The sequence below is a fragment of the Phyllobates terribilis genome, unplaced genomic scaffold (genome assembly GCF_046119375.1).
Source record: "Phyllobates terribilis strain yellow unplaced genomic scaffold, ASM4611937v1 Scaffold_5__5_contigs__length_657084704, whole genome shotgun sequence".
NCBI classification, from domain to species: Eukaryota; Metazoa; Chordata; class Amphibia; order Anura; family Dendrobatidae; genus Phyllobates; species Phyllobates terribilis.
The window spans coordinates 163,308,247-163,380,335 of NW_027362765.1; the positions used below are offsets into that span (position 1 = coordinate 163,308,247).

Consider the following 72,089-nt stretch of genomic DNA (forward strand, 5'->3'; position numbering starts at 1 on the left):
TTAATCTACTTACCTTTCCGTTTGGTTTAGTATGTGACACACATAATACTGGAGATACACAGTCATTTATCTTAACAATGTTTTCTCCACAACTCAGCCTCTGGTCATAGGTTAGGGATGGGTTATGGTGAGAAAATCTGATGTAGCTTAGATACAGTTCCCCTCTCGTACAGTATAACCTCTAGTCAACCCAAGTTGTCTTTAGTGCCCATCCACCACAGGTTACATGATGTCTGGTAAATAGAAAGATGTCCTAATATATATGATCAGTGGCTGGCCACCCTAACTACCACTCAAGGATATAAGTCATAAGTTATTGTGTGTCCTTAGGTCAGGTCTTCTTATTCATGAAACCTTTTCAGGAACACCTCCATATTTAATTGCTACATATATGTTAATATGTACATAAATGTATTAATTATTATATATGTACAAAATGTATATATTTTTGACTTGTAAATATTTCCTAGCTATTTTTTACTGATCTTCTAGAATGAGTATTTATAAACATTTTTGATGTACCCACAAAGATGAACATCAGTTGAAACCAATGATTTCGACAGGACTGGTTGACCATTTAATGTGTATGGCAGTATGGCTTTCTTGCAAAAACAGCACTATATCTGTCCATCTGTTTCTTGTATTGCAGCTAGGCTCCATTGGAGCTAAATAGACTAAGATGCAATATTACATGCAATCTATGGATAGGTTTGGTGCTTTTTTAGAAGAAGGAACCTGCCATGTTTTTGTAACCATTGAAAATCCTTTTAAAATAAGGGGTCTGGTGTGATACCCTAATAAAGTTATAAAAGAGGGTACAAAACTTTTGTGTTCATATTGATAAAAATTGTTTTGTGTATAGCAACCTTATCCTGTTCATCTGCAAGCCTAGAAATATTCCTGGTCCCACCATGTTATCCAAACTGTTCTCAGCATATATGGAATTCCTACGGTTCTCAATTGATTTGATTATGCTTTAGAATTATTCTATTCTTCCTTGCATGCCTAATATAATAGAAACAAAACAAATAAAATGACTAGCCGAAATATACAAGCACCTGAAGAAGAATTTTTACGATGATTCTGTTCTAGACTGATAGACACACAGATAGAAGGTTAATGGTAAGTGACAGTACAAATGAATAATATTGGACTGGTTCTCGTTTGTTCAGTAATACTAAAGCTGGCCATACACATGCTATATCCTTTTTGGACAAAAAGCTTATGCTTTCATTAAAATTATATTCAAAGCAAAGCTTTTAAATATGTTATGCCTAGTGAAAGCCTAATTATACCACTGTCAATGGAGAGGTGGCTCAGGCAAGCAAGTATGACTCTCTACATTAATTTGTATAGGAGTTCTAAAACCAACCAAACGTGTATGCAGAACTCCCAAAGAAGTCAATGGAGAGAACCATGCATGTATGGCTACTTCTTCAATGGCAGCAGTCATGGCACCAGACGGGGTAAGGGTGCCCCCCATTTTTCAAGATAGGTGTCAGATCCAGTGTAGTTGGGGATTTATGAGCTGATATCTCCATTACCAATGGTGACTATGACATCTGGCATTGCTTAGTCCTTAATCTGTTATTGGGGCCTAAAGGTTTTTACTCCAATCCTCTAATATGGAAAACTGAAGAGATCAGCTAATATTGCACATGGGCATTCTGCAACACATTGTTAAAGGGGTTTTCTCATCTTATTAAATGGGTAACAGTCACCTTTGCTGTTTACCACTTATTTTTCTCAAGAATGGAGAGATTTTTAACTCTAGCTTACTGCTTATTGCCAAGGGCTCTGGTCATCTCTGCTGTATTTCAGAGGTGGCCAGTTTCCTAGGCAAGGAGTGTGCCCTTGCAAACTCTGTTATAGAGCTTGAAAGCGCATCTCTGAAGCTGGCTGGATTGCTGTATCCAGCTTGCTTCAGTGCCCCAGCGCATCTCAAAGCTGCCTGTGTCAGCAACACCAGAAAGTGCACAGTGTGGGCCAGCGGCTTAGCCACGCCATTGGCCTAAATTGTCAATCATCAGAAGTGCAAAAGCCGCTGCCAAGAAGGGGGTTAGGAGGCAGAGGAGTGTTGCTCTCTTGATGAAGAATAATGTGAAAACCCCTTTAAGTGCTCCTGTGCAATATCTAGGGCCTCTGTGATTTTTGCCTAAAATAAAATATGTATATGGCTACCTTTAGTAGGGTTTCCACCTTTCAACAATTTTAATGTTCTGAAATGTATCCTATGTCTTGTAATTGGTTAAAGTTGTTTTAAGGTGAACAGTTATAATGTATTGATTGCAAATGGTGAGTGAGAGGTAGGGAAGTGTACTGGTATGGAGGAATGTGTCATCTCATCATTGCCCAGGTGTCCCTTTAAATCTGGTGTCTCTTTAATAGTCATTGGACTATTCCCATGTAGTCATTTTGTAGGGCATGACACCAGGCTTACATAATATGCAGTATTCATATTATATTATTTTCTAGACCATTGAGAAACTGAGATAATCATGAATTTTTCAAGAGTGTTTCTTGAGATGTTTTTCTTCTAATATTCCTGTTTCTGTTCTGTATATTTCACTTGCATAATAAACCTTTAATTAATTCTTACATTGTTTACTGCCATTCATTTTCTAGTTTATTATCAGCCAATCATCGAATCTAATTGCCAATTAGATTTTTTATTTTTTTATGGACATATTATCAAACATTCACGGACAGACATTATTTTTATGGACACATTGGAAAACAATAATAAATCATTATGATTATAAGCGATACATATTAATAATAATTTTATTTATATAGCGCCAACTTATTCCGCAGCACTTTACAATTAGGCGGTGGCATGTACAGACAATAAAGACATCACTAAGTAACACATAGTTCAACAGTTACAGGAGGAATGAGGGTCCTGCTCGCAAGCTTACAATCTATAAGGAAATTGGGGGGACACAAAATGTAAAAAGTGCTTGTCATGTGTGGTCCAGCCATCATTATAATATATAGGGCATTTCAAATAAGCTGAATGGTCCGGTCATCAGCCAGAATCTGTCTAAGGGCAGTCACCAAGTGCTATTGGTGGCATGGAGGATGTGGAGACAGATAAATAGGAGGGTCCAGAGTCTGAGGAAAATTTAGAAAGCGGGAACAGGGAAGAGATAGATTAGTGAAGTGAGGTGATAGGTTGGTTTAAAGAGTTGTGTTTTTAAAGCACGCTTAGAAACATGGGAGCTAGATTTTAGCTGGATCGTCCAGAATAGTGCATTCCACAAAAATGGAACAGCACGAGAGAAGTCTTAGAACAGAGTTGAAAGGTTTGAATCATGGAGGATGTCAGTCTTAGGTCAGTTGCAGAACGGAGAGCATGGGTAGGGTGATGATCAGAGATGAGGGAGGAGATGTATGGTGGTACAGAACTGGGAAGGGCTTTGGGGGTGAGAAAAATAAGTTTATAATGTATTCTGTAGTGAATGGGTAACCAGTGCAATGACTGGCACAAGGTGGAGGCATCGTTGAAGCAGCTGGACAGAAATACAACCCTGGCTGCCGCATTCAGGATGGACTGAAGAGGAGAAAGGTTGGTTAGAAAGAGACCAATCAGTAGAGAGTTGCAGTAGTCTAGATGAGAATAAATAAGAGCGACAGTAAGAATTTTTGCAGTTTCAAAGATGAGAAAAGATTTGATTTTGCAGATGTTTTTAAGATGCAAGTATCATGAGCGAATGAGCAATACATCTCTACAGCCCACAATTCTGATATGAAGACATCAGCTGCATTCACTGTAAACTGTAAAATTATGATAATTGCAGTCAATATAATCTGTATAAGTTTTTTCATACTCAAAAAAAATCTCGGACACCTTAAATATTTTTACAGACAGGGCAATAAAGTGCCCTATTTTTACGGACTATCCTGTAATTTCTGGACAGTTGAAACCTTGATCCCATAACATATCATTTTCTCCCTTACTTTCGCCCTTTCTACATTGTGTGTTACTGTTAATTTATCACTTTATGTTTTTACTACTGAAGAACTTGTGATGGGCTTGTGCATATGTAGAATAGCCAACCTGAACAAGCAGAGCTGCAGTAAAACATGGAGGACGGGCATAACAGAAGCGTGAGCATGGTGTGAGAGACCTTCAAATTCCCTTAGAGAATGTAGAAAGAAATAGATGAAATTCATACTTTCCATTACTCATAGTGATAAGGGGACGGTTGCAAACAACTTTATTAAATAATGGAAAGCAACCGAACAAGGGGTCCGCGATGCAGCCTGGAGGACTGCGGCCGAACACCTTCCGGGTGAGAAGGTAAAACAACCAACTTAAATAACAATCCCTTCCGTGTTACTGCACACTGGAACGGGAATAGGGATTCGCACTATCTCCGTTAACTGCACGAGAGATGTGCGATAAATAATGTATCTGTAGCCCTGTTTACAGCACAGGGACTACACAGCAGGCGCTAGGATGCGTGTGTGATACACGCCGGCGTATACGTGCTCCCAGCCGGCGTGCTACCGGACTAAGAAGTATCTCTCCACGTGGCTTACAGGCGGTGCCGGGAATACGGCGTCTGCAGACTGCTCGGGCTGTATGGAGGCCCCTTTGTCGGAGCCAGACTGTCAGACGAAGCTACCTGCCTCCCTCCATCTAAGGCTGCCTATCCCCCGCTAAACCTGCCTGACAGAAGCTAAAGCACACGTGGAGCCCAAACGACCAAGCGTCCACACAACAACACCATCACAGCTCAATGATCAGAGAGCCCCGCAATGTTTGTGGGCGGGCTATTTTAAGATTAAGCCCTGCCCACCGTCGCACTATTGGTGACGTCACCCACGACCAATCAGGCGGTGCCAGGTCACCGGATCAGCTGACTCCCAAACCACCAATCACGGTCCGCCATGTCACGGGCATGCTCAGTGCAGTGAATCCTGGACTTAGGCTGTAGCAGCCCTGTTTCCCTCCGCAACCTACGCTTCATGTTGCTAGGAACAAAGACCCAAGAGACAACTTGTACATCTCGTGCACCAGCTAGGCAGGGGGACTGATGACGATGCTGAGCAGCATCAGCCCTGGCTGGACCAAATGGAGACCATAGAATCCACTGATGGTTCTGAACCCATTTCAAATCCAGCAAACACCCCACGCCTAACACATAGTTTGTTGGGTGGTTCTTTATATCTTTATGGCCTCATTTAAAATTCGCTTATGCATATGACTACTATATAGTAATCAATAAATGTGTTGTGTTGCTTATAAAACCCATTTTAAAATAACATTTTATGGCATTCGGACTTAATAGAAGTGGCATACCTCATTTTAAATACACCAATTGACTATATTAGAAACGGCTGCAAAGAGCATCTCTCTCTCTGGGGAACTCATCCCATTTCTGACTTTCATAGGCAGCCTATTCATTCTATCTGGCATTATGCAATGCTTCATTTATCCTGTGGGGATGCTGCATTAGAAATTAACACTTGCGACCAAGTTACCATCAGCTTTTAATGACCTTGTTTATTCCTGTTTCCATTTTCTTATCAAACACTCCTTAGACTTCCCTATTCTTCATTCACATACAAACCTATTTATATAGAGTATATCAAAAACATCTTCATCAGTTGTTTCATCTCATCATAATAGCAAGGTGAAGTGGGGAATAATGGAAGGATGGAAGAGCTGGGATAATATGGAGGCAAAAAAGTTAGAGAATGGACAATATGGTTGGATGGACTAATATAGGACGGACAATAGGAATGAATGGAAGATGAGTGGGTAAGGAAGACATGGGCACGATATTATGGGAACAAAGTGAGGCTTCTGGTTATTGACTTCCTTCTCCATAGTTTGCCCTTCTTTAATCATCTAGTCCTCTTTTCATTCCATATATTCACTCCTCTGGGCACCTATCAAATACTATGCCAGCTGTTGTTCTCCAATAACTGGATTGTCTCATACAAACATTAAACCCAGGTTAGATTTGATCTCAACCCACAGCTGTGCTGTATGACAGCAACCTAGGAGCATACACAACCAGAAGAGGCAAGAACAGTACATGGTCCCCTCTTTACGTCTGTGACAGAAGCTGCTTGTTGCTTTGGTGGTGAAAGTGGGCCCCCTCACTTCTTGGGCTTCCGTGCAGTTGCACAGGTTAAACCAATGAAATGTCCACCGCTTAAGTAACCATCAACAACACTGTTCTAGTTGTATATTAATATGAAACTCTAGGACCTCATAGGATGAAATATGACCAGAAACATTCACCATTATTACATATGCATGTCAAGCTCATACTTGCAGAAACGGTTTAAACAAGGACTTATGGATGACAAAGGAAGTCACCACTAGGCCAGTTGGGCAAACAGCTCTTCCTCTCCACTTTCCCATATACATATTTACTTGGCTCTACATGTGTTTTCAGAGGGGATAGGGGAATAAGCCATTGCCAAACTCGCAACTCATCTGCTGGCAGAACACAGTATTGGGCAATCTAACAGGTCGGTCCTTCTCCTGATATCTGCTCTCTAGGAGAATCAGGACACCACCATACACATTCGATAACTGATCATGCAATTCTTGGTGACCTAGGCTGTTTACCATTTTAAAATGTATACACTGCTGACAAATATTTTAAAGGGTTTTCTTGTATACTGTATGCATAAACTAATAAACTGAGCTATTACCCTCCCTGGCTCCAGCACTGCCTCTCTGGCGCTACTTCCGTCTTGGTTTAGAGGCTGCACCATGAACCCCAAAGACCACTGATGATGCCCTGTGGTATCTGAAACCAGGTATAAGATGCAGATTCTTCAAGTTGTCAGGTGGCATCTTCATAGATTGCACTTGTTTCTGAATCAGATTGAGATCTGGGAATTTGAAGGCCAAATCAACCTCATGAACCACGTTCCTCAAACCATTTCTAAACAATTTGGCTGCATTATTCTGCTAAAAGAAGCTACTGCTATTAGGTAATACCAATGCCATGAAGAGGTGTATTCAGATTATACAATGTTACCGAAGATGGTGTGTGTCAAAGTAACTTCCACAGAAATGCCATGTCCCAAGGTTCTCCAACATGACATTGCCCATGGCATCTGAGCACTGACTCCGTTAGTCTGCCTTATTCCCATAGTGCATGATGGTGCCATTTCTTACCCAGTTAAGCAATAATCCTCCACTCAGTTGTCCATCTGATGTAAAAGAAAATGTTATTCATCAGACCAGATAATCTTTTTCAATTGCTACATTGGGGGCACCACATCGCCATCTTTAACTAGGGTGCCAACCTCTGCTGAAAGGCAGGAGTCAGTGTATAGGCTCATGAACTATAGGGCTTGGATAGTCTGGTTGATTGTACCTAGTCCCTATTGTAGTGACTAGTGGAAGACTTATCTGCTGTGTGTGTTTTTTTTATATTTGCACTATATCACTTTATGCACTTTTTTCACTTTATTTTATCTAAGGACACTGAGAATTGTCTATTTACTGTATGAGGCTTTATCTGAGTTATCATGTTTAGGAGTAGAAGGGTGAGATTGGTATATAAAATGAGTTAGAGGTTGACCAAGTGGACATAGTCCTGAGTCCATATCCCACTATTCACCCATTACTGCAACCAAGTGACCCATCAGTGTCTTTCGTGTGCTCGGATATTCGTTATTTGTGTGTCATGTCCGTTTTTAACATGTCTAATAAAATGTTGTTTTTTTTGAGGTTACATGTTAGCTTATTTTTTTCCTCAAAATCATTCAAATTTATTATGTATTACTTTCAATTTCTACATTGCCCAGCTTTGATGCACACGTGCCCATTGTGGGAACTTTCATTTGTAGGTGCATTCAATAGCATGATGACTCCAGTTTCCACATATTCATAGGTTTATTTATTATTTATTTTACTGATTTATATAGCGCTATCATATTCCACAGTGCTGTTTGGGCTCACAATCTAAACTCCCTATCAGTATGTCTTTGGAGTCTGGGAGGCGCTTTGGAGGACCTGTAGGAAACCCACGCAAACACGGGGAGAACATACAAACTCTTTGCAGATGTTGTCTTTGGTGGGATTTGACTCCCAGGACCCCAGCGCTATAAGGATGGTATTGTAAAACACAGTTTCTTTTCTGCAGAAAAAAAATGCTGCAAAAGACACCACATATGAACATAGCCTTGCTGCTTTTATGTGGTCTTGGGCACCCATTCTACTGAGAACTTGTGTAGCTGCACAGGTAGCACATATACTATGGCCACCTATGGGTGTGGGCAGACATTGATGAATCTTTGGCATATCATGGCCCTGTTCCAACAGTTGATATAGCTGGCATGTCCTTTGTATTTCTAGTGATTCTTCAGACCCCACATGATTGAGCTCCTTTATCAATTTCCACCTTTGTGACTACTTTCGCTACACAATTTGACAATATGGTTTTACTCAGCTTCCATCAAAACTTTCCGATTTCCTTTGGTCCAGAAAATATATGTATTTCATATGTATTGCTGTTGGTAATAATGTTCATGCTTACAGTTTTATGGTCCTTTACTAAAGAATTATGCTAATAAAACAAATCTATAATATTCAGTTTTACAGAGTGCCACATTGGTAGGGTGTGGTGAATGGTTCTGTAAGATCTTTCTAATTGTGGAGTATAAAACCTAATAAATACAATCAGTCATTCAATTCTGCATTCCATTTTCTCAGACAGATTCCAAACAAGCTGACGAGGACGCTGATGCATATAAAAATGTATAAAGTGGCATATAATAGCCTAATTAGATTGACTTCTTACATAAAAGATCCAAAAGAAAATAGAGTAGCAAAGTTTACTTCACAAATTCACAAAAGTCTTCACTTTTTGGCTAGGATTCATCAATAAGCACTAGAACTCTAGCACTAAACTGTTGGAAATATTGCATTATTGCAACTAATAGTTGCACAAAAATTTTGCAACTTTTGCCAGCTCTGGCCTGATCAGCCAACTTTTTGAAAAATGGGTGGAGCTTATCGATGAAGGTGTCTTGGCCCAACACAGCCGACAAATGGAGTACATTGTTTGCACTGACTCTCGGCAGCTGAAAGATGCACCGAGTTGATTAAAAGGTGCATTCTTAATCAATTTGTTGCATCTTGCTTCAGCAAATTCTTCATTAAGACTTAAGACCCCTATACACATTAGATGAATATTGAGCAAACCCTCTGATATTGATGGGTTCAGCCAACAGTCTAACAGCCAACTGTCGATGTCGATTAGACATGTCGATAGGACATCGAACATCGGATTTAGGGCTGCTGATCGCTTTGATCGCCCAGAAATAAGTTGTCATCAGACATGTCTGGTAATGTCTTCCTCATAAAGACCGAAAGAGAGCTTGGCTGAACTAGCACTCCTTTAGACTGTTTACTTGTTACAATAAAACATGATCCACGATATATAGTGGCGTAATTAGAGTCCTATGGGCCCCGATGCAAGATTTGGACCTGAGCACCCCCTGCTTGTTGGTCAGATGTATGGGTCCTTGTAGCATTCTAAATCTTATAAGGACATACAGTGACATGTAAAAGTTTGGGCACCCCTGCTCAAAATTACTGTTATTGTGAACAGTTAAGCAAGTTGAAGATGAAATGATCTCTAAAAGGCCTACAGTTAAAGAATACACATTTCCTTTATATTGTAGGCAAAAATATATATATTGTCATTTTTTACATTTTATAAATTACAAAAAAGGAAAATGGGCAGATACAAAAGTTTGGGCACCCTTGGAATTTTTTGTGCTCAGATAACTTTGACCAAGGTTTCAGACCTTAATTAGCCTGCTAGGGTTATGACTTGTCCACTATCATCATTAGGAAAGGCCGGATGATGCAAATTTCCCAGCTTTATAAAAACCCTGCCTCCTCTAACCTTGTGCCAAAAAACAGCAGCCATGGGTTCTTATAAGCAGCTGCCTGGCACTCTGAAAATGAAAATGGTGGAGGCCCACAAAGCAGGAGAAGGCTATAAGAAGATAGCAATGCATTTTCAAGTTGCCCTTTCCTCAGTTTGAAATATAATTAAGAAATGGCAGTTAACAGGAACAGTGGGGGTCAAGATAAGGTCTGGATGACCTAGCAAAATTTCAGTGAGAGCTGCTCTTAGAATTGCAAGAGAGGCAAATCAGAACACCCGCTTGATTGCAAAAGACCTTCAAAAAGATTTAGCAGACTCTGGAGTTGTGGTACATTGTTCTACTGCTCAATGACACCTGCACAAATATGACCTTCATGGAAGAGTCATCAGAAGAAAACATCTCCTGCTTCCTCACCATAAAATTCAGAGTCAGAGGTATGCAAAAGAACATCTAAACAAGCCTGATGCATTGTGGATCGATGAGGTTAAAATACAACTCTTTGGTCACAATGATCAAAGGTATGTGTGGAGTAAAAAGGACACAGAATTTCAGGAAAAGAACATCTCGCCAACCATTAAGCATGGGAGTGGATCAATCATGCTTTGGGGTTGTGTTGCTCTGAGTGGTACAAGGTGGTAGTCATGGCGATGGGTTGCTGTTCTCCTCCCACACCCTGGCACCCCACAAATAAAAGATAAAGTCCTGTTCTTCATGTAGTTTGTGTAAAGGAGGTACCACTCACATTTTCTGTTGAGTGCCTCATCTGATCGTCAGTTCCTTTCTCAGAAGCAGTCACACAGTGAGGCTCAGACTCTTGATTAGTTTTTTAAAAAAAACATTTTACTTAAAACGTTCAGTTCAGTTTTGGTCACCGTTACAGTACAATGTGATACAGCAGTCACAGCTTACGCCACCTGCATTATCCCTCTCTTTTCTGGCCCTTCCTTTCTCAGGGATATTCCACCCTGCTCCGCAGCTTCCAAAAACACGGTCCGCTTCCTATCTGGGCATCCCCATCCGTTTTCCCTGCTTGGGACGAAAGTAAGGCTGGCTCCTCCATTCTACCCCATAGGCCTCGGATGTTTAGGGATGTTTCCCTGAAGATGGTCGCTCCCATTTCCATAATGCTGCTTATCTTTTTATTTTAATCTTTCTGCATCACTATTGACCTTCAGCCACATGGCCCTAAACTTATTCACTCTTCTCAATTGCCCATCCTGCACATACTTCAACATTCCTACCAACTCTCCATCTCTGACTGATTGACTCACTAATTGAAAAAAACGTTACTCTACTCTGGCCCAAACTCCTCCCACTTTCAACTGGACCAATCACTAACTCTCCTCCAGTCGCTAGGCAAACTTTCCCGCTACTACCCTACTGCAGTCACTAAACAGCCTATGTTCTAAACTATGCCTTAAATCTTGTAGACTAATAGGTTCATCACTGCCTATCAGCCCCAATATATCTAACTAAACCCTGAATTGTATCTTATGCTTTCCCTACACACTATATACAGACTCATATATTAATACAGTCACGAAAATACAAACACAGTTTAAAGAGGGAGAGGCATATGACCGTTCCTGTCACACCCTTGCATTGCAACCAATTGCACAAGGAACATTTCATGGGTAGAGGGAAGAATGGATTCAATGAAATTTCAACAAATTCTTGATGCAAACATAACAACATCTGTAAAAAATCTGAAGTTGAAAAGAAAATGGCTTCTACAAATAGATAATGAGCCTAAACACACGTAAAAATCCACAATAGACTACCTCAAAAGGCAGAAGCTGAAGGTTTTGCAATGACCTCACAGTCCCCTGATCTGAACATCATTAAAAATCTGTGCTAGACCTCAAATCTCACAGAACTGGAAGAATTTTCCAAGGAAGAATAGATGAAAATCCCTCAAACAAGAATTGAAAGACTCTTGTCTGGCTACAAAAAGCATTTTCAAGCTGTGATACTTTCAAAAGTGGATGCTACTAGTTACTTACACTGCTGGGTGCCCAAACTTTTGCATCTGCCCATTTTCTTATTTTGTAATTTTTAAAATATGAATATATATATATATATATATATATATATATTTAACTTTAAGTCTTTTAGAGATCATTTCATTTTCAACTTGCTTAACTGTGCACAATAACAGTAATTTTGACCACGTGTGCCAAAACTTTTACATGCCACTGTACGTGTTGCGCCCCCATTATGTACTAATGTTCCCCATATGTGTCCCATCCTGGTATATATGTTCTCCATACTGGGCCCATCCTCGTAAATATGTCCCCCATCCTGGGCCCATCCTGATAAATATGTCCCTCATCCTAATATATACAGTGGGTGCGGAAAGTATTCAGACCCCTTTACATTTTTCACTCTTTGTTTCATTGCAGCCATTTGATAAATTCTAAAAAGTTCATTTTTTTCTCATTAAAGTACACTCTGCACCCCATCTTGACTGAAATAAAAACAGAAATGTACACATTTTTGCAAATTTATTAAAAAATAAAAACTGAAATATCACATGGTCATAAGTATTCAGACCCTTTGCTCAGGCACTCATATTTAAGTCACATGCTGTCCATTTCCTTGTGATCCTTCTTGAGATGTTTCTACTCCTTCGTCGGAGTCCAGCTGTGTTTAATTAAACTGATAGGACTTGATTTGGAAAGGCACACACCTATCTATATAAGACCTCACAGTGCATGTCAGACCAAATGAGAATCATGAGCTCAAAGGAACTGCTCAAGGAGCTCAGAGACAGAATTGTGGCAAGGCATAGATCTGGCCAAGGTTACAAAAGAATTTCTGCAGTACTCAAGGTTTCTAAGAGCACAGTAGCCTCCATAATCCTTAAATGGAAGAAGTTTGGGACCACCAGAAGTCTTCCTAGACCTGGCCGTCCAGCCAAACTGAGCAATCATGGGAGAAGAGCCTTGGTGAGAGAGGTAAAGAAGAACCCCAAGATGACTGTGGCTGAGCTCCAGAGATGCAGTAGGGAGATGGGAAAAAGTTCCACAAAGTCAACTATCACTGCAGCCCTCCACCAGTCGGGCCTTTATGGCAGAGTGGCCCGACGGAAGCCTCTCCTCAGTACAAGACATATGAAAGCCCGCATAGAGTTTGCTCAGAAACACATGAAGGACTCCCAGAGAAATAAAATTCTCTGGTCTGATGAGACGAAGATAGAACTTTTTAGTGATAATTCTAAGCGGTATATGTGGAAAAAACCAGGCACTGCTCATCACCTGCCCAATACAATCCCAACAGTGAAACATGGTGGTGGCAGCATCTTGTTATGAGAGTGTTTTTCAGCTGCAGGGACAGGACGACTGGTTACAATTGAAGAAAACATGAATGCGGCCAGGTACAGAGATATCCTGGATGAAAACCTCTTCCAGAGTGCTCTGGACCTCAGACTTGGCCGAAGGTTCACCTTCCAACAAGACAATGACCCTAAGCACACAGCTAAAATAACAAAGGAGTGGCTTCAGAACAACTCTGTGACCATTCTTGACTGGCCCAGCCAGAGCCCTGACCTAAACCCAATTGAGCATCTCTGGAGAGACCTGAAAATGGCAGTCCACCAACGTTCACTATCCAACCTGACGGAACTGAAGAGGATCTGCAAGGAAGAATGGCAGAGGATCCCCAAATCCAGGTGTGAAAAACTTGTTGCACCATTCCCAAGACTCATGGCTGTCTACATTTCTGTTTTTTTTTCAGTCACTTTTTAGAATTTACCAAATGACTGCAATGAAACAAAGGGAGAAAAATGTAAAGGGGTCTGAATACTTTCCGTACCCACTGTATGTCCCCATCATTGGCCCATTCTGGTAAATATGTCCCCCATCCTTCCATATATGTTCCCCATCCTGGGTCCCATCCTGGTATATATGTCCCCCACACTAGTATACATGCCGCATCATCCTGTCCTGTAGCCCGCAGCTGACTTCAGTGTGCAAGCAACTGGCAGCGCTGACATCACTGCCATGCACTGCCAGTAACTTGCATGCCAATGGCAGCTGCCAGCCTCTAATTGATTGCTGCTTGTATTGCTGTGCAGATACCTGGCGGGTCACTGCACCATGATGCATTTCAGCTGGATGTGCATCCTTGGATGCACGTTCAGCTGAAAAATGCGCTGGTGTCGGCGGCCCCTTTACCGCACGGGCCCGGTCGCGGTTGCACCCTTTGCAAAACAATATGACATTTATTTCCACAGGTTGCACAGCACCGAAAACAAAACTATTAACACAAAATTCCTAGCCTTGTCCAGGTGCTAACTAAATAATAAAGACCCTGGCTACTCATACACAGCTGAGCTAGCCTCAGTTCAGTAAAATAAAATGGCTATTGTCCATAGCAACCACTGATACTTGCAGTTTTGTGCACGTGGACATGTGCAGACTCCTTTCAGAAGATTCTGGTTTGTCTCTGCCTGGCTCCAACACAACCCACTCTTCCCTCAGCTGACAGAGAGAGCAAGGTGAACACATGTCCTGATTCTTGGTCAAAGCTAACCAGGTGTATCTAATCAGTGCTAGGATTTAACCCTAGCTTTCCTACATACACTCCACAAAGCCTAGGGCTGGGCACTGTCTGCCAATTCACAGCGCCTACAGGGCTTTAAATTCACTTGAGCGGGAGGCTCATGCTTGATGATGCGAGTGTGACCTAGTACTTCCACAAACCTGTCCTTATTTTTGGGTACCCATTTCCAGCTGTGCTGTTTTTGGGAAGGTGCCAAATTTCCTGCTACTTTGTCACCTAAAAGCTGACTTCTGACTAGGCCCACAGGCAAGCGGTTTCTAACAGATCCCTATCCTTCCAGAGTTTTAAGTTTTAGTAAGTTGCCCTAATATATTGGGAAGGGCGTTCTTTTTCTTGATCAGTGTATTTTATAGTGGACCTCTTCCACCTTTTCCACCACCTCATAGGGTCCCTGCCATTTAGTAAGGCATTTGCCCAGGGCTGGCGTCAGAACCCGGCGTACCCGGGCAAGTGCCGGGTCCCTGGACCATCAGGGGGGCCCACTCGCCGTCGGGGCCTGGGTCGCTTCCCCGGCATCTGTGCAGGGCCACCGGTGCTGTCCGAGCCCTGCTCTGCTTCATGCAGCAGCAGTCAGTGTGTGGTTAGTGTGCTGCTGCTCCACCAATCAGGCCCAGTACTGTCACTTTCCAGACATGGCCACGCGCTGCACGGTTGTGTCTAGTAGTAATGACACGCAGGGGCGACACTGCGCCTTTAATTGTGCTTGTGTGTCGCCCCTGCCATGTGATTACTACCACACACAGCTGCACAGCGCAGAAGCAGCAGCACACTGACCGTACACTGACTGCTGCTGCATGAAACAAAGCAGGCCTTGGACAGCTCCGGCGGCCCTGCACAGATGCCGGGGGAAGCGGCCCGGGCCCCGATGGTGAGTGGGCCCCCTGCCCTGATGGTCCAGGACCATATGACACTCTGGAGGTCCTGCACTGCCAGAGGATTAAACAGCTGGACGTGACACAGGCCAAGGGGCAGGTGAGCGAGCTTCCTCAATTCCCGTATTAAAAATATTCCTAATGTGTGTGCGCATGTATGATGTGAATGTCTGTGTATGGCAGTGTGTGTGACAGTGTATATATACTGTATTTATGTCTGTTTTCTAAGTATTTTTAAGATTGTGTTCAAATATGTATGTATCTGTGCGTGTCTGCGTGTTGTATGTGTATATATCTGTGTACCATGTGCATGTGTGTGCATGTCTGCATACCGTGTGTGTGCGCATGTCTGCGTACCATGTGCGTGCGCATGTCTGAGTAACGTGTGCATGTCTGCTTACCGTGTGCGTGCGCATGTCCGCGTACCGTGTGCATGTCTGCCTATGTGAAGGATAAGGGGACAGCCTGGGCCCTGTGTTGTATATCTATATTTGTCTGCCGTATCTGTGCATCATGAATTGTGTTATGTGCTAAAGGGGCCCACTGAGACTCTTTCACCCCGGGCCCACGAAACACTGGAGCAGGCCTTGCACTTGCCCTCACTTTGGTCCCTCGACATAACAGATTATTATGCCTGGCCAATTGCGGAAAACGATTATTGGCTCCTGGGGAACACCATTTAACACACATACATTTTTCAGAATTCATTTAACCGTAAAGTACCTGAGCTGGTCAGTCCGAAAGTTGTCCTGGACTTTACCAGGTCAGGAATATTGGCTTCAGGGGGTGTTTCCTCATCCTCCTTTCTAGCCAGTAGAGTGAAATTAGATTCCCCGTTTACATCATGTAACCTTGTTACCATAGCTGACTCTATGCGACTGCAGACTGCTGAAAAGGGACAGAACATGGGTATGTGACGAGCCCAGGGGATGAGGGAAACGACTCGGCGCCCGGGCCTTGTTGTTGCCTGATCTTGGGGGATGTCGCGGTGGCCGGCTCCCGGGCCCGCACCCTGGGGTCACTCTTAAAAGAAGGAAAAGGGGGAAAGTCTATAGGGAAAGGGGAATGTTCATGACGCCACCTGTGGTGTCTGGTGTGGATCACCAGCGCTGCAACAGTCCTCTGAGGCCGGTGTTCAGGCAGCTTAGTTGGTGCTGCTCCCCACAGGTGGAGTGGGGCCTCAGGGCAGCGGAAGTGTAGGGATGCAGAGCAGAGCGTTGACGGGTGCAGAGCCGCGGAGGAAAGAACAGACAGAGGCAGTAGTTGAAGTCATCCAAGTCTTTACTCACGGTAGTGTTTTCTCAGCTCAGAGCTGCTCTCTGCTGTCACACGGCGAGCTGCGGCTGCCAGGGTGGGGTTCAGCACACTCCAGATAGTTCAGGAGCACTTGACAGGCCCCCCGCTCTAGTGTGTTCCTCTCCTGTTGAACTTCTCCCACCTTGTGTCCCCCACTGAGTCCCGTACGGGTACTGCAATGTCCCTTGTGGGTAACGTGTAGTTCCCGGACCGACTGGGTGCCCTTTTTGGTGACTTGTGGTGAGAACGTGGCGTAAGGCCGAGTCCCTCTGGATAAACTCAGATTAGGGTATACAGGTGGCGACTCCGCTCTGTCCGTATCCCCCTGGGATCCACATAAGCCTCCGGACTTTTCCGACAGAGACGTGAAGTGCAAAGTCAGATAATCGGGGACCAGTACCCCCTCTTGCGGCAGGGTCTCTCTGGCAGGGCCAGAATAAGGTATGCAGGTGGTGACTCCGCTCCGTCCGCACCCCATGAGATCCTTTCGCCTGTGGAGCCTATCTCCTCTGATCCCCTCCTGGGCCTTCTTGGTTGGACCCTGACCGGGGACAGAGCCGGTTATAACTCTGCCCCGACCCCCCGTCTCGAGGCCTGAGACCGGGAACCGTGGACCCCTCAGCCGGCTGCAGCTTTGTGCTGACTTGCCGTCCCAAAGACCCACGACCAAAGACCCTATCATTAAGATGGCCTCCAGTTATATAGAATTCTAATTAAGTGCTTAAGTAATTGCTTCCTCCACTCTCACTCACTACATGGTTCCCCTTAACTTTGGTTCCCCCCCAACTCCTCCATTCAGGCCCGGGGCAGCACTATGGTGCTTTAGGCCCCCTTCAGAACTGGAGTGGTGTATTGTTGAGTGTGTGGCTGGGGTCCTATGTAGTACTCCATCCTTACCTGGGAGAGGAGATACCACACCTCAGTCTGAGGTGCAGTACCCCTGTGGCGACTGAACCCTCAGGGGCGCCACATATGTGATTTGTATACTTATTAATGTGCCATATCATACGCTATGATGATTTAGCAGCCTATAGACACATGAAGTGGCTGTAGAATTTTGTCCCAAGCCTGGACAGCCCCTTTTATAACAGAGAACTGTTAAACACATTAATGCTGGAGAGTTGAGACCCATGTTAAAGGGGTTGTACAGCTCTGGAGGAATTTTTAGCTCTTCTGGTTCAAGCAGTTGTCACTTGACTACAAGTATGCAACTTGCATAGTTGCGGTCATATGCCAACTAGATTCTCATCCGCTTCTTTCATTTTTCTGCTCGAGCCTTTAAGCATAACCAAATCTCAATAGTGTGTACATTACAAACCAATAGAATTAGGCAACCTGTAGTACTTACTGAAAATTTTCCCTGGCTGAAAATCCCTTTGTCATGGCACTGTTGCAGAATATCCCGAGGCAAGGGGCTCCTTCCCTATCCGTTAAGTTAGGGGCACCCTAGTCTATCCATGCTCCCCGGATTACATCTGATGGTGATGACACTGGGGCAACATGCCTTGCTGAGCTCCTAAATCAGCCCTTATCTGTTCTTTCCCCCACCCAGGGAAGTGGGGAGTTGCAGTGTATAAGAATACACAAACCAGACTAATAAGGGAAGACGAACAGGGATAAATGAAAATACCAATCATACAAATATGCACACACAAACAAAAGAGTGGAACACAGGGAAATATAGGAAGGAAAAACCAAATAGGACAGGATGAGGATATGCACACAGACAAATCACCAAGCAACAGTCTTCTGAACAATACTCTAAACACTTCCTCAAGCAACCAACACCTCCAACTTCAGAACCAGGCAGTATGAACTAACACTGGAAATCTCTAAGTGCCAGAGGTGAGTATATATAGCAGAGGGGAGTGGTCAACACTGAACAGCTGAGACCAACTAAGCAGGAAAGCTTCAGGAGCTCCCAGCTGAAAAGATGAACCCTTGCACTGCTAGCAGAAACCTGCACTGTTTAATATGATGGTGAAGTTCTTCTAACCAGTGCAGGAGTATGTGAAACCAGCCACTGCGGTCTTCTGGCCCCTCTTTGTCGCGGTATACCTGTGACACCCCTTAAGGTTTTTACCAAGTGGTACTTGACCCCTGATATTGTGCAAGTTAGTTCCTAGGTCCTATTTTATTTTCCTTTGAGGGTGCACAGTGCCAGGTTACAGTAGGGAAAAAAAGTATTTAGTCAGCCAATAATTGTGCAAGTTCTCCCACTTAAAAAGATGAGAGAGGCCTGTAATTGACATCATAGGTAGACCTCAACTATGAGAGACAAAATGAGAAAACAAATCCTGAAAATTACATTGTCTGATTTGGAAAGAATTTTTTTTTCAAATTTTGATGGAAAATAAGTATTTGGTCAATTACAAAAGTTCATCTCAATACTTTGTTATATCCTTTGTTGGCAATGACAGAGGTCAAACATTTTCTGTAAGTCTTCACAAGGTTGGCACACACTGTTGCTGGTATGTTGGCCCATTTCTCCATGCAGATCTGTCTAGAGCAGTGATATTTTTCCCCACTGTATATGATTCACAAGTGTTTTTTTTATTCATGAGACATCTGTCTTGGTACATGGTCAATGAGAAATTTTCAGCTATTTTACTAGAAACATTGGATAGTTCCAGCTAATCTGGTCCACTTGAGTTGATTATTTCAAATACACTCCCTTTGTCAGGCCTTTTCCTCCTTCTCATATTCTGAGAAGTGGTGGCCTGAGGAGCTGACTGTGCAGGTACAGCGCCGAGGAACTCCTGGTCTTCTTTTCCTCCTGTTCACGTTTTCTCTTTTTTTTGTTTGCAACACTCCTAATCAGTTCTTCCCCCATCTATTCCTCTTTTATGAATATTGAAGAGTTTAGCATTCATATACCATGTGTGACATAGTCAGCGTGTATCCACGAATCACTTTAACTATTATATGGTGTCTTATCATCCTTTTTTACTGTTCCAGTGTTTACAAGAAGTCGATTGATTGCGGATGTGCAGTACCCAGCCGTGGCCACTATCAACAGACAGAGCAGCTCTGTTACTAAGAAGTTCCGGCCACTGCCAAAACCAGGAAAACTGATCGACGGGGGTGCAGAGTGTCACACGCCCACAAGTCAGACCATTGAAAACCTATCCTAAGGATAGGTCATCAATGTTAAAGTAGTGGACAACCTCTTTAACTGCACCTGCATCCTCTGCCACAAGCTAGGTCATCCGGGTAACTATTTCTTACCATAAGAGCACTAAATCAGAAAAGATCATCCTTTTTAAATCAGATTCCATAAACTGAAATACTTCAATCCACAGAAAATAAAGATCTCAGTATGGATTGTACTCCTCTGCTAAACTCAATGTCCTCTAGCAACACTTAGGACTTTAATAGATGATATACTATTAGTATCCTTCAAAAAAAAAATCACCTGATAGATTCCCTTTAAATGCCTGTTGTTTCAGGGAACAATATTGGGTATACTGCCACAATCATCAAACTCTGACCCCAACTTTTGTATTGAAGTATCTAATGAGCACATAAAAAGGTTCTTGATCAGCTGTAACATCACCAATTGTGATTGGTGAATTCTGTGTCATCAGCTGTGTATACTGTCAGGGCTGCCACTAGGAATTTCGGGGCCCCATACTGTCAAAATTTCCAGACCCCTTCAGACTCTGCCCAATCTCCACCCCAGCTCCACCTCCACCCCTTGAACCTTCTACAGTCCCACCGCCCACTCTTGGAAACACTCCACTTCTGCACCACGTCCTCACCAATCACACATTAACAGTTCCCGTCAAACACCAGATCACATACATATTATTTTGGCCAAAAGATTTTTTAAGCCGCCACCAGGACAAGGAGACTCTTCTGGTCCGGCCCTACTGTACTCTAACCTATTAAACATTTCTTATAATATCCAATACTCTTTTTTCAGGTATATGTTATTTATTTATTTTTAAGGGAATGTGTCACATACAGTACAGACCAAAAGTTAGGACACACATTCTCATTTAAAGATTTTTCTGTATTTTCATGACTATGAAAATTGTACATTCACACTGAAGGCATCAAAACTATGAATTAACACATGTGGAATTATATACTTAACAAAAAAGTGTGAAACAACTGAAAATATGTCTTATATTCTAGGTTCTTCAAAGTAGCCACCTTTTGCTTTGATGACTGCTTTGCACATGCTTGGCATTCTATTGATGAGCCTCAAGAGGTAGTCACCGGAAATGGTTTTCACTTCACAGGTGTGCCCTGTCAGGTTTAATAAGTGGGATTTCTTGCCTTATAAATGGGGTTGGGACCATTAGTTGTGTTGTGCAGAAGTCAGGTGGATACACAGCTGATAGTCCTACTGAATAGACTGTTAGGCTATGTGCCCACGTTGCATTTATGAAGCAGAAAATTTCTGCTGCATAAATGCAAGTCCTCTCCCGGAAAAACGCATGCGGAATTCCGCACGCGTTTATCGCGCATTTTTCGCGCATTTATCACGCGTTTTCCACATGCGGAATTGCCTTGCGTTTTTTATGCATTGGACTAAGGCAATTCCGCTTGCGGAAACGCAAAATTAAATGACATGCTGCGGATTTTTGAACGCGGCATAAACGCTGCGGAAAAATCCCAACATGTGCATAGAACTTGCGGAATCCCATTGGGGACCATGGGGTGCGGATATACATGCGTTTTTCAAGCGTTTACGCTGCGGAAATTCCGCAGCATATACGCTTGAAAAATGCTACGTGGGCACACAGCCTTAGAATTTGTATTATGGCAAGAAAAAAGCAGCTAAGTAAAGAAAAACGAGTGGCCATCATTACTTTAAGAAATGAAGGTCAGTCAGTGCGAAAAATTGGGAAAACTTTGAAAGTGTCCCCAAGTGCAGTTGCAAAAACCATCAAGCACTAAAAAGAAACTGGCTCATATGAGGACCGCCCCAGGAAAGAAAGACCAAGAGTCACCTCTGCTTCTGAGGATAAGTTTATCCGAGTCACCAGCCTCAGAAATCGCAGGTTAACAGCAGCTCAGATTAGAGACCAGGTCAATGCCACACAGAGTTCTAGCAGCAGACACATCTCTTCAACAACTGTTAAGAGGAGACTTTGTGCAGCAGACCTTCATGGTAAAATAGCTGGACAGGCAACAAGCAGAAGAGACTTGTTTGGGCTAAAGAACACAAGGAATGGACATTAGACCAGTGGAAATCTGTGCTTTGGTCTGATGAGTCCAAATTTGAGATCTTTGGTTCCAACCACCGTGTCTTTGTGTGACGCAGAAAAGGTGAACGGATGGAGTCTACATGCCTGGTTCCCACCGTGAAGCATGGAGGAGGAGGTGTGATGGTGTGGGGTCCTTTGCTCGTGACACTGTTGGGGATTTATTCAAAATTGAAGGCATATTGAACCAGCATGGCTACCACAGCATCTTGCAGCGGCATGCTATTCCATCCGGTTTGTGTTTAGTTGGACCATCATTTATTTTTCAACAGGACAATGACTCCAAACACACCTCCAGGCTGTGTAAGTGCTATTTGACCAAGAAGGAGAGTGATGGGGTGCTACGCCAGATGACCTGGCCTCCACAGTCACCAGACCTGAACCCAATCGAGATGGTTTGGGGTGAGCTGGACCGCAGAGTGAAGGCAAAAGGGCCAACAAGTGCTAAGCATCTCTGGAAACTCCTTCAGGATTGTTGGAAGACCATTTCCGGTGATAACCTCTTGAAGTTCATCAAGAGAATGCCAAGAGTGTGCAAAGCAGTCATCAAAGCAAAAGGTGGCTACTTTGAAGAACCTAGAATACAAGACATATTTTCAGTTGTTTCACACTTTTTTGTTAAGTATATAATTCAACATATGTTAATTCATAGTTTTGATGCCTTCAGCGTGAATGTACAATTTTCATAGTCATGAAAATACAGAAAAATCTTTAAATGAGAAGGTGTGTCCAAACTTTTGGTCTGTACTGTATGTTCAGCTGTTTCACACTTTTTTGTTAAGTACATAATTCCACATGTGTTAGTTCATAGTTTTGATGCCTTCAGAGTGAATGTACAATTTTCATAGTCATGAAAATACAGAAAAATCTTTAAATGAGAAGGTGTGTCCAAACTTTTGGTCTGTACTGTACATTGTTTTAAACTAATTGTAACCAGATTGTGACAATTTTTTTATAATCTGTATTTCTGATTGCAGATTCCACCAATCATTCTCTCCCCAACCAAAATGTATAAGCTCCTGGAGAATCCTGAGCGCGGCCGCCTGATGTTGTAATTGGGCATTTGGTTTTGCAGCATCACTCAGGATCATCCAGTAGTTTATTAGTTTTGGTTGGAGGTTGGAAGGTGGGAGGGAGGGAATGATTGCATCATACAATCACGTACTGAAATGGTGGACAAATTAATACATGGACTTAAGTTAGCTGCCAGTGGTACCGCCACCGCACCCGCTGCCCAGTCAAGAAGAATCTAATGACTGCCTCAGCTTGCCCACCACTGCCACCTGCCCACAGCTGCCTCAGCCTGCCCACCGCCTCCGCAGTCTGCGATCACCGAAATAATAAATGTAAACAGGGTATATTATTCCATATATATTCACCGATTATACTCTACTAAAAATATCTTTATCGGTATTCATTAAAAACCTATAAATTCTAGAATATAAATATACCTCAAAACATAACTCAAAGTGATAATATAAAAAAATTATCTAGTAGTCAAGAGTAAAGGGGAAGGGGGAGTCACTCCATTTAGTAACTACTCGTCCCTGTCTGCGGAGGTTCGCACCCTCTTGAAACAAAATTGGTGCCCCCACTCCACAACCTCCCCTCAGCAGCCTCCCCTCCTTCAGCAACATACCCTCAGCAGCCTCCACTCCTTCAGCGGCCTCCCCTCCCTCACCAGCCTCTCCTTCTCCAGCAGATTCCCCTCCCTCACCAGCCTCCCCTCCTCCAGCAGCCTTCCCACCCTCATCAGCATACCCTCACCAGCTCCCCTTCCTCAGCAGCATACCCTCAGCAGCCTCCCCTCCTTCAGCGGCCTCCCCTCCCTCAGCAGCCTCCCCTCCCTCACCAGCCTCCCCTCCCTCACCAGAATCCCCTCACCAGCCTCCCCTGCATTACCAGCATCCCCTCACCAGCCTCCCCTCCCTCAGCAGCCTCCCCTCCTTCAGCGGCCTCCCCTCCTCCAGGGGTCTCCCCTCCTTCAGCAGCCTCCCCTCCCTCAGCAGCATCCCCTCACCAGCCTCCCCTCCCTCATCAGCCCTACCTTCAGCAGCCTCCCCTCCCTCAGTAGCATCTCCCCAGCAGCCTCCCCTCCCTCAGTAGCCTCTATTCCCTCAGTAGCCTCTACTCCCTCAGAAGCCTCCCCTCGCTCATCAGCATCCCTTCAGCAGCCTCACCTCCCTCAGCAGCCTCCACTCCCTCAGCAGCATCCCCTCAGCAGCCTCCCCTCCCTCAGCGGCCTCCCCTCTCTCAGCAGCCTTCCCTTCTCCAGCGGCCTCCCCTCCCTCACCAGCATACCCTCAGCAGCCTCCCCTCCTCCATCAGCCTCCCCTCCCTCATCAGCATCCCCTCCTCCAGCAGGCCTCCCTCCCTCATCAGCATCCCCTCCTCCAGTGGGCCTCCCCTCCTCCAGCGGGCCTCCCCTCCTTCATCAGCATCCCCTCCTCCAGCGGGACTCCCCTCATCCAGAGGGCCTCCCCTCCCTCATCAGCATCCCCTCCTCCAGTGGGCCTCTTCTCCTTCAGCCGTCCTCCCCTCCCTCAGCAGCATCCACTCACCAGCCTCCCCTCTCTCATCAGCCCTACCTTCAGCAGCCTCCCCTCCCTCAGTAGCATCTCCTCAGCAGCCTCCCCTCCCTCAGTAGCCTCTATTCCCTCAGTAGCCTCTACTCCCTCAGAAGCCTCCCCTCGCTCATCAGCATCCCTTCAGCAGCCTCCCCTCCCTCAGCAGCCTCTCCTCCCTCAGCGCCCTCCCCTCTCTCAGAAGCCTTCCCTTCTCCAGCGGCCTCCCCTCCCTCACCAGCATACCCTCAGCAGCCTCCCCTCCTCCATCAGCCTCCCCTCCCTCATCAGCATCCCCTCCTCCAGCGGGCCTCTCCTCCTCCAGCAGGCCTCCCTCCCTCATCAGCATCCCCTCCTCCAGTGGGCCTCCCCTCCTCCAGCGGGCCTTCCCTCCTTCATCAGCATCCCCTCCTCCAGCGGGCCTCCCCTCCTTCATCAGCATCCCCTCCTCCAGCGGGCCTCCCCTCCCTCATCAGCATCCCCTCCTCCAGTGGGCCTCTTCTCCTTCAGCCGTCCTCCCCTCCCTCATCAGCATCCCCTCGTCCAGCGGGCCTCCCCTCCTTCAGCGGGCCTCACTTCATCCAGCGGGCCTCACCTCCTCCAGTGGGCCTCCCCTCCTCCAGCGGGCCTTCCCTCCTTCATCAGCATCCCCTCCTCCAGCGGGCCTCCCCTCCTTCATCAGCATCCCCTCCTCCAGCGGGCCTCCCCTCCCTCATCAGCATCCCCTCCTCCAGTGGGCCTCTTCTCCTTCAGCCGTCCTCCCCTCCCTCATCAGCATCCCCTCCTCCAACGGGCCTCCCCTCCTCAAGCAGCGCAGCGCAACACACACTCTCACACTCACTCACTCTTACTGCCCGCCACCGCCGTCCCCGCAACTCATGTGGCACGCTGCTGCTCTGGATTGAAGATCAGCGCGCAGTGTGTCACATGACCTGGACCATGATGCACCCAGCGGATTAAAGGTACATCGCTCATTTCCGTCCGCCGGGTGCATCATGCGCCGGGCTGCTGTCCCTAAGGGCCCCGTAAGCAGAAGCAAAGAGAGGGGCGGGGGCTGAAATGCTGAAATGCATACCAGCAACACCAAATGTTCTTAGTCAGCTCCCATAGGTGTTGGATACACGACAACCACTCCTGCCAATGAGAATGAGAAAAGGAATCAGGCATTGTTATATCCACACTTGGAACATGACAGGAGTAGGAACCAGATGTATTTTAAACACCACAGGGCCTGATTCATCAAGATGTTTTCACCAATTTTCTTGATATTTTGCTACATTTTTGTGGAACTTGAAGTTGCACTATAATTTGGCGACTTTTATCATTTTTATGCTAGTCCCAGCCAGCTCAGCCAAAGTGTCCAGAACTTTGGTGGGTTTCGGTGTGGCAAAGCCCATTTGGAAAATTCATTGACATGTACGCCACTTTAGTAGCATGTAGCATACCAGAGTTTAACTACAGTCACTGCGGATGCACATCTTACTTCAGCGGTGCCTCCATTAAAGTGGATATCCACTACTGGAAAATCTCAGCGTAATCAATTCAGGACTTCAATTTAAATGAAAACAGTCCGTACTCACCTCCTGCAGAGGCACTGTTTCAGTGATGTCGGTACTGCTGCTCCCTGAAAGTGACATGACTTGTTGTCATCAATATTACAGTGTGCACGCTGATGAAATAATAAGAGCTGCAGCTGACAGGTGACCACTCATTGGTTGTAAGTTTTGTCACTTTCTGGGAACAGCGGCACCAACATTTCATGAATGGCGCCACTGCAGGACATGAGTTTGGACTGTTTTTATTATACTTACTGTTCTGAATTGATTAAACTGGGGTTGTCAAGCAGTGGACAACCCCTTTAAGACTGGCTTACAAAATGGCAGTCTTTATTAATCACGCAATAAATATTGCAGCAATGATGGGAATCTAAAAAAAGAAGAAAGGTTATTTACTCAATGGACCACTTTCACATTATTCGTGCAGAGACACATTACCTCCTGTACTTCAGCGAATTGTCCAAAAGCTCAATTACAACAACAATGTGGAATACATCCAAAAAAAGTGAGGTTTCTTCAGAGACCTTCAGATAACAAGTGTCAGGCAAGGCCCCGGCATGCAACTCCTTTCCAAGGATTTCTCATAAAATTATGGAATTCGTTGTATGAAAACATGAACCTCACAGTTGGGCACTTCTGCTGCCCATTAAAAAATGTGACCTTGGTATGTGAAGATAATCCCTCCAATTCTACATGTCTGCTTTAATCGGAGTGGCCAAGCAATTGTGGGGGTCCGGTCTCTTCATTGTCCTTAGGCAAAGTCTAGATTACTACTGTACTGAAGGCACTATTGGGCCAGTACGTTATGTACAGTACTCAATCAATGCTTGTGTTCAATTGTATCCTTTCTCATTGTTCAGCTACAATAAACTTAATTTAATGTCTATGAATTGCTCAAGTACAAGAGTGACTCTCCCATAGGGTGTTTACAATGTCCTGTAATATTAAGTTAATAAGCTTCTCCAACTCAGAACCACATTGCTCATTAATCCCTAAACTGAATTTCTTTGTTGATAACGCTTCTTTAGATTTGCCACACCATGATGAATCAAGTGAAGCCCAATAAATGATGACATTTAATGATTTCTTCTACATATAAAAGCCTCACGGAGAAAAGGAGATGTATCCATTGCCTGAGTCCAGTCCAGAACAGCCTGAAGTAATCATGAGCCACGGGATCAGCCATTCCTCCTCCACATCTCTCATGGGGATCTGCCATTATCCTAAAGCTTCTAGCCACATCTCTTCCCACCATGGAGGCATCCATAAGGTCCACCAGAAGAGTTCCTCCATTTCTCATTATGGTGGTCACTGCAAAGTTCCCATTGCTCATGGAAGTTCAAAACACACCTTTTCTGCCCATTCATCATCTGGTCACCACAATCATAACACCCACAGTCATGGAAGCCATGTCAAAATCTCAGGAAGCCACCATGGATGGAAAAATTCTGGTCTGCTTGATATTAATGAGAAGGAAACCTTACAACACCTCAACAGTAGATTATCATCTTATTTGGATAAGGTGCGTTCCCTAGAAAAAGAGAATGCTCAACTGGAAAGGAAAATCTGTGAATGGTATGCAAGCAATGCACCCAGCTCTTTGCCTGACTCCAGCAACTACTTTAGGACTATCAGGGAGCTTCAGAATCAGGTATGATGACAATTAAGTCACTCATATGTATACCATTCTTGATGTAAAATGTGTGCAATAGTATATCAACCATTTATCTATGTTCATTGAAGGTCTCTTCAGCCACTGTAGAGAATGCCCGGATTATATTACAGATAGACAATGCACAGTTGGCAGCAGATGACTTTAGAAACAAGTAAGTATTGCGGATGTGACATAATAAAAACCAAATTCATCATATTTCTTATTACAGTAGAACTCTATTTTATAACGGTATATACTGTATTTTTATCGCTGTATTTTTTATGTCTACAAAGGTATGAGACGGAACGCAACTTGAGGAGCAATGTTGAGGCAGATGTTGCAGAGCTTCAAAGAGCTCTTGAGGAGTTGAACATGCAAAGAAGAAATTTGGAATCAGAAGTTCAATGCCTCCAAGAAGAACTTATCCAACTTAAGAGCAGACATGATGAGGTAATTGTGGCACTGCAATTTCAATCTATTGTCCTGCCAGTAAGCAGTAGTGTTCTGTTGGCTTCTTGCGAAGTAATGATCTCAAACATTAAACATACATGGTCATACTGGTGCAGAGGAAAATAAGGAAGTTACTGGCAGACATATTTGGATAACTAATGATTAGACATGTTGAACGCATGCAAAATCATTATTTTCTCGAATGTTAGCCTGTGAAACAGTCAGTCTTCCCTGACGGGGTAAACTGATAGTTTGACCAAGAGATCCAAGCTACAAATGTTACAGAGATTTGTGAGAATCTTCTAACACCCAGCCTGTGAGTTCACTCAGATTTTGGAACATTTTTGTCATCATGACCTGACTAGGCATCTACATAACAGATTATATTAAGCTGCCATCTCTAGGGACTGAATCATGAAATAATTATTAAGAAAGCATATTATTGGAATCTTATATCCCTTATAGTACATCAAGTACTATACATCTAAATCAAGTAGCCTCTACTCAAGTAATTAACAGAATTCCCCCAAAGATATGGTCGTACACTTTGCTGCAAATAATAGCTTAGTTCATCCATCTTGTAGCAGTCACCACCATTCTGGTGATCAGGTCCATGCACAGCCCATAAAAATTTGGTGGATCTATGGCATATAATTGCACTACAGTTCAAGGAATTATTTTAACTACTGGACTTTTCCATTTATTATTATGTTTATTATATTTTATATTTTAGGTTGAGTTCACATGTACATGTTATATAGCTCGTGTATGGATGGATGGCAAAGCTTGGAGTGACTGTGGTTCTCTTGCCCTTAACTAACACCCTAATAGGCATATACTGTATGAGACTGTTAGTTCAGGTCAGGAGAATTGGGGACATCCATGACATTCCGGTTTGTATACAGAGGATGTAAGGATGTGTGAATTCAGCCTGTTATACTAAAATATTCAATTTTCTCATTTAAGGAGATCAATTCATTACAATCACAACTGGGAGCCAGAGTCAATGTGGAACTTAATGCTGCTCCAGCCGTAGATCTGAACAGAGCCCTGTCTGGAGTTAGAGAAGAATATGAAAACCTGATGGAGCGAAATTTGAGGGAGGTGGAGAGCATTTTCCTAAACAGGGTAAGTATAATTCATTCTAAATATCAATGGTGTTGGGACAGGGGCAGAAGTTGTTTCAAAAGTGGTGCCAATCTATAGATACTATGTAGTGTGATGTCATCATAACTTTTAACAAGTCTATAGATACCATGTAGTGTTATTTAGTTGACACTGGTGATCCCAAGGATAGCGCCCAAGAAGTACTTTTAACCTCCAAAGTAAATAAACCCTCTCTTTTTTTCATTGCAGACAGCAGAGCTGAACCAAGAGATGTCTTCAGGGGCAGCACAACTTCAGTCTGTTAATAATGAACTCATCGACCTGAAACGCTCTGTACAGACTTTGGGGATTGAACTGGAAAGCCAACTCAGCTTGGTATGACCATAGATGAGATCAGCATTAGCTAGGCGTGTGCATGGTCTTAAGGGGGCAGATCTTTTATTCAACCATACATAAATTACATGCCAGCTATTCAAATGAGAAGCTGGTCAATTAAGAGGTGACTACTGACCAGGCAAAGTATCTTGACCTGGACTCTGGCTAAAAAAGAGGTTTGCCATTTAATGTATGTCATCCTCAGGCCACAATAAACCATAGGAAAAGGGATTGTTCCGATAAGTCAAACCATTTGAGATGACTCATTTACATGAATGTGAACATCTTCACACTTATTTTTTGTTAAGTCTTTCGAGACATTTTTAGAATGCAATTTATACAGTAATTTTTCTCTCATTTTAGAAATCAGCTCTAGAGTCCACATTAGCAGAAACTGAAACAGCGTTTAGTTCCCAGCTTACCCAGTTACAAGGGATGATTAATAACATTGAAAGTCAACTAGCCAAGATTCGATCTGACTTGGAACGGCAAAATCATGAATATCAACTTCTCATGAATCAGAAGACTCACCTGGAGATGGAGATTGCAACCTACAAACGTCTCCTAGATGGTCATGACATCAAGTAAGCACAGTATTGGCTTCACTGAACAATTGGTATAAGTTGCCTAGAGCTGTTACACAATTACTACTTTCAGGATGACCAGACAGCCATCCTGTAATTTTGCAACAGCTGGAGAGTTCGAGTTTGGAAACCACTGTTATTATACAGTAGTGTCTTCATTGTATACCTTTAATGGAAATCGGTTAGTGAACTTGGTGTCACACTTATTTTTATATTTTAATGTTATTAAATTGCTTTAGTTAGATAGACAACATAAAAATAAGCAAGTTTGCAATTAACTTGCTCTTTCTATTTGCTTTCATTCTCCAGCTGTGAAAGCTTTTATCTTACAAAGTGCACAGCTTTTTTGCAAGGAGCCCAGTAGTTACATTTCAGGAGAGAAGTTGATTCTTGAGATACCAGTCAGCTATCCCCAGACAGCTATTGAGGGTTATATAAATCCTTAACCTGGGTTTCATGTAGTCAAACCTAGAGGCTTCATGACCGCACCAAAAGTATTCATGGAAGCCTCTATACCATTAGTATGTCATTTATGTATTAGTAATGTCTAAATGTTTTTTCTCTTTGTTTAGGGCGCCATCTCACGATCACAGTTCATGGCATAAAGAATGTAAGTTATGATCTACATAGTAATGGAATACATAGATATGTAAGTAGGTTAAAAAGAAAATGTCAAAAGTATTGTACATTTTTAAGACCTCATTACATTTGTCAATGGCCTGAGAGGCACTGTTTTTTAATCAACCCCTTTAAGCAACAGTTTTTCTATTAGCAGCCTAAAAAGGGGACACATCAAATGTATATGAAATAAAATTTAAAGTTTATTACATAGATGATAAAACCAGGTAAGGGAAATAGGGTGAGGTGTCCAATGAAATTGAGAGGAAGCATAGGGAGTACAGAACGATTGTAGTATACAATTCTACTATTGCAATAAAATTGTCAAGAAGCACAGATACAATCAAAGACCTAATTAAATCACAGTGCATACCAGTATATCATAAACATGAATTATAAAGTGCATAGTGCTATAGATATGTTTATAATGTCAGTGCTGTGACCTATTAAAGTGAAAAAGTAGCCAAAGAATAAATGGATGAATCATATGTTCAAACCTGCAATGTAAAAGTGCAAAAGGAGATGGAGTAGATACTGACCCCCAGCGCTGCCATCGCTCATCCTACGGATGTTTCGCCAATGCATCCTCGTTAAAGCATTGTCGAAACGCGCGTCGACGCGCTGGGGGTCAGTATCTACTCCATCTCGTTTTGCACTTTTACATTGCAGGTTTGAACATATGATTCATCCATTTATTCTTTGGCTACTTTTTTACTTTAATAGGTCACAGCACTGACATTATAAACATATTTATAGCACTATGCACTTTATAATTCATGTTTATGATATGCTGGTATACACTGTGATTTAATTAGGTTTTTGATTGTATCTGTGCGTCCTGACAATTTTATTGCAATAGTAGAGTTGTATACTACCATCGTTCTGTACCCCCTTTGCATCCTCTCTGTTTTACTGGACACCTCACCCTATTTCCCTTACCTGGTTTTATCATCTATGTAATAAACTTTAAATTTTATTTGATATACATTTGATGTGTCCCCTTTTTAGGTTGTTATATTTATAGACACACAAATTACCAACAGCTTTTGGGTTCTAATATGCGGTATTAGATTTTCTAATAAGTAGCATGTTACTTGCTAGTTGCGTACAATGAACTCATCTATACAATAATGCTAATAAGCCTAATAACCAAATTATGTATTTTTTCTTTCTGTAGCATCTTATCACAGCAGCAAGTGTTAGAAGCTTTTGGAAAAACTGAAGATAAAATGCACACCATTATCTTCTGGAAAGAATATGGCTTTGAACCTAGCTTAGAAATTCTGTCTTCTACTTATTCTGTTGGCACCATGCAGGTTATGAATCCACATGAGACAAAACCTACAGAGTTTCGATAGACTCCAAAATGTAAAATTCTTCCTTCAGCCATCATTGGTGGGAACTATACTGGTTTATTATTGTATGAACCGTATGCAGCAAGCTCCCAAGCTCACTCTAGTGGTGTCTGCAAGAAGCCCGCATTATAGCATCTAACTGCAATTATGCAGGGGATTTATAGTTCGCTATCACAAAAGACAACTTTCAATAGCTCCTGGGAGGGGCAATTTATTGTATCATAGAATCAATATACTTTAGCAAGTTAATGGAAAATAATTCTAAATGGAAAATTTCAAGAGAACATTCTGTAGATTTGAGGACAGCTTAAAATACTGAGACAATGTCTCAAGCAGTATTAATGGGCTTTACACATATTGACTCATAGGACTAAACTGAATATTCCTAATGATTTCTCAGAATCTTAATATGGTTAGCTACCTCATAGCATACATAGACAGAACAGTAATATGTACAGTAACCATAGAGTATGACTATTGATGGATTTGGGCCGTATGGTCATTTCAGCTCTTTTCTTTCTCTGCTGGATGCTTTGGTTTCTCAATGATAATAAAATATGTTCATGCAATTATATGCTTGCTTGGTTATTTAAAAAAAAAATTGAAGAAAAACGATCAATTCAACATAGTAGCCCATTCTCATATCAATTCAGCCTGGTCTACTGCATAATTTACTGTGATTATGGCCTGAACACTATAATTTACTTATATATATAGACTATATAGTGGCCATTTGTTTGGAAACCATTCATGTATCATGCATGAACTGACATGTTCATGCATGATACAGACATCCCATTGGTTTCAATAGAAACGGTGTAATTCTTCATTTTCCCTGTGGAGGCAGTGTAGGAATAATAAAAAGCTGATCACAAAAGATCCCAGATGTGGTGCATTAGGGGATCTTACTAAAAGATATTTTCCAAAGAGAACACCACATTTATAGTTGAACAACATATGAAAAATATTACAATGTTCTTGCAGACATGAAATAATCATACACAATCACAAAGTCTCGGAAGTACACTACACATTCCTATTCTAATTACAGAATCAATGTATTAAGAAATAATTATCATCTAATCCAGAAATTAACATGAACTCCTTATATGACACTGACATTAGTAATTAAATTTTTATTTTCAAGTGAAGTCAGAGTTAAAGGGATTTGCTGTTCTTGGAAAACCCCTATTCCCTGGACAAACTGAGCTTTAACACCCCTGTGTCCAGTGCTGAGTCTCCAGATGTCTATTATTGTCTGCAGCGCTGACATCACGTCAACAGTGCTGCAAACAATCAATGAGCTCAGCGACTCAGAGCAGCATTTGCAATCTACTTGGGCAGAGCTGCTAAGCTAAGTTATTGCCTGCAGCGCTATCAACATGACATCAGCACTGCAGACAATAATAGACACTGGGAGCAGCGGTGGAGACTTAACGCTGTAACTGATGAGGGTTTATAACATGCAGTTTGTTTTCTTAAAAATAAATTGTGCCAGGTGAGAGGGATTTTTTGAAATCGGAAAACAACTATAAGTCCTATAGGATAGAGGGTTTCAATCAAAAATTAATTTGGAGCCCATTTCTTGATTCTGCTTCACACTTTCATAGCTCACTATCTAGAGATTGAAGGTCCTAGTATTTATTCTTCTTACCCCCATAAACTTTGTCCAGGAATTGTTTGCAAGTATCACAGTTGCAGACAATAGGTAAATCATGACATAGGTCACAGGGTCATTGAGGAGGAGGGATGGACCAGGTCAAGTCAATGAGGAGAACCTCCTTTTCGCCACAGCTACTAATGATACAATATAACTTATAAGAAAAGAAAACTCATTGCTCAATTTACCTGAATTCAGTAAAGGGGCCATTTTTTTTATGCTGTTTTTCAATATAGAGGAAAATATCTGCTCAATTAATGGAAAATCTGCTAAAATAAGATACTCATCCAATTGTTTAGAATACTAAAAGGTAAAGAATAACCGAAATTTCACAAAACTTTTTATATCTAAAAAAGTGATAAATGAGACTTGGGTGCTGAGACCCCCACAGATCACTAAAACAATGAGGTAACAAAATGTATGACCCACCCACCAGCCATCATGCTAAGCTTCAGGGATTGGGGAATGGGACTATGTACAATCTCAAAGTAATATGGAGCCATAACTGCAATACCCATAGATGTTTGTGGGCCCATACTGCATCTCTGTATGCCTCTGATTTAGGAAAGTTTTTTTTTTGTAACACCAGATATTTCAAATTTAACATTTCATATGAATGCAATTTTTTTACTGCTCATAAAATACATTTTGTGATTGATGGACAGGTCATAATTAAAACAAATATATTGACAAGGTGTGGTGAATGTATCTCTCTGATGTCTGAGGCCTGTTTCATACTTCAGTCAAGTGATTCACTAATCCTATTATTAGGCTTTGGTTGTGATGCTAGCTTTGAGATCTGACAAACTTTAAAGGAATATGATGGGGAATGATGCATATAAAATGCCTATAAACTGACCTAATGTCACGGCTTCATATAAATACAGGACTAGTGCATAGGGCATTTTTACAGATCGCTCATTGAACAAGCATCAATTTCTAGTCTCTTGCAGAAAGTGCAGAACAAAGGAAATAATGAGTCACGTTATCAGTCACTCTTCTTCGAGATCTCTGGTGGGAGTTTGTCATACTGGAGGTCATTACCCGAAAGCCTCCAGACATATTTCCTCACACCACCATGATCTCCATAAAGACTATCTGAAAAACTCCTCAATCTCACATCTTGGTAGTCATTACCAAGATTGCAATAGAAGACCCACAACATTATCATTTTCCAGTAGGTCATGTGGTGGTCATGGTTATGGAGTTGGTATAGTCTTTGGTGCTCATAGTCCTGGAAGGCTCCTCAAAAGCTCAGGAGGCCATGATGACTGGAAAACTAATAGCCTGGTGAACATCAATGAAAAGGAAACCATGCAACATCTTAATCAGAGACTATCCTCATATATTGAAAAAGTACATGCCTTGGAGCAAGACAATGCTCAATTGGAGAGAAGGATCTGTGAGTGGTATTCTACCAATGCTCCCAGTACATTACCTGACTCCAGCCAATTCTTTAGGAGTATCCAAGATCTCCAAAATGAGGTAAAAAAAACACTCTTTAAGATAATATTTATGTCACATACTTAATCATAAATAATTTCGTATTACTTTTAGATTTTTTCCACCAAAGTGGATAATACACACATCATCATGCAAATAGACAATGCGCAGCTGGCAGCAGATGACCTGAGAAACAAGTAAGCCTTAACTACTACAATTTTATATGAATATATTTTGTTCTTTGTTAGGGGGGGTTATCAGATTTTTAAAATCCTATTCTGTTAGAAGACCTCCTGAAAATAAGCTTATCACAGGGTCTCTAGATGCAGAACAAGCAACATGACAAACCATTGCCAAGTTCTTGTTATCGTCACATTATAGATATGCGATGGAGCTTGATCTGAGACGTAACATTGAAGCAGATGTTAGTAGCCTTCGAAAAGCCCTGGAGCAACTTAACATGCAAAGTCAAGACTTGGAAATTCAAGTTCGATGCCTTCAAGAAGAGCTCCTCCAATTAAAGAGCAATCACGAAGAAGTAAATAAAAATATTAGAGAGAAATTGCACATTTTTAGTAACGCACTATAAAATATTATATGTTACTTGTCATTTAAGGACGTAAACTCTCTGAGGGCTCAACTAGGTGCTAGAGTCAACGTGGAAGTAGATGCTGCTCCTTCTACAGATCTAAATAAAATCCTATCGGAGGTTAGAGATCAATATGAGAACCTGATGGAGAGAAACATTAAAGAGGTTGAGAGCATATTCCTGGCAAGGGTAAGACCTGAAGAAATATTTTATTTTAAAAAGCATGTGTCAAGTGTAAATTCTTCTTATGCTTTGTTATATTCTCCCTTAGGCTATGTTCACATTACCATATTTTCGGCCCAATTGCTGCTCATGGAAAAAACTGACAGCATTCGGACCAATATGCAGGTGACTGTAGTTTATACACAGTCTGTACAAACAAAATTACTGCATGCACTAGTCTCTGCCGTATTTCAGATGAGACTTACCTATTCACCTATTCAAGTCTATGGATAGTCAAAAAATCAGATCCCATATGGATCAACCATATAGCATTTAATTTTAACTGACACATTGCCATTATTAACATAGGAAACTGTTTCTGGTCTTGTAAATTTTATTCACTGATGATGTATAAAAATAGATGGCATATGACAATACAGATGAAAAATCGTTTGTTTTTTATATGCTCTTGTGAACTTAGTCTTAGAAGACTCCTTTATATAAAATACATTGATACCTGCGATACGATGCCTTATTTCAGAGAAAATCACGTTTTCTTAATATGTAAATAAGCTGTTAAGATCTACGGGCTGGACATAGATCTCCCTAAGAATCTGTCTCCAGAGCTTATTATAAATTAATAGGGGTGGGGGTGTTATCAGTGTTATCAGTATGAGACATGTAGATCAGGAGGCAAAAATGGAAACTGGCACATTTAGGCCGGCTGTAGTGTGGGAATGAAGAGCCTTGGGATGCCAAATCGTTTTTTATCAATAGTAATACTGACGCGCCCCCTGGGCCTGTGCTGTGCAGGGGGATACCCGGAGCCGGATCGCTGGGGGTTGTAGTCTCAGTGTGGCGGTGACCCGGTCCGTGCCCAGGGCGGTCAAACCAGTGGCAGTCTTAAGTAATAACAATGTCCGACTACGCCACCCGTGGATTGCGGTCAGTGGGGACCGCCGCTGTGCTGCAGACCGCTGAGGCTGATGTAGTTTGCGCAGCCGAGTATGGAATAACTCCCCACGGGAGAAGTATTGCCTCAGGGCAGCTAATGTGGATGATGGGAGTGATGGTGTGAGCGTCCCAGTAGTAATGGTGCGGCGATGAAACACAGAGACGTGTGGTGCAGTTCAGGGTCTTTACTGATGGTATAAAGCAGACCCTCCCGGGAGTACTGGTTAGCAGTAGGGGCCTGGTCAGTCTGTGAGCAAGCAGGATCTCCCCTGGCCAGGTGGAGTTGTAGGGCTCCCCGACTATCTGCACTCTTTCCTGGCTACCTTGCTCTATGCGGGTAGAAGTAGCCCACGTCCCTGAGTATACCGTGTGGTGCTCACCCGTATGGCCGGTGACTTGGGGCCTTCCGTTAGCCTCCGCTTCACGATGGCGGTGCTGGTCCCTTGCTTGTGACCGTGCCTTCGGATTTCTAAGGCCAGAGGACATGGAATCCCCTGCCGGTTGGATTCTGCTGCTGGACCTGGATGTCCCCACAGCCTCGGACTCCGTGTCCGGTATTAGTGTCTTCAACCAGGGCGAACTCTGCTCAGCTCCAGCCCCTGGTATTCAGTTACTGTTCCTACAGAGCTCCTGGTTCTTACTTTCCCTCTCCAGGCTCTGACTGCTCTGCTTGTTCTGCAGGCTCTGTTTCTGTCTTCACTCAGACTGAACTCTGTTCTAAGATGGTGCCCACCTTATATACCTCCTTCTAACACCCGAGCCCAGGTAACTAGCAACCAATGGGCTCCTACCTATGCCCAGAAACCCACCCCTATCTGCTCCTACACCACTGGGTATTCCACCCCCCGCCCCACTCCAGCCAGGGACAGATGCTGTCGTGCCTGCACTTCTGTCTAGTGGGAGCACCGTTGAGCTGTCCCTCGGAAATGGGGTGTGTGTGTGATGCATGCAGCTTACTGAGTCCTAGTCCACACTCCATCCTTACCCGGGAGTGGAATATCACACCTCTGGTTTGAGGTGCAATACCCCTGTAGCAGCCGAGCCTTCGGGGTGCTACATTCCCCCCTGGTAAATCACAGCACGTCCTCGGGCTGGAAAAGAATAAAACAATTTAAAACATACAAATTTTTAGAATGCATTCGCATATAAGAGATTTAACCAAAAACTCATCCCTTTATGGGAGGTACTCTTTTCTTTCCAACGTTACTGGTATAAACATTAATGAACATTATAAGATTTTCTTCACACACACATAAAATACCATAAACTCTTTTAGCAGCATAACAAACTTTTCAATATAAAACTTTTCCAAGTAAAACATTCTTGAGCTCTGGCCACTGTGCAACTTGTGACCAGGTAAAGGTGCAACAGTCCATTTAATCCTGAGGAAGACGTTGCAGTCTTTTTATAAAACCAGTAGGGGGCGCTTTAAGAAGCGCAACTATGTACAGGATGGCCGCTCTCAGTCCTCGGCCAGTGGGGATAAGGGAGTGGCTTCTCACAGTCCTCAGCCTGGTTAGGGATTAGGGGCACACAGGTAACAGTTCACACAGTCAACAGTTTCACAACAGTTCTTGTACCCTGACGGGTAACTATATACAGTTCCACTTTACCGTTCACTGGTAACGGTGTCCTCCTGATGCTCCTTCCTCGTAATCTTCAGACCCGTCCGGGCCCTCAGGGTTTTCCTCATACTGGTGGTACTGCAGCTCTTCCTCGGTTAGCCGGTTGACGTGGAGGGCGTACAATCCCTTTGCGCCCATGTGCAGCAGGCCTTGCGGCGGGGCCTGGAGAAGGCCGCTGTTGATGACGCCCGGGGTCAGAGGGTGCGACTTTGGGCCTGGGCGCGGGCTGGTGGTGGCAGTGCCCAGGGCTGGAGGGCTCGGCTGCAGGGCTTGTTGCGGGGTCTGGAGCAGATCGGTGTCTGCAGCGCCGGGGATTGGCGGCTCCAGAAGGGGGCCCTGGAGCAGGCTGACGCTGGCAGCGTCCGGGACAGGGAGACTCCTCTTACCTGCTCCCGTGACCGCTCCAGCATCACGCGTCTTCTCCTGGCCCTGGTCGGGGCCCGCGACGGCTGGGGCACTGCCGATGCTGGGCAGCTTAGTCTGCTGCCGGTCCGTCATCTTGCTCTCCGTTCCTGGTGTCCTCCTCCCCCCTGGTGGACTGTGGCCTACCTTGCGTTGATCTTCCTCCGTAGGCCGCGGCTCCGCAGTCGATCGTCGGGGTTGAGGACCTTGCATCGCGCTCCTGTGACGTCAGCGTCGCTCCCTCTCCCTTCCAGGACCTTACGCAGCGTCAGTGCATGGGGCGGAGCTTAGGATCTCGCGCGCTTTCGGCGTCCACGCCCCTCTTCTTCCCGCGCGGCGTCCCGAAGATGACGTCCGATGGCGGGAAGCGGCTGCGGATAGCGGGAAACGACCCAAGATGGCGTCCGATGGCGGGAAACGACCCAAGATGGCGTCCGATGGCGGGAAACGACTCTGGACGGCGGGAAACTTCTCCACAGGTAAGTACAAAAGTCTTTTTCAGGCACGCAATACCCGCTGGTGACGGGTTGGTTTGAATCCTGCCGACTACGCCAAAGTTGACGCGCCCCCTGGGCCTGTGCTGTGCAGGGGGATACCCGGAGCCGGATCGCTGGGGGTTGTAGTCTCAGTGTGGCGGTGACCCGGTCCGTGCCCAGGGCGGTCAAACCAGTGGCAGTCTTAAGTAATAACAATGTCCGACTACGCCACCCGTGGATTGCGGTCAGTGGGGACCGCCGCTGCGCTGCAGACCGCTGAGGCTGATGTAGTTTGCGCAGCCGAGTATGGGATAACTCCCCACGGGAGAAGTATTGCCTCAGGGCAGCTAATGTGGATGATGGGAGTGATGGTGTGAGCGTCCCAGTAGTAATGGTGCTGGTGCGGCGATGAAACACAGAGACATGTGGTGCAGTTTAGGGTCTTTACTGATGGTATAAAGCAGACCCTCCCGGGAGTACTGGTTAGCAGTAGGGGCATGGTCAGTCTGTGAGCAAGCAGGATCTCCCCTGGCCAGGTGGAGTTGTAGGCCTCCCCGACTATCTGCACTCTTTCCTGGCTACCTTGCTCTATGCGGGTAGAAGTAGCCCACGTCCTTGAGTATACCGTGTGGTGCTCACCCGTATGGCCGGTGACTTGGGGTCTTCCGTTAGCCTCCGCTTCACGATGGCAGTGCTGGTCCCTTACTTGTGACCGTGCCTTCGGATTTCTAAGGCCAGAGGACATGGAATCCCCTGCCGGTTGGATTCTGCTGCTGGACCTGGATGTCCCCACAACCTCGGACTCCATGTCCGGTATTAGTGTCTTCAACCAGGGCGAACTCTGCTCAGCTCCAGCCCCTGGTATTCAGTTACTGTTCCTACAGAGCTCCTGGTTCTTACTTTCCCTCTCCAGGCTCTGACTGCTCTGCTTGTTCTGCAGGCTCTGTCTCTGTCTTCACTCAGACTGAACTCTGTTCTAAGATGGTGCCCACCTTATATACCTCCTTCTAACACCCGAGCCCAGGTGACTAGCAACCAATGGGCTCCTACCTATGCCCAGAAACCCACCCCTATCTGCTCCTACACCACTGGGTATTCCACCCCCCGCCCCACTCCAGCCAGGGACAGATGCTGTCGTGCCTGCACTTCTGTCTAGTGGGAGCACCGTTGAGCTGTCCCTCGGAAATGGGGTGTGTGTGATGCATGCAGCTTACTGAGTCCTGGTCCACACTCCATCCTTACCCGGGAGTGGAATATCACACCTCTGGTTTGAGGTGCAATACCCCTGTAGCAGCCGAGCCCTCGGGGTGCTACAATACCAATGCATTTCTGTGCCAGACCAGTGCCTTTCTCAAGGTATAAAAACCAAGTGTGTAGATCAGGAGAGCAGACTGTCGGTCATTACATGTGTCGCACTGGTAATGGCCCCTACCATTTAAAATAAACTCTCAGGGAGATCTCTGTCCGGCCCATAGATCTTAAAAGCTCATTCACATATTATGAAAAAAGTGCATTTCTCTGGAAAAAGACATCCGATTACAGATATCAAAGTATTATTTTATTCAACTTTTTATGACCTACAGGCCCATATAGACGGCTTAGTGAGGGTTGATCCTAGTGACAAATTCCCTTTCAGTAACACATACTGAGATGTCACCAATACAAACGGCATGAATCTGCAATATGGTACTCATATTAGACCCATGTAACACCTCTGTATGTCGTATATTATTCCGCCTTGCTTCTATTCATACCATAATACAGAAGTATATAAATTGCTTTTAGTGGAGAATACAGAGACTCACAAAGGCATGCTTACATGTATGGACTCGTGCCAGTATACATGGTCTATGCACAAATTTATCTGTGGACATCTGCTGTTATAGTTTTTGGTTGGACAACCAAATCCAATCTGTAATATATGGAGTTGATGTCAAGCTTATAGGCCAATTTAGATATTTAAAAATGCATAAATGATTATGTGAGAAAGTTTCCAAGTCCACCATGACTCTTCACTTTAAGTGGAATTACCAAGAATAAATGTATAGCAATGTTTATATCTAGACTATGACCAGATGCTATAGATCACTATGCTAGTGCAGAAATTTCTCTGACCTCTCATTTTCTCTAACAGAGTGCAGAACTGAACCGTGAAGTGTCCTCGGGAGCTGATCAACTGCAATCAGTTAGTAGTGAGCTCACTGACCTGAAACGCTCTGTACAGACCCTGGAGATTGATCTGCTGAGTCAGCTGAGCATGGTATGAGGTTTTAATACATAAAAATTAAAGTTAAAGGGGTTTTCCCACGAACGAAAGTTGATTTAAATAACTAGATCTTGTAATAATAATAACGTCCATAATTGGATGTGTTTAAATAAAATGTTCCTGTGGTGAGATAATCTTATAAATGTTCCCCTGTGTAATGGCCATGTCTTACCGTGCAGGAACATGGTCTGATCATACCACTTCTCCTGGACAGGGGAGGAAGCAAAAGAGTATACAGACAGGACAGCATAGGATCGCAGCTGATTCTTTCTGTGAGGTAAAACATTTCCCTGCCTGTTTTTAAACAATGTTTTACATCAAAGAAAGAATCATTTGCGACCCCATGCTGAAATGTCTGTATAGTCTTTTGCTTCCTCCCCTGCCCAGGAGCTGTGGAATTATCAGACCATGTTCCTGTACGGTCAGACACAGCCATTACACAGTACACAGCAGAGGGTCATTTATAAGATTATCTCAGCACAGGAACATTTTATTTAAATACATTCAATTGTGGAACTTATTATCATTCCAAGATCTATTGATTAAAAAGAACTTTTATTTGTGGGAAAACCCCTTTAAGCAAAATGATTAGTGATCGTCAGACCAGAGCATTGCGAACCTCCTACATCCTGCGAACCTCCTACATCCTACGACATCTCTGGCACCTCTTCTGATTAGTAGCACCCCCCCCCCGATGTCATGTGTGCATTGGGCAATAACATAATGACATTGTGAGTTTTACTTGTAAAAAGAGGCACCGGGTATGACGTGGGTAATAGGAGGTTCACACAGTTTTGGTCCATTGGCCATGACTACCAACATAGCCACTGGACCATGGATCCTGTGAATCTTTTTGCTCAGCTCCAATAAAAACCATAGAAGACAAAATGTAATTGTAAATTCAATCAGTATGGCCATTGAGTCATGTTGTAAGGCACTGCTCAAGCTGAAACTTCTAACCTTCTAAACAGTATGTTCTCCTTGCAATAGAAATCAGCCCTGGAGAACACTTTGGCAGAAACAAAAGCCACGTTTGGTTCCCAGCTTGCCCAGTTACAAGAAATGATTGATAACATAGAGTCACAGCTTGGCCAGATACGATCTGACCTAGAGCGTCAGAACTATGAGTACAAAATACTTATGGATCAGAAGACCCACTTGGAGATGGAGATCACTACCTATAAGCAGCTGCTAGATGGGAATGACATACGGTATGTAAAATTAAGATTATCTTTGATCTTTTATCTTGATGCAACATAATAAAAATAATTGGCTAATTATAAATGTTACCTTTTATCTTCATACAGAGTTCCAGCTCAGCACAGCACAGAACATAAAGACGGTAAGTCACAATTTTTCTGAGACTTTCTGTTTTGTTAGGATAGGGTGTAACCACTACAACCATCTCTAAAGGTTACACCAATGTCTGAGTACAGTAGTCTTCAGTTTTCTGGTTATACTTCACAATGTTAGTTTGTAGTGAAAGGTTATATGAAGGGTCTCTAACCTGTGGATTGTAAAAGTATGATGCCTAGCAGATAAAAACAGTTGGCCCAACATGGTAGAAATTATTGGATTTTTTGGGTACATGCATATATCAGAATCCACTTGAAGAAGTGCCGCAAAAGCTCCTCATAAAATGAATATATTTTTTTCATTTTGAGAATTTTTATGGCGTTTCTTGATGCAGCTGGTAAACATTTTTGTTGGTGACGCGCCCAGGGGATGGGGATGACTCGGTACCCGGGCCTTTACCTGGTTTGGGGATGTCGCGGTGGTCAGCTCCCGGGCCCGTACCCTGGGGTCACTCTTGAAAAAGGGGATTGAAACTTGGATAAAAATAAATAAACAGTTTGTGACGTCACCTGTGGTACCTGGTAATGATTACCAGCGCTGCTTCAGACCTCCGGGGGTGTTGGGATGGCAGCTGAGGTGTTTCTGCTCCCCACAGGTGGAGCGGGTCCCCGGGGCAGGGATGGTGTGAAGGGATGCAGGAGAGAGGGGACCCAGCCGGGTCAGAGGAAGAACAGACACGCACACAGGGGTTTGCTTCAGTACCTTTACTGATGATGGTAGTCAGGTATGGTCCGGGGTACTTGTAGGTGGAGTGCACTTCTGGACTTGCTCCCCAGTGAGCGGGTGTAAGGCCTCCTTTCTGTATCTTCTTGTCTCTCTCCCTGGAGCTTCTGACCTGCCTGGAACAGGGTCTAGCTTCCTTGATGTTTCTCTCACCCGTCTTGCTTGGCGGCGAGGGCTTTCCCACTGGTTATCAAGATCCCTGGACACTGGGGCCTTCGTGGTACCTAGTCTTCTGAATATGCGGTATTCACGGGTGGACTGAGGGATATGAAATCCTCCTCAGTATGCCGGATTCCCTTCTGGGCATAGAGATCCCAATAGGCTCAGGCCCGGTGCCCGGCTTGCATCAGGGGACAAACCCTTTGTGGTTCCTCTGTCCCTCATGGCTCTTCTCTTCTCCTTGCCTTCTAGCCCACTCTAGGCTCTCACTGGCCAGACTAGCCCGCAGCTTGGGCCTAGCCTGGCTTTCAGCCGCACAGACTTCAGCTTGTCTGGTGCTGCAGCATCGTGTCACACTCACTGCTTCCCACTGACTGACTTCCTGAACTCCACCCCCCAGTATATATATACCTGACAGGGCTTCATCTAGTGGACTTGGGTGGAGGTGTCTGCATGTATTGAGGCCACTGGGGAGAATCCGTCTGTGCAATACCCAGGAGTTCTTTGACAGCCTGCAGCCGCAGGGCGTCACATTGGCGTTTTCCTAATTGTATTTTTCAGGCATCTTTAAATTGCTTTTTGTTGCGTATTTCCGACAAATTTGCCAGTGTTAGTCCATTAAGCGATTAACCCCTTCATGACATCCGCCATACATATACGTAATGCAAGAGGTGTGTTCCCGCAAACCGCTATACATGTACAGCATGACAATTGTATTGGCTCACTCCGAGTGCTGATGCGATCAGAAGTGGGTGTCAGAGCTATATGAAAGCTGACACGTTGCGGCAATGCTCAGGATCAGTGCTAGCAATCGAGTTGTGCCGATGGTCTCCAGGATGACCCTGGGCTGAAAGATGGCTGCAAGGTCACCCAGGTATGGTGGCCTCACACGCCTCCTCCCTGTGTGCAATTACCTGATCTAATGCTGAGCAATGCAATAATAGATCAGCGATCAGGGCAGGGAAAGTTCATGTCCCATCCTGGGACAAGGTTAAAAAGTAAAAACATTTTTTTAGAAAATTGTAAAAATATATAAAAAATATATATATTAATCCAGTAAATACTGTATTTTTCAGACCATAAGACACACTTTTTTACCCCACATTTGGGAGGAAAATGGGGGTGCATCTTATAGTCCAAATACAGGCTTACTGGGGAGTTGCGGTGGTGGTGGAACGGGATCGCAAGGAAGCAGGGTCCCTCCGTCTGGAAGCCGGCAGCTGCAGAAGCTGTGCAATGCTGTGGGCCCAGTATTGGCAGTTAGGCAGTGCTTTCCCAGCGGCCGCATGCACAGACTGGGATCTCGACTCAGTCAAGATCTCAACTGCATATGCGCTGCTTCCGGCGGCCATCTTCCTAAAGCCATGGGTCTCAGGGAAATGGCCACGGAGATCCCATACTGCACATGGGCTGGCTTGGGTGGCCATTTTCCTGTAGACCATGGCTTCTAGAAGATGGCCACCGGAAAAGCAGTGCACCGTGCTCTGCTTCACCGCCGACACCGGGCCCACAGAATCTCAACGCTCCTGCCGCCGCCGGGTTCCTGAGGGAGGGACTCTGCTTCCTGCTATGCTGCTCCACCACCACCGCAACCCCCTGCTGCTGGGGCACTGCCTTCTCCCACCCAGGGCCCTCTGCAATGCTACACTTCTGCCAGCTTCCTGAAGGACCCAGCCTCCTGTGACCCCCGCTCCACCACCCCCCAGGTAAGAGACCTATTTGGACTATAAGACGGACTCCCATGTTATAAAAAAATATTTTTTCCCATTTTCCACCCCAAAATTGGTCAAGTGCATCTTATAGTCTGAAAAATATGGTACATATATTTATGTAAAAACAAAAATAAACAAATAAAGTACATATAATTGGTATCGCCGCGTCCAGAACGATCTAATCTATAAAACTGTTAAACTATAACATTTTGTTGGAAAAATTAGAAACTGCTGATAAACTTTTAACTCTTCTAACCTCCTAACAAAAAAAAATTCTGTTTCAAAAATGATGCTGATATAAACTAAATATGGGAAATGCTATTTATAAATTATTTTGTATAGCATGACTAACTAGTTTAAGGATTTAATAGTTAAAAGTTTTCACCAAAATTCCGATGTTTTCACAAATAAATGCAAAAAATTTCAACCTAAATTTTCCACTAACAAATAAGTACAATATGTCATGAAAAAACAATCTCAGAATCACTGGGATTCATTGTTATTACCACATAGAGTGACACTGGTCAGAATTGTAAAATTTGACCTGGTCAGGAAGGTGAAAACAGGCTTTGGGGCAAAGGGGTTAATAAAATACACAGAAGGACACCCAGATGTCTTCCGGGTTTCTTTTTAGCCTTCCGATTTGCATGCATGGGAATTATGGAGCATCTTCCAATTGGAAAATGCTGAAAAATGGTCTGCTTACTTATTTTAACTGCTTGGCGGTTTTTGAAATCTAAAGCAGATAAAAAATGCTGAAATGTCCGAATATACTGTATGGTCAGCAAGCCTTTTTACATAGAATTTAATATGTTCATTCTTTTGAGAGTTTTATAGCTGTGTTTTCAGGTGGTTTTCTGAATGTGCCTACTCTTGTTCCAAATTTGCCAGAATAAAACGTTGCATGAACATGCCTTTATTGTCTCTGAATATACATAGAACGTTTTCTAGAAGGATTTTACTATTGGCCAATGGCCTAGGCTAGGACTTGCAGTTATGAAGTTCTGAACACTTTTTGTAAATCTTTTCCATACAAATTATAGTAAGAGTCACAGAGGACATTGGAAAGAAAAACAGCTTTTTAGGGGTACGCATGACTGCAAGTGGATAATGTAGACACAAATCTTGAACTATTCTGATAGCCTCCTCAGTATTTATAGAAAACAGCAATATAAATGTATCAAGCAATATAAGAAAATCACATAGATTTGAGAAACCTCCCCAAAGGGCTCTAATGATCTGGAGATGCAAAGGACTAATTTTGTAATAAGGTATGTAAAAATCGTTTTTTCGTAACCAAGAAACCTCTCTGAATGGAAGTTGGGCCAATGTGATATCACTTACTTCTGTTTTTTCCCAGCAGAACTTCTTGAAGGCAAGTGTTAGTCATTTATGGATGAACATGAAGACCAAAAAACAAAACTCCACAGCACCAATACATTAGATTCTGTTGTATTTATCTGATGGATCTGTTTTTCTTTAGATACTTATTTCTAGTTTAATGAATGTTTCAAAGAAAGTTATACAACCCGATGGCCTCATTTTACTGAGAACAGATGACAAACAGCAGAGACACAGTGGGCCTTTCCTTAACCCTTGGCAAAGACTCGTCTGTATACCTATTTGCAAATACCTTGGCTAAAGCAGAGTGGCTTGTTGATGACCCCTTTAACCCTGCTCTCCAGCCCCACTACTACTGTCCATGCCTAATAGTAGTATTAAAATGATGTTATAAGATTAAGGGTATGTGCCCACGTAGCGTTTTACAAGCGTATATGCTGCGGAATTTCCGCAGCGTAAACGCTTGTGAAACGCTTGTTAATCCGTCCCCCATGGTCCCCAATGAGAATCCGCAATTTCAATGCCCATGCTGCGGATTTTTCCGCAGCGTTTTTGATGAACTCAAAAATCCGCAGCATGTCCATTAATTTTGCGTTTACGCATGCGGAATTGCCTTGTCAATGCAATAAAAAACGCAAGGCAATTCCGCATGTCCCAAACGCTTCTAAAACGCGCGAAAAACGCTTGCCAAATTCCGCAAGCGTTTTTCCGGGAGAGGACATGCGGAAATGAAGCAGAAATTTTCTGCTTCATTTCTGCAACGTGGGCACATAGCCTAAGGTATCGTGCATACAACTGTTTTCCCTACATTTGAGAAAAGTAGTCTGATTATTCTGATCAGAGTTTCATTAGAGTTTAATTAGAGTTTGATCAGAGTGGCATCTGTTTTTCTCAGAGGTGGAGAAGGAAAAAAGAAAATATTTCTCAACCCTCTCCATTATATCAGTCCATAAAAAACACTGAGTGCGGTCCGATGTTTTTCACGGACCTATAGACTTGCATTGTCGATTTTGATCTGACATTCAGATCAAAATTGGACATGCCTTCAATATCATGGGTGCGATATAATCGGTTGTGTGAACGAGCCCTAAGAGGAGCGTTAGTCACCTAAGCACCCAACACACAGTAGATTGATGCCATAACTTACGGTGTGCAATGGAAGCTTCATGATTCTCTTTTAAATATCCTAGCCTCTCTAAGACGTAGCTGTACGAAATTGTCACATTACTGTCTTGTATGCCATGAAAGCTCATTGACTATATAATTATATTCATCTACACTCAAGAAGAACCTCAGATTTCTCATTGAGGTGGTCCTCTATTCTCAACCATTGAAACTCTGCAACACGATCACTGCCTACAATTAGCCATTTATAACACTTGCATCTTCTTAAGTTGTAGAAGGACGTTTGGGCCTACTTTGGCATGCAGGCCTAGATTTCACTGCTACTTATGTATCCCAATTATCCCTGATTTGCCAGGATTATTGCATCAGAGCTTAATATTTAATACAATTGATTAGTAAGGATGTAGTAAGTACAGGTTGTTTTATTTTTTTACCCAATTTTTTTATGAACTTGTAAAGCTTCATTAACTATATGTCTAAATGTATAAAATGTATTTGTTGGATTTGGACTGAATGTTCTTTGCATTTTTTTTCATCTTTTTATCATTTTCTATTTACTTCTGTTTTCCCTAATAAAATCTTTCATAAATTTCACATCAGAGGTGTCATCATTTATTTATTATTTTCGCATTCACATTCCTTTCTGACGTGAGATGTATCCATACGTCCCTGTGGCCTGGTACTTATTGACCGGGGACGTATGGATATGTCTCAGCAATTTGTGCCCACGCGATCGCCGCTGGGTGTCAGCTGATTCTGACAGCAGATACCTGGCAGTTTAACCCGCTAAATGCTGCGATTGCAGCATTTAGCGTGTGGGCAGAAGGAAGAAAGCCCCTCTGCCTTTGCGTCGGAGTCCCGCAACGTCATTGCGGGGTCCTGATCGTTGCCATGGTGATCCGATCAAGACGACTTCCAGGTCACCGGAGCTAGTAAACTTAGTAGATCATGCGCAGTGCAAAAAAAATTGTAAAAATATTTTTTTTAAAATCATAAAATAATAATAAAAAAATTAAAATATATTGTACCCATAAATAAATATTTCTATGAAAAAAAAAAAAAAAGTACACATATTTGGTATCACCACATCCGGTATGACCTAACCTATATAAATTATAAAACTGTCCCACCTGCTATAAATCTGGTATCGCCGTAATCGCACCAACCCTAAGAATAAAGTCGCCTAATCAATTATACTGCACAAGAAACGGCATAAAAAAATAAATAAAACCAATTCTTCACCTGCTGTTGATTTGTTCATTCTGCCTCCCAAAGATCGCAGTATTGCTCGGCGCACATTTATTCTGCGCTCTGCGCTGAGCGCTTACACCGGGTTTCCGTATAAGTCTCTGAAATACGTGATTCAGACAGAACCCCAGGCGGAAGATTCCCTATAATGAGACAGATGGAGATGGCCTATCTCTTGAGTCTCTTGAGAAAGCCAACTAAATCCAGGCGAAACGCGCGTTGAGGCGCTTCCCCGCCACGGGTCACCTCTTCCAGCACCTTTAGCTTTCTTTCCACCTCCCGGTAAGGCTTTTTTATTTATGCATTGACTATGGGCATACTTTAATATTGTGACTGATAGGAGTCCTATAAATGTATATTGCAATTTGCCCCTAGCCACCGTTCATCTATTTACTTGCTTTACCTGGGCTTCCCCACCCCACTGTTTACAATTTAACGTTGTGGGTGTGGGGTTGTAGGCTATTTGGTGCTGTACTTTCTTGATCCTATGTACCTCTGTTTGTCTGCGTTGTAACTCAACTATTTATTATGACAATGCATTTAATAAAGATTATTTTCTATTATGTTGCTCCTTGGTTTCTCCCTTTTCCTATAATGTTTTTGGAGTCGGTATATTCATGCTGATTCTGGCATTGTCCAGGTTATCAGCAATGTTTGTTTTTCTTTGCTTGTACAAGGCCATTCTATGTATACTAATAATTAAAGCGAACCTGTCAGGTCCCCCATGCCCTTCAACCCAGCAGCATTCACTTATTTATGAGTAAATTCCCTGCCTAACCAGTCCTGTATAACGTTTTTCTGTAAAAACTATGGAAATTTTCTCTTCCGTTTTAAAAAAGCATTTATATTGCCCCCGTTTCCTAGGCTAATGAGGGTTTTTACTAGTCGATGGGGTGTGCCCTTTAGATCCCTTGGCCCTGGCTGTGCCCACTAGGTCCCTTGGCCTTGGCTGTTGGGGGCACAGCCAGGGCCAAGGGTCCTAGGTGGGGCACAGCCAGTGCCAAGGGATCTAGGGGGGCACAACTAGAGCCATGAGACCTGTGGGGCACAGCCAATGCCAAGGGACCTGGGAGGGTCACAGCCAGGACTAAGGAACCTGGAAGGGTCACAGCCAGGGCCAAGGGACCTGGGGGGGCACAGCCAGGGCCAAGGAATCTGGGGGGCACAGCCAGGGCCAAGGGATTTGGGGGGCACAGTCAGGGCCAAGTGATCTGGGGTGGGGCACAGCCAGGGCCATGGGGGGCACAGCGGGGCCATGTGACCTGGGGGGGCACAGCCAGGGCCAAGGGACCTGGGGGGGCATAGCCAGAGCCAAGGGACCAGGTGGGGTACAGCCAGTGCCAAGGAACCTGAGGGGGCACATTTAATAATGTGGCTCTGGCTGTGCCCCCTAGGTGACCTGGGGAGTACAGCCAGGGTCAAGGGACCTGCGGGGTACAGCCAGGGCCAAGGCTCCTGGGAGGGTCACAGACAGGACCAAGGGACTTGGAAGGTCCCTATGCCCCCCCCAGGGCCAAGGGACCTGGGGGCGCACAGCCTGTACCACGGGACCTCCAGGGTATAGGTCTGGGAGGGTTTTATTAGTTCAAGGAGAGTGCTCTGGATTTATAGAAAATTTGACACATTTCCTGACATGTCTGTAATAATGTTAGAATAAATACTGAGAAAAGGAGAGGTGTAGCACTGACATATTGGCAACTGGGTGCTACTATTCCCCATAACATTCTGATACTGTTTGCAATGACTGCAATGAAAACACCCAATTGTTAATGCTACCACAAAAAGTCAGTAATGTCTATTGAGACCTTGTAGCAGGGCTGCAGTGGGGGAAGAGGGAAGGGCCCAACTTTAAGGATCAGCCCAACACTGTGCTCTACATTTATTTGACTTAGCAGTTTTGGCTAGTTCTAAATATAAAAAGGTCCCCTAATCATAGAATCATAGAATTTTAGAGTTGGAAGGGACCTCCAGGTTCATTGTATCCAATCCCCTGCTCAATGCATGATTCGCTAAACCATCTCAGACAGATGTCTGTCCAGCCTCTGTTTGAAGACTTCCACTGACGGAGGACTCACTACTAGGGTTGAGCGAGTATGTTCTGTCCGTGTATGCTCAGGCCGAGCTCCGAGTATTTACAGCTGCTCGGTGATAAGGTTAAATCGCTCCCGTGTGCATGATTTGCAACTGTTTAACAGCTTTATTACATGTGAGGAATGTGTAAGAAATAGAAATAGTCTTCCTCCTCTTGTGATCCAAAAATTGAGGATAGCATGATTGGTGCCTCCTAAATTTCCAGCCACCTTTACTTCCTCAACTATTTCCTCCCTGTTCATAAGAATTAGGTCCAAGATGGCAGATCTTCTTGTTCTCTCTATTACCTTTTGAAACATACAGTTGTCAGAGAGAGAAGATAAGAATTTTCGGGACCCATTACTTTTGCCTGAGAGAGATTCCCAACAAATATAGTTAAACTCTCCCATGATCACGATGTCGCACTTTTTTTTAGCCAAACAATTTCTACAGAGCTACAAATCTCTGAAGATTGGATCTCTCTCTGCGGAGACATATGCTTTCCTAATATACAATGCAACACCTCCCCCCCTCTTGTTAAGTCTGCTTCTTATAAATAAGTTGTAGGCTTCAATGTTTGTATTCCAATCATGTGTATCATCCCACCAAGTTTCAGTAATTCCTATGATAACATATCTCTCTATCTGTGTTAGCAACTCCGATTCTCCTTGTTTGTTTCCCATGCTCTGTGCATTTGGATAGATACATTTTAGTTTGTAGTTGATTTCTCTTGCTCCTCTAATTTCATTCAGAATTTGTTGTCTTTGTTCTTTAATAACTTCTAATAGCAGGGTGCTCAACAGAATTCAATAGCTGCATATTTTTTCCTAGCCGCATATTTCCCATCCCATATTGCTCTATTTTAAAGCTCTCCTGATGAGTGTAGTAAGGCATCTACCAAATATGTGTTTTCCTGTTTTCGTAAAACATCTCTAGCAAGGAGTTCATCATACAGGTAATTCACTCTATGGTCAAGAAACCTAAATTGTTGCTGACGGCACCATCAACGTAGACAGTTGTTCACCTGTAGAATCCGGTTCAATCTCCTTGTTCCATGTCCATCCACTGGGAGGATGGATGAGAAGACGACCTGCGCTCCCAGCGCCTTCACTTTCTGGCCTAGGTCTTCAAAGTCTCTGCATATAATTTTCAGGTCCTTTTTTGTTGTGTCATTTGTTCCTACGTGTATTAGTGGTCGTGGGCAGTTGTCTGTAGCACTGAAGAGTCTTGATACCCTATCAGACACATCTTTGATTTAGCACCTGGAAGACAGCACACTTCTTGTGAGGTGATGTCGGTCGGCAGACAGGGGCTTCTGTTCCTTTAAGTAGGGAATCCCCCACAACCACCACTCTTCTTTTTTAATTCACCACAGTGCTTCTTTTTCTCCCTTCAAGAGGCTTCTGATTGTTTACTGCACTGTTCTTTGTGGACCGAACACTTTTTTTATGTACATCTTCGTAGTTGTCCTGCGTGAGAGCCTGGTAGCGGTTCTTCAATGGTATGGATATTGACAGCCTCCTCATCATTCTGCCTCTTTGGGTCACATGCTTCCATTTCTCTTCTTTTGCAGGTACATTGAAAGGTCCTTCTCTTAGAACATTCTTAATAATTATTTCTACTCTGTCATTAGCTTCTGCAGGAATGCTGAAAAGTTCTTCTCTTGCAACATTTCGAAGAGATTCTTCTGCTTTGTCAAGGAAATTCTCATCACCTTTGATGAGCTTCCGTGTAACTTTTCTCTCCTGAAGACTTTTCACCTTTTCCTCGAACAGAGTCACAAGCTTGCATTTCTGGCACATAAAGCTTGTCTTATCCTCTGGCAAGTCAGTAAACATATAGCACAGATTGCAGCACACCACATGGGTAATCTCCTTCTCCATGTTGAAGAAAATAAATTGTTTATGAACTGTTGTAAAGATTTCCTTCAAGCAGCTCAATCCAGCTACATTCAAAGATCTTCAGACTTGCGGCGACTCTTCACTTTTCCCAGAATGCAACGGAAATATACAAATTACCTTAATATCAGATATTGACTTTATGCAGTGTGTTATGTATGAATCCATACCATATATTTTAAGTCCCCCAAGATATGTAGGACATCACAAGAAATTTTAAGTCTCAGATTTGTAGTATATTTCATTGTATACAGTGTCATGGAGTTTTCAGTCGGAACATTGCACAATATGGCAGTACATGAAATGTTTTCATTTTCAAAATTCTGACTCTTAGGGTCTTTGTGATTCCCTAACAGAGTTTTAGAGTAGGTTTATGCTATTTAAAGAATTTAGTGTCATAATTGTTATCAGAACATTGTTCTTCTCTTCTCTATTCATAGCCATAGCCAACACCCTTTTTTTTAGCTGGCACTGAGCCTTTGATTTCTCCCCATTGTTTTCTCTAAATTGCTATTGCCCATGAAATTAGACTTTCTGACTATAGATAATGAGGTACATAAGTCAAAATAGTCATGGAGACAGAATGAGCTGGTGTGGCTTCCCTTTTTTCATCCCCTCCACAGCCATTGGGGCAATTGCCCCTCAATACTTCCTTGTTGTCAAGAAAATGCAATTCTTTTGGAGCGGGATCCTTGCCACCCAATAGCTAAGAATTTGGACTAACCCCCTTCTCTCCATGGACCATGTAAAAGCCATGATGCGCTTCCCTCTATAATAGGGACACTCTTAGTCATAAAAGTATGTTAGGAAATTTTTAGAATGTTGTCATAAAAGATGAAAAAAGCAAATTATTCATTTAATTTACCCATTACCTCATCATTACATTATAATAGTGCCTTACTCATGTCTCATAAAAGGTCATCTAATGCATTGCCTATAAATGTACCGCTCAGATGTTGCCACTACTCAGAATTTACCAATACTTTCATCTTTAAATAAACAAGGAGTTTATGTAATGTAAGGGTGTGGAATTGTCTGATGTACAGCATCATAAGAATATACAGGAATCTCTCCACCTTCCTTTAGCATTCTATGTAATACACACTATAAAAACACAAGCTCTGGCTGATCAACCCAAGAATTATTAGTCAATAAAGTCCCAAACTATTAAGACGCCAAAAAAAGCACATAAAGTTATCTATGCAACGCCTCCTGCTCCATATATAAATAGAAAGGCATAGAGGCAGTATCACACTTCCATCGGAGACTTAAGATCCATTCAGTTGTGCTTCTTTTCCCTTTCCACTCCTTTCTCTTCTCTTGTCAACATGAAGCATACCACCAGCCATGGTTATTCTTCATTTGGTGGCCATAAAGGAAATTGCCACACAGGAGGCCATTCTTCCAAAATGTTCAGCCATGTGTCTACATCTCATCATGGAGGATCGCATCAAGGAGGATCCCATGTGTCTCACCATGGAGGTTCTCATTCATCCCATCTTGGAGGTTCCCATTTCTCTCAGCATGGAGGATCACATTTGCGCCATCATGGAAGCTCTCATTTGTCCCACCACTCAGGAGGATCCCATCATGGAAGCTGTCATTCATCCCCTCACTCTGGAGGATCCCACCATGGAAGCTCTCACTTGTCCCACCAAATGGGAGGATCCCATTTAACTCATCATGGAGGATTCCATAAATCTCACCTATCATCTTCTCATATGTCCCATCTAGGAGGCTCCCATAAAATGCATCATGGCAGCTCCCATATGTCCCATGGAGGCTCCCATCTGTCACATCATGGAGGCTCACATGGTTCAAGCATGTCCCATCATGGAAGCCACCTCAAATCTGTAAGTCACCATGGTGGATCAAGCTGTAAAGCAGTCTCATTTTCCAAGCATGCTTCTAGCAGCCATTATGGAGCCAATGGTCATTATGCAAGCTCAGGAGGTCATGGTGGCTGGAAGAATGATGGTCTACTCAGTATTAATGAAAAACAAACTATGCAAATATTAAATGAGCGCTTATCTTCCTACTTGGACAAAGTGAGTGCTCTTGAACAGGAAAATGCCCAATTGGAGCGCAAAATCTGTGAATGGTATGCCAATAATGCCCCCAGCTCACTACCTGACTCCAGCCAGTACTTCAGGATGATCTCTGAACTCCAGAACCAGGTAAAGTAGCAGATATCCCAAAATCCTATTTTCTATATCCCCAAATTCAGTAAATTAGAAATACAATTGAAAACTAAATTTAGTAATACATATTTGCAAATAGAAATTATCTGATTCTCAATATACCAACAAAAAGCTGAACTTTTTTATGTATTTTACAGATTGCAGGAGCTACCTTGGAAAATGCAAGGATCATTCTGCAGATTGACAATGCTAGATTGGCAGCTGATGACTTCCGTGACAAGTATGTATCATTTTGTATTTAAGGTGCACTCAAAGAAAATTGACTAATACACTGTAGTATGTCAAGTTCAGGGCAGAGAGGGGTGATGCATGACTTCTATTTTTGGTGTTCTTTGTCGTACTCCACCCCTGCAGAACCATTAACATAACGGATTATATTTCTTAAAGTCTTTCTTAAAATGCATGATTTATACAGCAACATCGTCTAACCTGTGTGTTGATTAGTAAAATTAGTAAAGTATATGTAAACTGTAATCTGATAAAAGTTCAGTAATGTACTGCATTCTCTGCATTTAAAGAGATTAACCTGTCAGGACAACATACGGTGTGTCCTGTAACTGTTAGGGTATATAAATGTCATACAGCACTATTCCCAACAGACATTTGCTGTGGTAGATATGGGCTCTTCATGCCTGACTGCCCGGCTGACCACAATATCTTCTAGACATGATTAGTTGTTTGTCATGGTTTTTAGGCGCTGTACGTGCAGAAATCACGTGCCTAAAAAATTCTTTATTTATTGAACAACATACATAAAAATGACCAGATTATGTGGTATGATAAATATGGTGAAACAATCAGGGTCATAAAAATCAAATAGCAACAAAATACTTAGAATCAATCAATAAGACATTCTATATAATACAGACTGGAGTGTCAAAGGTCATGGAGAGAGTTTAGGTGGAACCAATACATAAAGGAGAAATAAAAAAAAAATAGGGTGTAATATAGCTCTATATAGGGGACTATACAATGGAAGGGGAAAATTGCAGAGGGAAAAGGGGTGGAAGAAGAGGGTTCAGAGGAAGCAGCGCTTTAGGGAAGGTGTGGTATGGGCTGTGTGGTTTGAAGTAAGGGAGATTAATGCATCCAGGGCGACCATATTTTAAGGAATTGTGAGTAGGTAGGAGACTCCAAGCTAGATAGTTCTTCTAGGTGGTATATTAAATGGATTTTATCTATCCACTCAGTGTGTAGGGGGGCTTGTTTGCTTCCAGCACAAGGGGATCAGGTGTTTAGCAGCTCCTACTTTTCAAGGTACTTTTTAAAATTACTAATTTTTAGGACAATTTGACAGAAATTGGCACAGTCGGCTTACTAAACCTGCTCAGCTATATCTTCTTTATAAAGAATTGTATAAATTAAATACACTCATTCACAGGACTGACATATGGATAAGAACCCCCCCCCGCACACACACACAAACCTATTTAAAGCTATATTGAGAACAGGATCATTGCCTTCTTATTTTCATGCTGTTATATTGTTTATGCTTAGCACAGCGCCTAAGAAGGTGCTTCATAGGATAGGGATGCAAAAATAGTAAAAGTACATTGTATTTTAAAAATCTTTCTCTCATGTGTAGAGAGACCTGTCAATTACCTCCAGTAGTGCTGGTAAAAGCCATACGGACAAGTCTGGTCTCTCCCTATAGTCCCTTGCCGGATCTGTAAAATATACTTTGCAAAAACACCTGTGCATTTTAGAGAAAAATGTACCAAGCTGTAATTGTGTAGCCAAACTCTGATTCATATTTTCCGCACTTTGGGTAGTACAAATCAGGCGACAGGTTTAATTTAAGCTTTACACTATGCCTAACACAATTTATTAGTTTTGCCTTGAGTTTTCTATATTGACATGCTAAATACTCTCTATGAGGAACACATAGTTCTGTTGACCATAGTAAATATGTCTGCTGTGTGCTTTCCAGGTATGAGATGGAGCTCAGCATGCGTAATAATGCCGAAGCAGATGTGAATGCCCTACGTAGGGTCCTGGAAGGACTTAACCGAGAAATATGTGATCTTCAGATGCAAGTTCAAAACCTTCAAGAAGAATTACAGGAGATGAAAAGAAATCATGAAGAGGTATCATGGAGTATTGCCTCTATTGTATTGGTTGATAGACTAAAGGTACCGTCACACTTAGCGACGCTACAGCGATCCCGACAACGATACGACCTGGCAGGGATCGTTGCTGCGTTGCTGTGTGGTCACTGGTGAGATGTCAAACAGTCAGATCTTCCCAACGATGCAGCAATGATACGGCGACCCGTAGCGACCTGTATAACGATGCAACGCAAATGCACGCCTATGTGTCTCATTTCTGAGTCACCAACGAGGTGGTTGGTAAGGTGTCAAACACACGGATGCATGCTACCCAGCGGGACCTCAACGATCAAAAAATGGTCCAGGCCATTTCGACACGACCAGCCATCTCACAGCAGGGGCCTGGTCGCTGATACTTGTCAAACGTAGCGAGATCGCTACTGGGGTCGCTGTTGCATCACAAAACTTGTGACTCAGCAGCGATCTCACTAGTGATCTCGCTTAGTGTGACGGGGGCTTAAGCAGAAGTTTTAGAACTGTGTATAACTTTATCTTGTACCACAGGAAGTAAACTGTCTTCGTGCTCAACTTGGAGCCAGAATTAATGTTGAATTGAATGCTGCCCCATCTATTGACTTGAACAGAGCCCTGTCTGAAATAAGAGATGAATATGAGAATCTTATGGACAGAAACCTGAGAGATGCAGAGAACATGTTCAGGCAAAGGGTAATGTTCTTTCAAGATATTTATGAATGGTCTGGGCAGTAAGAATTGATTAAATGTGCCATGTAGCTACCAGAGTACAAAAACATGATCTTGAAGGGTTTTTCATATTGTATACATTTATGACATACCTACCTTTAAGACCCACACCTAACTTCAGAATGGGCATTCCTGATACCCATCCCATGATTGCTGTGAATATAGAGATGGGTGTGCATGTCAAGCCCCTATGTTAACCCAGTGGAGCTTCATATCTGCCTACCTACTATGATCTGACTTGGATCAAGCAGACCCTTATGAACCTAAAGAACATTGATTATTAGTTACATTTTTCACTTCTCATCGCCACTTGCTGTCAAATGTCGATCATGGCCTTTATTGAAAACAGGTTCTCAAGGTATAAAATACAATTTAAGACAATAATATAAAAAATATTCTAGCAAAATATGCTTCTCCCACAGCAAGTCACATTCAAGTAACATGGGCCCCGATTCATAAAGACCGGTGTCTTGATGAATTTGTTGGCCAAGCCCTTTTTGTCCATTTTTCAAAAAGTTGGCAGAGCTGGCCAGTACCGGTGTAAAAATACTAAATGTCACAATGAAAAAAAGTCGTTATGAGATTTCAAACAGTTTTATGAAAGAATTCTGGAGAAAATGTATCATGAATCTGCCCAATAATGTGTAGTAGATATAGAATTTATGCTGTTTTTGTATCTACAGAGTGAAGAGCTGAATCGTCAAGTAGCTTCAGGTTCTGAACAACTTCAGTCTGTTCAAACTGAAGTTATAGAACTAAAGCGAACTGTCCAGACCTTGGAGATTGAACTGCAGAGCCAACTAAGTATGGTAAGAAAGACATAGATTTCTTTAAATTTAATTTATCTCTTGAATCTACACCCAACTTCTTCATATATTTTTTAATGTCTTGTATTGTGCTTTTACTATCAGACATCAGCCCTGGAAAGCACTTTGGCAGAAACTCAAGCTACTTATGGCTCCCAAATTAGCCAGTTACAAGCAATGATCAACAGTGTGGAGTCTCAATTGGGACAAATCAGGTCTGATCTGGAACGTCAGAACTATGAATACAAAATCCTAATGGATCAGAAGACCCACCTGGAAATGGAGATCGCCACTTACAAACGCCTCCTTGATGGGCATGATATTCAGTATGTATATCATTAAATCCAAAATGTTGTGCAGTTCAATAATTAAAGAAATTACTTTACGTTGGTGTTTGGAGTCAAGGCTATTCAAAATGGTTGTTCTCTTATACAATCTTTTTTCGCTAACAATAATATGAGCACAGGGTGTCCTGCTGCTCAGAAGCAATTGCAGTAGAGGAACCTCACAAGTTTATAATTTTCCTACAGTGCCATCACAGGAGAAATTAAAGGCTGTTCACTGTACTTTTAAAAAGGGTAGAAGAAACTAAACAACTTTTGGTTGTACAGATAAGCACCTTTCAAGTTTAAAGGCTAAGTTCGATGATCAGACACAGCCAAGAAGCAAGAATTGTGATGTTACTGGAAAAATATGGCCTACTTTCCTAATTTCATATCACTTCAACTACTATGACAATTTCAGACACTAGAGCAGTAATTGGTGCTTCATTGGTTATCTGTACTTTCAGGGGTACTGTTTCTTCTAGAGACCGTCATCTGCCACAGGGAGCCTTATAATATAGGCAATACTCCCTGAGAAAAAAGCATTCAAATCAGACTTTTTTCCAGAAAGAAGAAAACTGTCCCTCTTGTTCCAAGTAATTGTTAACTTAGAGGGTCGGTGGGAATGGAGAGGCTGTTTTCTTCCTTCTGTAGTAGACATTATTTACATATCTTTTTACCAGTTTGGACTTTTAGATTCCTTATGCCAGCTGGAGTCTCTGAAAGAAGAAACACTACTCCCCTGAATCTATGTCACAGTCCTGCCCCAGAGTCAACCAGTACCCGATTCACTGATGATGAGGAACAAATTGTCTTTTGGATGTGTGTCATTTCCTTTTGGCTTGGGTGATATGCCCAGTCAAGTTGCACATTTTGTAAATGGTCGGACACTGATTTATGAGGTCCAATAATTAGTACTGGAGAGACAATTTTCTTTCTTCTTGAGAGGAGTTAATTTGCATTCTGGTTATCTATTGCTTGATATTCATTGTAAGCTATCATAACTTTTAATTTATCTTACTTGCTTGCTAATGACTATATTCATGTTCTGTTTTTTTAGTGTTTCAGAACATCACATGTCAAGTGGAAAGCATGGTAAGTACATCGACTGATGATTCAACACCGAGAATTCTACTACATAAATTACCTCCACCAATTTAACACTACATGACTTAATGCACGTTACCATCTTTTTTTACCTATTTGCATAGCAATTGTATTGCTCAAGTGTGTGCTTTCTCAACTTGTCCCAGAACAGGAATCCATCATCCATAAATGGTTTTGGCTTCAGACTATGGCCCTAATCCCTCTCAAATGTGATCAGCATAGTTAGGAATGTTACAGCTCCCATACACACTAGACTAAAGATATTGGCTTGGATTGACTGACGGTCTAACGTGTATGGGGGTATCCCAACTCTCCCTTGACGCATTATATCAGGAGAAATAAGGGTTGGAAAGATGGAATTTTAACGTCCGGCATTTTTGACAGTGGCCAATGGCTTTCTCCGCTCTCTGAAAACAGATGAATGCTCGGTCATGTGTATGGTAAAGTCACGATAGATAGTTGATGGCCGACCGATTGTCTGTCAGCTATTGAATGTGCCTGGCTAGCTTTAAAAGACAAGACTTTTACGTTACTGGCATAGGCAGTCATCTAAATTGTCACTTTGAGGGGTTATGTCAGGAAATGATTTATCACTTATCCACAGAATAGGAATCCCACCAATGGGACTTTTACCAATCATAAGAACTAGGGTTCCTTGTCCCCTGTTTGAGTGGAACAGTGGAGCCAAGCACTGTATTTGCGTATCTCGTTAAGTCATAAACAATAAATGGTAACTAAGGCTCAATTTAAATATGAGACACCGGACAACAATTCCCGTGACCTCAGGCAGTTAGCCATGTATTACCTATTTTCTGGATAAAAATATCATCATTATTTTATATTTATCAAATAACTATGTCAATATATCTTATAGAATAATCCTACATTCAAGTATTTTTTTTCTTTAGGATCTCACCACAAAATTGTCCATCATACCACTGAGCATTCCCACGAACCCAAATGCTAATTGTATACCACCCACACTGGAGAAATGTGAAGACCAAGCATAAAACATGGAAAATAATGCTCTAGAAATATAATTCTATATCTTTTATATATATTCTCTTTGTATTAGTCATTGGAGATATTAAGCAAGTGATTCTTGGTTTAATGGTTTGTGGGGAAAAAACATTTGTCAACATGCTATTCATTCCTATAAATGTGTTTTGCTGGTTTGAAATTATGAGAAGGAGTATTATATTTTATATTTGACTCCAAACATAGAATATCCTTCTGGAGCCGGGAGAGTGGGGGATGAGATATTGAGTGTACATTTTATCTCATTCAATTGAAAAACCTACAATACTGAACTCTCAGTGTATGTTCTACCCTAACACTAAATTCTAAAGCCCTACAAATATTATCCTAAAACAACAAAGAGACATTCATTAATACATTATGCGGTAATTAAGTAGACATGTATCAATGAACTGAAATCTCAGCAGATACTTTTATTCCCCTGAGAAAATGTTGTGACGTAACCCACTTTTGAAAAACCTTTGCATTGTGATTCCACAGATCCAAGAGATCTTAAAAGGTCTCTTTCATGAAGTCTGTTGGGCATGTATATCACAAATAATGATGGCTCTTGGACTGTATTGTCATTCTTCAATTATATTCTAACTGTATATTATTACAATAAACTGTATCTCTGATAATGCAAGAATCTGATGTTTTTGTATAGCTATGTTGTAGTATTAGCGACCTCAGCAAACAACTTTCCCATAGCTGGGTTTATCATAGAAATTTTGTAAAATTAGAATTAAAGTGGTTTTCCCACGAACACAGTACATTTTAAACAATACATCTTGGAATAATAATAAGTTACACAATTAGATTTGATTAAAAAAACGATCCTGTGCTGAGATAATCTCTTAAATGGGCCCATGTGTACTGTGTAATGGCTGTGTCCAACTAGGCAGAGCTGCTTCAGTTCGTGGTTAGTGTTGAGCATTCCGATACTGTAATATCGGGTATCGGCCGATATTCGCGGTATCGGAATTCCGATACTTAATTCCGATACTTTTACAATATCGGATACCGGAATCGGAAGTTCCCATAATGCCTGCGCTCTGCAGTGTCTGTGAAGGATGACAAGTTGGATGGCAGCGCGATCCAGCCTGTCATCAGAATGCCATCCCAGCGGGGGAGAATTCTCCTGATTGTTTAAAAGCCGGCGGGCGGTATAAAGCCGCCGGCTTTTAAACAATCACACAGCCCCATACTGCTTCCCCGCAGCCTCCCACCCCGATCCTCCGCTCCCCTCGCCACCTCCCATCCCGATCGTAAGTTAGGACCGGGCGGGGAGCGCAGCTCCAAGGAGCGGGGAGTGAAGGACCCGGGCGGGGAAGCCGGCAGTGAAAAGACTTCACCGCCGGCTTTCCCGTTCTGTGCTGCGCTTTCCCGCCGGTTATTTCAAATGAACAGCTGAGGTATCAGCTGATGCCGATCAGCTGTTCATTTGAATTAGCCGCGGTGCCCTCAGAGGGTTCATGTGAGTTCATGCTTGACTGCATGAACTCACATGAACTTTCCCACGGCCGCACAGGTCAGCCTCACCTCCCAGACGATCAGACCGTCATGATTAGTGTGTGTGCGGGGTGTGTGTGCGGGGTGTGTGCGCGATGTTTGTGCGGGTGTGCGCGGTGTCTGTGCGATGTGTGCGGGTGTGTGCGGTGTGTGTGCGGGTGTGTGCGTGCAGGCAGACATAGGCCGATGTGACACTACTACTCCCATCGGCCTATGTCTGTCCCCCGTCCACTCCTGCCAGCAGGATCAGCTCGATGGGAGCAGTAGTTCCCATCAGACTGATCCTGCTATTTAAATTGCCCTACTGTGTCCCCAATAAATGTTAAATACATGTCATTGGTGGCCAGTGGTTACCTAAAAGAAATTAGTTCATACATTACCTGTCCCCGCCGATCGCCACCTAAAATAAAGTAAAAAATAAAAAACTACACCTATACTCACCAAGACACCTAATTCCCCGAAGCCATCGATCTCCTGTAATAAAATATAAAATAATAAACCACAACCTTATCCTTACCCCTCCGTAGCAGTCCACGAGTGTCCCACGAAGATCTCCAGTTCAGAGCAGCCACATAGAATGTGACCGCTCTGAACCGCTGCCGCCGCTAGAATGACGGGGCCGTAAGGGTTCACCGGAGTTCAGGCAGCGCTGCTCCGGTTAGCTCCTTTACGGCCCTGCTGTATCGTGAGAAATTCCCACGGTACAGCAGTGCCGTAAAGGAGGTCTCCGGAGCTGCGCTGCCTGAATGCACTCCGGTGACCTCAGTCAGTGGCTCCCGCTGACGGGAGCGGACGTGTTCCCGGCAGCGTGAGCTTACAGCAGCCATGCACAGCTGTCACCATCTCCAGATGTGACAGCTGTGCATGGGAGATCAGCGCAGGAACGTGGACAGGTAACTATTATTTTTAGTAAACTAAGAATTAAATAAAATTGTGTGTTTTATTTCAAATAAATTATTTTTTTCTGGGTGTAGTGTGTTTTTTCTTTTTAACACTTTGTATGTTAGTAATGGGGGTGTCTTATAGACGCCCATCATTACTAACCTGGGCTTCATGGCAGCTGGCGCTGACATGAACCCCACCACTATTACCCCCTGCCACCGCACCAGGGCAGCGTGGAAGAGCGAGGCTAAGTGCCAGAGTTGGCGCATCCTATGGATGCGCCATTTCTGGGGCGGCTGACGACTGGTGTTTCTAGCCTGGGAGGGGGCCAATATTCATGGCACCCTTCCTGGGCTATTAATATCAGCCCCCAGCTGTCTGCCTAGCCTTTGCTAGCTATTAAAATAGGGGGGACCCCACATCATTTTTTTGGGGGGGGGTCCCCCATTTTAATAGCTAGTAAAGGCTAGGTATTCAGCTGGGGGCTGATATTAGTAGCCTGGGAAGCTCCGTGGGTTTTACCCCCTTCCCAGGCTTCAAACATCTGCCCCAGCCGTCTGCTTAACCTCCGCTAGAGACTAAAATTATGGGGGATCCCACGCCATTTTTTTTTTAAATAAATCCATTATTTTAACACTAAATGACATTTGAGGAGTTAATAAAGATGCAGTCCCTAAATTATTATTTATTTTTTAATTAATTTTTCCCAAAACTTTTGACGTGGGCTTCGCCATATTTTTGTATGCCAGCCAGGTACAGCATCCAGCTTCTATGAACGCGCCATTTTCCGGGGCGGCTGCGGACTGCAATTTTCAGCGGGGGGAAGAAAGCTTGGGCCTCCCTGCGCTGCAGATTCCATCCCCCAGCTGCCTAGTTGTACCTGGCTGGACACAAAAATAGGGAGAAGCTCCACGTTTTTTTTTTTTTAATTATTTCATGAAATTCATGGAATAATTAAGAAAAAAAGGGCTTCCCTATATTGTTGTGTCCAACCAGGTACAAATAGGCAGCTGGTGGTTGGGGGCAGCCCGTTCCTGCCTGCTGTACCTGGCTGGACCCAAATATAGTGCAAAGCCCCACGTCAATTTTTTTTTAATTATTTCAGGAAATTCATGAAATAATTAAAAAAAAATTATGTGGGGCTTCGCCCTATATTTGTGTCCAGTCAGGTACAGCAGGCAGGAACGGGCTGCCCCCAACCACCAGCTGCCTATTTGTACCTAGCCGGACACAACAATATAGGGAAGCCCTTTTTTTCTTAATTATTCCATGAATTTCATGAAATAATTAAAAAAAAAAATACGTGGGGCTTCGCCCTATTTTTGTGTCCAGCCAGGTACAACTAGGCAGCTGGGGGCTGGAATCCGCAGCGCAGGGAGGCCCAAGCTTTCTGGGCCCCACCCGCTGCAAATTGCAGTCCGCAGCCGCCCCGGAAAATGGCGCGTTCATAGAAGCGCCATCTTCTGGCGCTGTACCCAACTCATCCAGGGCCCTGGTGCGGTGGCTCACTGGGTAATAAAGGGGTTAAGGCCAGCTTGGCATTATCAGCTGGCCCTAAGCCCGAAATTCATGGGGTCACGCCAATATTAGACATGACCACCATGAATTTCTAGTAAAGTATTTAAAAAAAACACAAACACCCAGAAAAAAGTCCTTTAATTGAAATAAAGACACAATTCTTTATTGTTCTAAATTAAACCATACTTACAGTCACGCCCATTCCAGCTGAAGCCAACGATCTCCTGCAATAAAAGTAAAATAATAAAGCAACCTCATCCTTACCTTTCCATGGTTCCCAGGACAGCTTCAGCTCTGCTACATAGAGATGACAGGCTGGACCGCAGCAGAACGCTGCCATCCAGCCTGTCATCCCGCAGACACTGAGAAGCGCAGGCATACTTCCACTCCTCAGTGTCTGGCTGTGAAGGCATCCAGATGAGCCGAGGTCATGTCCAATGAACTCAGCTCACCTCATGTACGTCACTGACAGCGTGGGAAAATTCTCCTGCACTCAGCACTTCAGCGTGAGAATTTTCCCACGCTGTCAGTGACGTGCATGAGGTGAGCTGAGTTCATTGGACATGACCTCACCTCATGTATGTCACTGACAGCGTGGGAGAATTCTCACGCTGAAGCGCTGAGTGCAGGAGAATTTTCCCACGCTGTCAGTGACGTGCATGAGGTGAGCTGAGTTCATTGGACATGAACTCGGCTCATCTGGATGACGTCACAGAGAGACACTGAGGAGCGCAAGCATGCCTGCGCTTCTCAGTGTCTGTGGGATGACAGGCTGGATGGCAGCGTTCTGCTGCGGTCCAGCCTGTCATCTCGATGTAGCAGAGCTGAAGCTGTCGTGGGAACCATGGAAAGGTAAGGATGAGGTTGTTTTATTATTTTACTTTTATTGCAGGAGATCGTTGGCTTCAGCTGGAATGGGCGTGATGGTAAGTATGGTTTAATTTAGAACAATAAAGAATTGTGTCTTTATTTCAATTAAAGGACTTTATTCTGGGTGTTTGTGTTTTCTTTTAACTTTGACTATGGGGTTAGTAATGGGGGTGTCTTATAGACGCCTCTCCATTACTAACCTGGGCTTGATGTCAGCTGGCATTATAAGCTGACATCAACCCCAACCCTATTACCCCCTGCCACCGCACCAGGGCAGCGTGGAAGAGCGAGGCTAAGTGCCAGAATTGGCGCATCCTATGGATGCGCCATTTCTGGGGCGGCTGACGGCTGGTGTTTCTAGCCTGGGAGGGGGCCAATATTCATGGCACCCTTCCTGGGCTATTAATATCAGCCCCCAGCTGTCTGCCTAGCCTGTGCTAGCTATTAAATTAGGGGGGGACCCCACGTTATTTTTTTTGGGGGGTTTCCCCCATTTTAATAGCTAGTAAAGGCTAGGTATTCAGCTGGGGGCTGATATTAGTAGCCTGGGAAGCTCCGTGGGTATTACCCCCTTCCCAGGCTTCAAACATTTGCCCCAGCTGTCTGCTTAACCTCCGCTAGAGCCTAAAATTAAGGGGAACCCCACGCCAATTTTTTTTTAAATAAATCCTTTATTTTAACACTAAATGACAAGTACAGTAATCAACACTGTCACTGTACTTCATATATATGTGACTGACATGTTTCTATCTATCTAATCTATGTGTGATTCTCTATTCTTTCTATTCTAAATTGTCGGGTACAGATGCTGAATTGCCGGCCGGCTTTCTTAAAGAGACGGTGCATGAAAACACTATTATTTTTTTAAATAAATCCTTTACACTAAATGACAAGTACAGTAAGCAACACTGTCACTGTACTTCATATATATGTGACTGACATGTTTCTATCTATCTAATCTATGTGTGAAGCTCTATTCTGTCTGTTATAAATTGTCGGGTACCGCTGCTGAATTGCCGGCCGGCTTTTTTAAAGAGACGGTGCACGAAAACACTAATATTTTTTTTAATAAATCCTTTACACTAAATGACAAGTACAGTAAGCAACACTGTCACTGTACTTCATATATATGTGACTGACATGTTTCTATCTATCTAATCTATGTGTGATTCTCTATTCTTTCTATTCTAAATTGTCGGGTACAGATGCTGAATTGCCGGCCGGCTTTCTTAAAGAGACGGTGCATGAAAACACTATTATTTTTTTAAATAAATCCTTTACACTAAATGACAAGTACAGTAAGCAACACTGTCACTGTACTTCTTATATATGTGGCTGACATGTTTCTATCTATCTAATCTATGTGTGAAGCTCTATTCTGTCTGTTATAAATTGTCGGGTACCGCTGCTGAATTGCCGGCCGGCTTTTTTAAAGAGACGGTGCACGAAAACACTAATATTTTTTTTAATAAATCCTTTACACTAAATGACAAGTACAGTAAGCAACACTGTCACTGTACTTCATATATATGTGACTGACATGTTTCTATCTATCTAATCTATGTGTGAAGCTCTATTCTTTCTGTTGTAAATTGTCGGGTACCGGTGTATGCCGCTGATGAATTGCCGGCTTTTCATGTCATTCTACATTATTCTTAGTTGTTTTCCTTCATGTAGAATTAACCTACAAGGAAAGAAAGGGTTTATTTTCATTCCGATATTTGTGTCCCATTAACTTGCATTGGTTTCCGGTATCGGAATCGGCGATATCCGATATTTTTTGGGTATCGGCCCGATCCAATCCGATACGATATTTCCTGATATCGGAAGGTATCGCTCAACACTATTCGTGGTCGGAAAATACCTTAGCTCCTGGTCAGGGAGCAAGCATAAGTCACTTATGATAAATGAGTACACTGATGAAACAGCAGAGGTAAAACATATTTCCCTGCCTGAGGAAACACATTTTCCTGCCTGAGGTAACAAATTTCTGTTGGCAGCGGATCATTCAGGATACTCTCAAAGCGTGTTGACAACAGAACAAAGCTTTAATTAGCTATAAACAGGTACAGATATGATAGGCTTTGTGGAGTCAGGAATATACATATGTTAAGTGTCTCTGTGCAGCATCAGCAGGCTGCTTCTCCTCTCATGCACAGACACAGGAAACTGAACACAGTCACATGGTCTTTTCTGTGTGTGAGCCTCTGGGAGTTGTTTTTTTTTTTTAAACTTTATAGACAATACACAAACCTAGCAATAGAACACTTACATACACAGGAAAGGAGTTGTTGCACTAGACATATTCCAACACCCCCACTCAACAACTACTTATCCTGTTAGTCCCATTGTGGTTCTGAAGTCCTCAAACTTGGCTCTTGGCAATGGCTTTGTCATACCATCAGCTAACATCTTGTCTTAAATCGGTGAACTCTCCTGACTGGAGGTTGACTTGGTTCTTCTGTTTCTTCCTTGCTGGCTTCAGATCTTATCCAGAACTGAGTTCCCATCAATCACTATGTCTCTGCTGATTGTTACTGTGTTGGTCTCTGGGTGCAAAATTCTGTATCCCTTTTGAGTTTCGCTATAGCCCACCAGGACTCCTTGCTTTGCATGTGATTCCCACTTGGAACGTTTTTCTTTGGGAACATACGCAAACATTTTGCTTCCAAATATCCTTAGCTGCTTCAGGTTAGGCTTCTCACAGTTCCACAGCTCATATGGAGTTTTGTTTGTGGCTTTACCTGGCAGTCTGTTTTGAAGATAGCAAGCTGTCGTGATGGCTTCTCCCCAATACGTTGTAGGTAGATTCGCATCAAACAACATACTTCTTCCACTTTCACAGAGAGTGCGGTTCTTTCTCTCTGCAATGCCATTCTGTTCTGGGTTATATGGGATGGTAGTCTGGAACATGATTCCATTCTTTTTCAAAATGGTTTGCACCTTACCACTTGTATATTCAGTCCCATTATCTGCACGCAGGGCTTTTGGCATTCTTCCAAATTTGTTAAATACTACGGCAAGATATTCAAGTTTCTGTGGAACTTCATCCTTACTGTGAAGCAGGTAGGCGACTGTATATCTGGAGTAGCCATCAATAAATGTGAGAAAATATCTCTTCTTGTTTGGAGTTTGAGCACTCATTGGACCGCAAACATCTGTGTGTATCAAATCCAGGGGCCATGCAGATCTTGTGGTGTTTACTTTAGGAAAGGATTTTCTGGACATTTTCCCTTTAAGACAGCTAGTGCACTTCATCATTTGACTACATTGCTTGATTTCCACACCATTTCCAAGTTGACCTAGCTTCCTTATTGCTTCTGGGTCTCTGTGCCCAAGACGTCTGTGCCATATATGGATACTGTCCTTATGCAGATCTTGTCTAGCACTGTACACGCTTTCTTTGCATTTTAGCTGATAAAGTTCATTTTGGATTTTTCCTTCTGCAAGAGTGTGACTCTTCTTTGATATAATTAATGCAGCTGTTATCTTTAAAAGTAACTACATTCCCTTTTTGCGTAAGCTTCTTTACTGACAGAAGATTGCTTTCAAGACTAGGAACATAGAGAACATCCTATACTGTACTGTGTACAGTTTTGGGCACCACATTTTAAAAAAGACATAGACAAACTGGAGCAAGTTCAGAGAAGAGCGACCAGAATGGTGACTGGTCTGCAAACCATGTCCTATGAGGAACGGTTGCAGGATTTGGGAATGTTTAGCTTGCAAAAAAGAAGACTGAGAGGAGACTTAATAGCTGTCTACAAATATGTCAAGGGCTGTCACATTGTAGAAGGATCATCTTTATTCTCATTTGCACAAGGAAAGACTAGAAGCAATGGGATGAAACTAAATGGGAGGAGACACAGATTAGATATTAGAAAAAACTTTTTGACAGTTAGGATGATTAATGAGTGGAACAGGCTGCCACGAGAGGTGGTGAGTTCCCCTTCAATGGACGTCTTCAAACAGAGGCTGGACAGACATCTGTCTGAGATGATCTAGTGAATCCTGCTTTGAGCAGGGGGTTGGACCAGATGACCCAGGAGGTCCCTTCCAACTCTACCATTCTATGATTCTATGATTCCTTTACTGGGATCTTTCTGCTTTGTGCTGGGGAAACTGGACAGTGGAGGTAGCCGTCTCCTACTCCTTCTGAAGTCATATATTGACCATTAGCTAAGATGACCTTTTCTGACTTGCTTTCATCAAGGTCAGTGAAAAAATCCTTGTTATTCCTCATATGCCTGCTAGCACCAGAGTTTATACACCACATATGCTTTGCAGATGAGCCTGTACTGGTATTAAATGCAGTTTCAACACATGCAGATTTTTCCTCTACAGCTGTTTTCACCTTTTGATCACTGTTCTGCTTTTTAAGCTCACTCATTCTTGCTTTCTAAATTCTGCAGTCTGCTTTAAGGTGGCCGGGCTTTCTACAGACAAAACATTCACGAGTTTCCCTTATATTGCTCTTATTTTTAGGAAAGTCTTGTGTCTTTAATGCTGTTTCTGCTCTAGATTCATTACTGCTGCTTACATTGTGTGTTTTTCGCTTGAATTCATCTACAAACTTGCCTTTGACATATTCTAGTGTGAGCTCATTATCTGGCCATGCATCTAGTGCAGTGACAAGTGTGTCATAACTTTCTGGAAGACCATTTAATAGTAGTGCAGCAACATGAAAGTCTTTAATTTCTTCTCCAATACCCCTGAGATGCTCCACAATCTCTAGGGTGTTTCTTATATAGTCCTGCATATTCTGCCCATCACTTAGCTTAGACTGATACAGTTTTCTCATGAGACAAAGCTTATTGCTGAGATTTGATCTTTGAAGCACTTTCTGTAATACATCCCATATCTCTTTTGCAGTTGCACATTTGCATATATGCACAATCTGATCATCATCTACACTGAGGGAGATAGTGCTTTGTGCTTTCTGATCCCTCTCTAGCCAATCATCTGGTAATGGATGAGGCACTTGTTCCTGCGTATATTTCCACGTACCTTCTCTTATGAGCAGCATTTTCACCTTAAATTTCCAAGATTGATAATTCTGATTGGTGAGACTTTGCACTGAGAACTTGCAGTGTTCCCGGCTTGTGGACATCTTCTCTGTTGCTCTGTGCTGCTTTTGCTTTGGGCTTCTGTTGCTGTATTACTCTTCTGTGTCACTCCTGGAGTTCTGTGTCACTCTGGGCCCATAACCTGTTGGCAGCGGATCATTCAGGATACTCTCAAAGCGTGTTGACAACAGAACAAAGCTTTAATTAGCTATAAACAGGTACAGATATTATAGGCTTTGTGGAATCAGGAATATACATATGTTAAGTGTCTCTGTGCAGCATCAGCAGGCTGCTTCTCCTCTCATGCACAGACACAGGAAACTGAACACAGTCACATGGTCTTTTCTGTGTGTGAGCCCCTGGTAGTTTTTTTTTTTTACTTTATAGACAATACACGAACCTAGCAATAGAACATTTACATACACAGGAATGGAGTTGTTGCATTAAACATATTCCTTGCCTGAGGTAACACATTTCCCTGCCTGAGGTAACATGTTTCCTTGCCTGAGGTAACACATTTCCTTGCCTGAGGTAATACATTTCCCTGCCTGAGGTAATACATTTCCCTGCCAGAGGTAACATGTTTCCTTGCCTGAGGTAATACATTTCCCTGCCTGAGGTAACACATTTCCCTGCCTGAGGTAACACGTTTCTTTGCCTGAGGTAACATGTTTCCTTG

The 72,089-nt window shown here is 43.2% G+C and overlaps 3 protein-coding genes across 4 annotated transcripts; all 3 read left to right on the plus strand.

The window, feature by feature from the left end:
* Positions 1–25,186: 25,186 nt before the first annotated feature.
* LOC141272516 (keratin, type I cytoskeletal 19-like) lies at positions 25,187–32,593 on the plus strand. 2 transcript variants are annotated; one of them, XM_073683323.1, is made up of 9 exons: positions 25,187–25,352; positions 26,975–27,597; positions 27,690–27,772; positions 27,894–28,050; positions 29,017–29,178; positions 29,407–29,532; positions 29,896–30,116; positions 30,689–30,726; positions 31,912–32,593. In XM_073683323.1, the coding sequence occupies exons 2-9, from the start codon at positions 27,067–27,069 to the stop codon at positions 31,935–31,937; spliced, it is 1,344 nt and encodes a 447-aa protein (XP_073539424.1). In that variant the 5' UTR covers positions 25,187–25,352; positions 26,975–27,066; the 3' UTR covers positions 31,938–32,593. The 2 variants fall into 2 exon arrangements, with proteins under 2 accessions (XP_073539424.1, XP_073539425.1); XM_073683324.1 differs by lacking the exon at positions 25,187–25,352 and adding an exon at positions 26,406–26,610.
* A 2,131-nt stretch (positions 32,594–34,724) lies between these two features.
* On the plus strand, positions 34,725–44,518 carry LOC141271506 (keratin, type I cytoskeletal 19-like). The gene is made up of 8 exons (XM_073681568.1): positions 34,725–35,234; positions 35,307–35,389; positions 35,574–35,730; positions 35,809–35,970; positions 41,535–41,660; positions 42,657–42,877; positions 42,974–43,008; positions 44,466–44,518. The coding sequence occupies exons 1-8, from the start codon at positions 34,725–34,727 to the stop codon at positions 44,516–44,518; spliced, it is 1,347 nt and encodes a 448-aa protein (XP_073537669.1).
* Positions 44,519–54,626: 10,108 nt separating this feature from the next.
* Positions 54,627–61,512, plus strand: LOC141270990 (keratin, type I cytoskeletal 19-like). Its single transcript, XM_073681085.1, has 8 exons — positions 54,627–55,475; positions 55,637–55,719; positions 57,430–57,586; positions 58,112–58,273; positions 58,993–59,118; positions 59,221–59,441; positions 60,499–60,533; positions 61,454–61,512. Exons 1-8 carry the CDS (start codon positions 54,627–54,629, stop codon positions 61,510–61,512), a joined length of 1,692 nt encoding a protein of 563 aa, XP_073537186.1.
* Positions 61,513–72,089: the final 10,577 nt, after the last annotated feature.

Excerpts from the sequence above, each read along its gene's own strand:
- LOC141272516 (XM_073683323.1), top strand. The coding sequence starts at position 27,067 with ATGTATCCATTGCCTGAGTCCAGTCCAGAACAGCCTGAAGTAATCATG. Across the intron at positions 28,051-29,016 it reads TTAAGAGCAGACATGATGAG|GAGATCAATTCATTACAATC; the intron begins GTAATTGTGGCA and ends TTCTCATTTAAG. Across the intron at positions 29,179-29,406 it reads AGAGCATTTTCCTAAACAGG|ACAGCAGAGCTGAACCAAGA; the intron begins GTAAGTATAATT and ends TTTTCATTGCAG.
- LOC141271506 (XM_073681568.1), top strand. The coding sequence starts at position 34,725 with ATGAGTCACGTTATCAGTCACTCTTCTTCGAGATCTCTGGTGGGAGTT. Across the intron at positions 42,878-42,973 it reads CTAGATGGGAATGACATACG|AGTTCCAGCTCAGCACAGCA; the intron begins GTATGTAAAATT and ends ATCTTCATACAG. Across the intron at positions 43,009-44,465 it reads CAGCACAGAACATAAAGACG|GCATCTTTAAATTGCTTTTT; the intron begins GTAAGTCACAAT and ends TGTATTTTTCAG.
- LOC141270990 (XM_073681085.1), top strand. The coding sequence starts at position 54,627 with ATGAAGCATACCACCAGCCATGGTTATTCTTCATTTGGTGGCCATAAA. Across the intron at positions 58,274-58,992 it reads AGAACATGTTCAGGCAAAGG|AGTGAAGAGCTGAATCGTCA; the intron begins GTAATGTTCTTT and ends TTGTATCTACAG. Across the intron at positions 60,534-61,453 it reads CATGTCAAGTGGAAAGCATG|GATCTCACCACAAAATTGTC; the intron begins GTAAGTACATCG and ends TTTTTTCTTTAG.